At 40.1% G+C, this 61731-nt stretch overlaps 1 protein-coding gene across 5 annotated transcripts; it reads right to left on the reverse strand.

The window, feature by feature from the left end:
- Window positions 1-7348: 7348 nt before the first annotated feature.
- Window positions 7349-49473, reverse strand: BLMH (bleomycin hydrolase). 5 transcript variants are annotated; one of them, XM_082443534.1, is made up of 12 exons: window positions 49288-49473; window positions 48767-48964; window positions 45437-45546; window positions 44457-44598; window positions 43774-43862; window positions 42378-42470; window positions 28883-29038; window positions 27838-27996; window positions 27655-27722; window positions 25739-25856; window positions 23018-23087; window positions 7349-8316 (listed from the first exon to the last, which is right to left on the reverse strand). In XM_082443534.1, the coding sequence occupies exons 1-12, from the start codon at window positions 49298-49300 to the stop codon at window positions 8165-8167; spliced, it is 1368 nt and encodes a 455-aa protein (XP_082299660.1). In that variant the 5' UTR covers window positions 49301-49473; the 3' UTR covers window positions 7349-8164. The 5 variants fall into 5 exon arrangements, with proteins under 5 accessions (XP_082299660.1, XP_082299658.1, XP_082299657.1 ...); XM_082443532.1 differs by having other exon boundaries at window positions 49261-49447; XM_082443531.1 differs by having other exon boundaries at window positions 48767-48967; window positions 49261-49447.
- Window positions 49474-61731: the final 12258 nt, after the last annotated feature.

Raw genomic sequence — 61731 nt, forward strand, 5'->3', positions numbered from 1 at the left:
CTCACTGCGGTGGCTTCTCTTGTTGCAGAGCACGAGCTCTAGGCACGCGGGCTTCAGTAGTTGTGGCACACGGTCTCAGTAGTTGTGGCTCGCGGGCTGTAGAGCGCAGGCTCAGTAGTTGTGGCGCACAGGCTTAGTTGCTCTGCGGCATGTGGGATCTTCCCGGACCAGGGCTCGAACCCGTGTCCCCTGTGTTGGCAGGCAGATTCTTAACCACTGCACCACCAGGGAAGTCCCTATGTGTAAACTTTTAATTGAGTATAGCTGTCAGAATTTAGGGCATTTTCAATCAGTCAGCCAACCGTATTTACCATGAACCGGGCATGTGAAGGCAGTGGCAAGCAAGACAAAGGCCCTGCCCTTGGGGAGCTGACAGGGAGTATCATCGGCTTTGGGGAAAATGGAAGTAAACATATAAATAAACAAGAATTTCAGAAAGTGCTAGAAGTGAAGGAAATAGATCCCACTTACGGTATAGAGAAAGACAGGTATGGAGGTGGTAGACGCAGTGGGGAGGGGGCAGCTGGCTACTTAGATAAGGTGACCAGGATGGCCTTGACCTTCGAGCCATGACCTGAACCATAAGAGGCCAGTCTTTAGGCTGAGGGAGGAGCTTTAGGAAGAGGGAACAGTTAGGAGGTGGGAAGGAGTTTGGTGTGTCTGAGGGACAAAGCGGGCGGAGGGCAGTTGGTTGGAACAGAAGGGAAGGGAGGCAGCTGAGTCTGGAGAGGCGGGTCAGGGCCACAGGGGAGGAGGCTGTGCGCTCCTGTCACTGAATGTGTTCAAGGAGAATTTAAAGGGTTCCTTATCCATCTTGGGGAAGTGTGGACGAGATAACCTATAAGGGCCCTCCCAGGTGAGAGCACACTCTGGTACTTTCCACCGTGTACCTACCTTGCCTCAGCTGCTCCATTCTTCTGCAAAGCAGATAATTTTAAAAAATAAAACAAAAAACTGTCTTAGGATAGCCTGAGAGATGGTTCCAGAGCCCATTCCATCCACTTCAAGAGGAGCTACTAGAGTTTTTCTACAGGAGTAAGCAAGAGAGAGAGAGCAGGGAGCATTCAAACCGTACCAAGAAAGACGAGTGCAGGAGCTTCCCTGGTGGCGCAGTGGTTGAGAATCTGCCTGCCAATGCAGGGGACACGGGTTCGAGCCCTGGTCTGGGAAGATGCCACATGCCGCGGAGCAACTAGACCCGTGAGCCACAACTACTGAGCCTGCGCGTCTGGAGCCTGTGCTCCACAACAAGAGAGGCCGCGATAGTGAGAGGCCCACGCACCGCGATGAAGAGTGGCCCCCACTTGCCGCAACTAGAGAAAGCCCTCGCACAGAAACGAAGACCCAACACAGCCATAAATAAATAAATAAATAAATAAAAATTAAAAAAAAAAAAAAAAGAAAGACGAGTGCAGAAGGGCTTCCCATCTTCACACAATCCTGTTTCCAAGTAACTGCAGCTTCTATGAATCAGACATTCCCTCCCTCTCTTCTTTTCCCTTTGTGGTAATGTGTAAAGGGCTTGGATTTTGAAAAGGAAAACAAAGCAAAACAAAACAACTCTGGCCAACTGATTCCTAGTTTTCAATCAAATTGTGTCACAGACCCCAAGGAAGAACAGTCATCTTCATGAGAAGCAAGACTGGTTCTGAACAAGTTGTCCTAACTATGGGAATGCTCATCTGATATTACTTAAAAGGAAAAATCCAACTTAACCAACGACTATGGCGTAGTCAGCAACAAGGCTCACCCATGCCACACGGCCGGAGAAATGGGAATTAAAGTGCAAGTGCCCTGGCACTGCCAACAGCAAATAAGAATTCAGCTACCCTTTGATGACAAGCCAGAGCACACAGATGGATCCAGAACCACATCCTGGAGAAATGTCTCATTATCAGGTCCTGGCTTCTTGGATGTGTAGGGTCAGCATGACTCTACATGTCTCAAGAGGAATCCTGGGGCTGGCAAGGAACTTCCAGAGGTGAGAGTGTCATTCAAAGAGTTACAGGGGAAGACAGTTCATACCTTCTCCTTTCCGAGCTCACCCAAAAGTTAGAAAGTTCTTCCAATTCAGATGTCTGGCTAAAACTCTGGCCCATTTCCTTTAATCTTCAGCAGAGAAGACATACCCGCCATTCTTTGTTTCTCTACATAGGATCCTAATTTTACTTGGAAAATAGCTTTTATTAAATATTTGGTTATGAAGATTATCTTTTTTATATATTGTTGGATTTGGTTAGTAATATTTGATTAGGAATTTTGCATCTGTTTATGGGGGAGATTTGCACGTATTTTTTTCTTTTACTATCTTTGTCAGGGTTATGGCAGCCTCATAAAATAATTCTTTATGCCATAAAATAGTTCTTCACATCTTTCCTCTTAATCTAATCAAGATTCCCCAGAGAACGCTTCCAATCTCCTGCGCACTAGGGTCCTGGGAGCCTAGTGTGACTGAGGACACAGAACCCCTTAAGGTACTTTCATCCTCAACTCAGTTTCTGACCTCTAGGCCATAAACTATTTTTCTCTATGGAGAATAAATCTTCAATTGGCTGCTGCTGAGAGGGGGAGGGGCCGTCACCTAGCTACCCAAAGCAGGGAGGGAATCTAACAGACATTCAGTAACCCTCTTTTTACTCCCAATTCCCAGAGTAACGCTCTCTGGTGCTACCATATCTGAGCTTTGGGGGGATTATGCAATTATAGATTGGTTTGCTTATCACTAGCTGTCTACACCACTGGCTCAGGATTCAACTTTTTCAGTTCCGCTAAATCTTTCAACGTCTCAATCTGCTCTTCAGTTTGTTTCTTCTTTCCCTTCTTCCCGGGGTTTGGGGATTTATGTCTTCCAAACAAATCCTTTTACTGTCACTTTTGACAACATTCAGGGTATCTTCTATTTTTCAAATATCTGCAGTATAATAGTATGCTCCTTTCAATTTCTTTTGTGTCTGTGTATGTACTTTTTGGGGATCAGTCTTGCCAAATATGTTAATTTGCTTAATTTTTTTTTTAAGAGAACTACTTCTAATATAAAATGGGAAAAAGACAGTCTCTTCAGCAAGTGGTGCTGGGAAAGTTGGATAGCTGCATGTAAATCAATGAAGTTAGAACACACCCTCACACGATGCACAAAAATGAACTCAAAATGGCTTAAAGACTTAACCATAAGACATGACACCATTAAACTCCTAGAAAAGAGCATAGGCAAAACATTCTCTGACACAAATCGTACCAGTGTTTTAAGTCAGTCTCCCAAGGCAATAGAAATAAAAACAAAAATAAACAAATGGGACCTAATCAAGCTTACAAGCTTTTGCACAGCAAAGGAAACCATAAACAAAATGAAAAGACAACCTACAGAATGGGAGAAAACATTTGCAAATGATGCAACCGACAAGGGCTTATTCTCCGAAATATATAAACAGCTCATACAACTCAAAAACAACAACAAAACAACCTAATCGAAAAATGGGCAGAAGACCTAAATAGACATTTCTCTGAAGAAGACGTACAGATGGCCCTAGGCACATGAAAAGGTGCTCAACATCACTAATTATTAGAGGAATGAAAATCAAAACTACAATGAGGTACCACTTCACACCGGTCAGAATGGCCATCATTAAAAAGTCTACAAATAACGAATGCTGGAGAGGGTGTAGAGAAAAGGGAACCCTCCTACACTGTTGGTGGAAATGTAAGTTGGTGCAGCCACTATGGAAAACAGTATGGAGGTTCCTCAGAAAACTGAAAATAGAACTACCATATGATCCAGCAATCCCACTCCTGGGCATATACCCGGACAAAACTATATTCAAAAAGATACATGCACCCCTGTGTTCATAGCATCACTATTCACAATAGCCAAGACATGGAAACAACCTAAATGTCCAACAGATGAATGAATAAAGAAGATGTGGTACATATATACAATGGCATAGTACTCAGCCATAAAATAGAATGAAATTGGGCTTCCCTGGTGGCGCAGTGGTTGGGAGTCTGCCTGCCAATGCGGGGGACACGGGTTCGAGCCCTGGTCTGGGAGGATCCCACGTGCCACGGAGCAACTGGGCCCGTGAGCCACAACTGCTGAGCCTGCGCGTCTGGAGTCTGTGCTCCGCAACAAGAGAGGCCGCGATGGTGAGAGGCCTGCGCACCGCGATGAAGAGTGGCCCCCGCTTGCCGCAACTGGAGAAAGCCCTAGCACAGAAACGAAGACCCAACATAGTAATCAATCAATAAATCTTTAAAAAAAAATAAAAAGCCTGTGCCTTTAAAAACCATATTAAAAAAAAAAAAAAAGAATGAAATAATGCCATTTGTAGCAACATGGATGCACCTAGAGATTATCATACTAAGTGAAATAAGTCAGAAAGAGAAAGACAAATACCATATGATATCACTTATATGTGGAATCTAAAATATGGCACAAATGAACCTATCTACAAAACAAAAACAGACTCACATAGAGAACAGACTTGTGGTTGCCAAGGGGGAGGGGAGAGGGGGAGGGATGGACTGGGAGTTCAGGGTTAGTAGATGCAAACTATTCCATTTAGAATGGACAAACAGCAACGTCCTACTGTATAGCATAGGGAACTATATCCAATCTCCTGCGATAAACCATAATGGAAAAGAATATTAAAAAAGAATGTATATATACATATAACTGAGTCGCTTTGCTGTACGGCAGAAATCAGCACAACACTGTAAATCAACTATACTTCAATACAGAAATAAAATGAAAAAAAGAAAGCCAAAAAATAAAAAGAACCACTTATGGGAATGTTGATCCTATGTTTAATTTCTGCACATATCTTTCCTATTTCCTTCTACTTTCTTCAGGTTTTTTTGTACTTCTGATTTCTTGAAATAGATGGTAAACTCAATTTTTAGCCTTCCTTACATTCTAATAAACTTTTAACTCTATAAAATCTAAGTACTATTTTATCTGTATCTCGTTTTGATATGTATCTTTATTACTGTTCAGGTTAAATTTCCTTTTAATTAGTTATTAGTTATCATTTTTTAGTTATTTTTTTAAAATTAATTAATTTATTTTTGCTGTGTTGGGTCTTCGTTTCTGTGCGAGGGCTTTCTCTAGTTGTGGCGAGCGGGGGCCACTCTTCATCGCGGTGCACGGGCCTCACTGTCGCGGCCTCTCTCGTTGCAGAGCACAGGCTCCAGACGTGCAGGCTCAGTAGTTGTGGCTCACGGGCCCAGTTGCTCCGCGGCATGTGGGATCTTCCCAGACCAGGGCTCGAACCCGTGTCCCCCGCATTGGCAGGCAGATTCTCAACCACTGCACCACCAGGGAAGCCCTTTTCTTTAGTTTTTATAGCTTTATTAGTTATCTTTTAATTTTTGGTTTCTAACTTGATTGCATTGTGGTTTGAGTGTGGCCTGCATGGTAACAATCCATTGAAATTTGTTGAGATTGACTCTATTGCCCAGCATCTGCTCAATTTTTGCAGAAGTTCCATGTGTGCTCAAAACAGAATTAGTAAGGACTTCTCTCGTGGTCCAGTGGTTAAGACTCTGTGCTTCCACTGCAGAGCGGCATGGGTTCAATCCCTGGTCGGGGATGAATGAGATCCCACATGCCATGTGGCATGGCCAAAAAAATAAAAAAAAAGAATTAGCAGTTGTTAGATGCGGTAGGATACTAGATGTCTATTATATCAAACTTATTAAATGCTTAAATCTTCACCTGATTTTTTTGGTTGCTTGATCAATAATTGAGAAGTGTTAAAATCTTCCATTATGATATTGGGTTATTTGTTTTTCCATGTAGCCATCAGTTTCTGTTTTATATATTTTGAGGTTATTAGGTGAATACTAATTTAGAATCCTTCAATTTTTCTGGAGAATCAAGTGAGCATATAATTATGTACTGATTCTATCCTTAGTAATGCTTTTTGTTTTAAAGCCTATTTCCAGAGCCACTGTGCTGTACAATTCCAGGGAGGCTGTGAAAAACATATCCCAGAATTAGTCTGAGTGGCCATAATTTTACTGGTTATTAAGATAGCTATACCAAATTTATTTTGGTTAGTACCTGCCTGATATATCTCTTCTATCCTTTTTTATCCTAGGTACTGATGTCTCTTATAATCAACTTATGGCTGAATTTCTTTTAAAAATCCCATGTGACAATTTGTCTTTTTTCTGAAACATTTAACCCATTTATAGACATTGTAATTATTGACACATTTAGATTTCTATCTTATTGGGATATGGTATTTGTCCTGTGTTTTCTTTTCTTTCCCCCATCTTGTTTTATTTTAATCAATATACTTATCTTCTTCCTCAATGACATGAGGACTTCAGAGTATGTTTATTTTATTCCAATCATCTCCCTCATTATCTATTTTCATGTATTTTGGTTTTATCTTTTTTTGAACCCTGTAAGACTACCCACAGTCACTTCTTGTTTAGATGGTGCACATGTTTATCACTTTGATTCTACATTCTTTTGTTGAATTTCAGACCTTCTATATTAGATCACTATTGTTCTGCTTGGGCAACAGTTTTTGACTGAAAATGTCTTATTTCACCCTTGTTTCCCCCCTCCCCACCCTTGTTCTTGAAAGACAGTTTCACTCAGTATAGAATTCTAGGTTCATGGTTAATTTCTAATTGTACTTTGAAGGTACCTTTCACTGTCTGCTGTCATATATAGTTGCTGATGAGAAGTTAGCTGTCAATCTAACTGTCTTTTCTTTGGAGGCAATCTGTATTTTCTTCCTGGATGCTTTTAAGATCTGTTCTGGGGTTTCATCATGATATGTCTAGAAATGGATTTATCCTGCTTGGAACAGGATTATTAGAATATTGTAAACACTGATTAATGCTTGAGCCTTTAACTAATGTTATCTTGGAAAGTGCTATGACAAACAATATTCCATGCTAGAACTGAGAAGGTTCTTGGAGAGCCCGAAAGGTAGGGACTCAGGCACTGATGGAAATGTTGATTAGGGTGCTGTATTTATTTGCTTTCAATGAAAGAAAGGCCCAGTCTTAGTAAAATACATACTCTTCAGCCCATTCTAAGGCTGGACCTAGCAGAGCCTTACCTCCCACCCTTGTAGAGACCCTGGATCTTGGTGAAAGAATGGTTAAGTGGCAGGGGCACAAGCCCTCCTAAATATGGTGCCTGGAAGCCCTCTGCAGAAGCCAGTGAAGATCAGCACAGGCTGGGAAGGATCATACATCCCACAGAGAAGCTAAAGCAGGGCAGCCCTGAACCATCTTGCTGTTTTTTCACTGTCAAGAACACAAGTCACCTGGTTGCTTTCCTTCGTAGCTAAACAAACACACACTTATTAGATCAAATAAGCCAACATACTCTCATTTAGCAAAGTGTTTTATTCAAAAGCGTCTCAGCACCATCTAGTTGTCAGAAAGAATGGATATCCCCTTTTTATGCCCACCCAACTCCCAAACCCAGAGGCAGAAGTTAAACCATTTGGCGAGAGCTCCCTCTAATGATTATAATTCAGATCATGATAAGGTTTTGGTTGTTCTCTCACCTACTTTCTCCAACCCTCTACTTAACCATGACTCAAGTAGAGCTGTGTTCCCCCCCACTTCAGAACAACAGGAAGGAATCATGTCAGTTTTGATCAACCTCCCAATCCTGGGCTATTAGAGGCACATGAAATTACCTTGAAAAATCCGAATTCAGTGACTGCCACCTAGGAGGGACAGTGTTACTGTCAGTCAGCATGCAGCTTTGAGAGCTCGAGTATCAGGGCGCCCTCCCCCCGCTCTACTCTAGGAACAAGCAGCACTAAGTCCGCTTTCTCTCCACACACCTCAACTGCTCATCCTCTCCTGCCTCATAAAACAGACACTGAACCAGACTGGTGAGACAGACTGAAGACAAACAATTACATCTGATTAAAATGCTAAGAGATCCTGAGCTGCTGGAGATGAGGAGAGTCGATAGTATGAGCTGATCTTTCCCTTTTTTTTCTTTAGAGAGTATTTTGTTTCAGCATAAAGCACACTTTCCCAAAGAGGTTCCTGGAGGAGAAATCCAAGAGTCTGACTGTGTCCCGTGGGAACACACAGTCACCTGTGTAACTCTGGCTTCAGTCCCTGGATCTGTCCTTTGCAGCTACTTCAGGTCCCACGGGAGGAGGAAAAGCTGGAGGCAACGTCACTCGGCCAAAGCACCCATGGGGTCCCAGGCTGGCAGGACAATGGGCTCCTGCTCCAGCACAGCCAGCACCCCTTCAGGGATGTGCTTCCTGTCTACCACCACTTCGTAGACGTATTCAGAGAACCACTCATCCGTCATGCACAGGTAGCCTGGAGGAAAGAAGAGAAGCCTCATGAGTCCAGAGGGTGAGGGGCAAACAGCAGAAGCCTTACTGGCACTCTAAGAAAGTCTCTTACAAAACTAACATTTGTACATGTTTTTCAGCTTTCCCATCTATAACCTCACTTAATCTGATTAAGTCTTATTAGCAACCCTGTGAAGCAGACAGGACAGGATGGCTATATTTTTACCAATTAGAAAACTGGGGCTCAGTGTAACTAAGTGATGTACCCAGGTCAGAAGTTCAGGGCTGGGCCTTGGACCTAAGGCTGCTACCAGATCCTGCTATTCCACTGCCCAGGCTGCCTTCCTGAAGGTGAGTCAATGACCCGAAAGGTAGGTGGAAATGTTTCTTGCTCATACAGCCATACATACATAGGGGGTTAATCTCTAGGGTGAGAAGGGCACGCATACCAGTTCGATTCTTACCCTACCCACCTTCTCAGCATCTGTGGCTGCTGTCTCTCCTTCCTCTCTACCATAAATTCCTACAACAATCAGCTAAGCCATTAGGGGAGTCCTGATGGGGCCTGACCATCATTCCCAGGTAGCCACTTATTTCCAGATGATACTGGGTGAGTCGCTGCTTTCTTAGGAGGAAATCTGTGGTGAGGATCAGGCAGAACTGAAGACGAGACAGTTGCTCGACGTATATTCCTCACAAAGGCCCTGGGATTTATGGATCTCTCCAGTGGCAGGACTGTAGAGGGGCTCAGCTGTACTAACACCCCGGGCTGAGAGCTTAGCTGAGAAAAAGTGTGGCGTCATCAGGTACCTATCCTAGACACCTGCCTCTTCCCCTCAGGGAGATTGTATCTCAGGCTCCACTAGGACAACACAAATTCCTCTTCAGGATCACACGGCCAACAAACTGAAACAGGGGGGAAAATGCTTCACCTGAGCCACTGCTAATACAAAGAGCAAAATTAAAGCAAGAGATGAAAGAGTGTGTATTTAAAACAAGGATGGGCCACGGAAAGAGCACAGAAGACAAAACTGTGTACCTACACAGGGGTACTGTGTGCACCTACACACGCCAAGGACTCACAGGAACTAGCAATCTTCCTCTTCATCATCATCATATCATATCTGGCACCTGCTGTATACTGGACACTTGAGCAATTTTTCTCTGAAAGTGTCTGTGCAAATCTAGGTCTATGCTATATCATTTCCCACTACACAGGACCAAGAGGAAGGGAGAGGAGGTAAGTATTTCTCCTAAGGTGATCTTCTAGTACGTTGGTTCTCAAAATTCCTGGCCCCAGGATCAAGACTGTACACTTAAAACCACTGAGGACCCTAACAAGTTGTTTATGTGGGTTATACTTACTGATATTTATCATAGTAAAAATTAAAACAGAAAGTTAAAAATATTGGTGCATTTAAAAATAAGAATTAAAAAACGTGAATATTAATAATATATTTTTAGGAAAAATAATTATATATTTCAAAACAAAATAAATTTTAGTTAGGAAAGTGGCATTACTTTACAATTCAGAAGATAGCTGAATTCTTGTACCTGCTTCTGTGTGCAATCTGTTGTTTTGGATGACTTAGATGAAGCAAATCTGGCCTCACACAGATACGTTGTCGGAGAAGGAAGACCTTGTAGATGCCCTAAAAGGGTCCCAGGGACCTGGCAGGGGTCCTCAGACCACACTCTGAGAACTGCTGCTCTAAAAGCAAGACTGATTTAAATAATTAAAAGGCATCATGACGGTTAAGTCTAATTTTGTAAGCTAAATGGTGTGACAGAGGACATTATTTAACTTGAAAACACAGCTGCTCTGGGGAGCTCATCTACGCCCAATTCTGCTCCTGCGGCAGCAGTCAGACAGCTCGTCCTGATGCGGCACCGCACGTTTACCCTCACCAGAAAATGTCCGGGCAAGTGTGTGAGGGCTCTCATCCCCTCACGATCCAGTGTTCCTTTCTCAACAGGAGATTGAGGGAAGAAGAACACAGACAAACGCTGTAGCCCGTGCCATTCCAAAGTCCCTGGCCCCTACCATCACCTACATTACTGCCACTAAGTTCTAGCAGCCAAAGCTTGGTCGGCCGAAGGGCCAACCAGTACCATTCCTTGCTGCAAGAAATGTAAGTAAGTGCTTCCTGAGAAAGTCAGCATCTGCCTTGTCTAAGAGTTCTCGTGGGCAGGAGACCAGGCTACTAAACGCTACACCATTTGAGACATTAGGCATCCTTCCCCTCACCCTAATGCATGCTGAATAAATCCTTAGAGGAGCTCGGGGCAGTGAGGCAGGTGAAGGATAGAGGCAGATTCATGTAATAAAGTTCTGTATCCTTATGACAATACTATCATCACACAATCAAATGAGTCTTCAAAGAATGCCCAGAGAAAATGGACAATAAGTACATCTACACCATCTTGTTCCAAAAGCAGGAGATAAGAGTAAGTCCTTACAAATTAAAACTCCTATCAATTGCAATCCACCCTTTCAGTGTCCCTGCCAAGAGGGCCTGCCTTGATTAGTCTCTCTCTTCAGGATATGAGTTCTTTGGGGGCCCACAGAAACCGCACAGTCTAGGTGGCTGCCGAGTACCTGCGCCCTGCGTAGGTAATGAACTTGTGGCCGCTGTAACTGTTGATACTGCGTGTCTTGGAGTCTGAATGAGAAGATTAGGATCAGTGTGTCTAAAACCCAAGTGAGGGCTGTGCAGAGGAGCAGTAAGGCAGGATGAAAGAGGCCATTTTGATTTGAGGAGAGTTGCAGCTTCTAGCCCTTATGTACTCTGGCCATTAGAAACTGGTGTTCCTCAAAGGAAAAAGGAAAAAAGAAAAAAAAAGGAAAACAAAAAATCTGCTCCAAGGATCTCGAGGTTCAGGGAACAAGGCATTCAGGGAAACAGATAAATGGATAAAGAAAGTCAGCTTTAGGAACTAAATTAAATTTTGTTCAAACTTTAATGTCTTGTTTACATGCTATGAGGAAGAAATAAAATAAGTGAACAGTCCCTCAAAGACACTGGCAATGTTTCTGTATTTGTTAAGAGAAAGGGCAGTATCGGCCTGTAAGGGGAAAAAGTGTCTGTGGATACAGCTCTAGGCCGGTTAGGCCAAATTCACTCAGACACAGAAGAGTTTCGGATGGGTTCGTTTAAGGGAAAGAAGAACTTTACCCTAAGAAAACAGTTTTCTGAAATCCTGCTAAAGATCTAAGTTTTAAACCTCTCAAACTAAATTAAAGTGATAAATATATTATCATTTACGAATTAGATATATTTTTTGCTTTGTTCTATGAAGTATTTCACCTCACTAACAAACTATTTGTGGTTAAAAAAAAAAAAAAAATATATATATATATATATATTTTTTTTTTTTGCTATTTTAAAAAAAGGTATGACAAAATCAAGTTATCAGCTCTGCTGCGATGGATCTGTCTGGCAGCACAGACCTAAGGAAGCCAGACGACTGAAGCCTCATTAAGTCACTGCCAATCTTTCACCTGATGCTGATAACTCAAGGCTGAAGAAAGGCTCCCAGAAAGGAAAGCAAAGGCTTTACTGACACTTGTCTCGTATTTCAAACTTCCTAATAAATAGTGAGAAACCACTTCACCCAACATTAATCAGTCATTTAAGATGAAGTTGCAAAGACTACATAGTAACATGTATATAAAACATGGGTATAAAAACAAGTATATAAAAATGGCATATCCTATATAACTATGTTAAAAATACACAGGGGGAGAAAACATGAAAAAAAAAAGCGCAAAATGATAATTTTATATCACTGGGTAGGTGATCTTCCCCTCAAAATTCTGAAATGTTATATTGCTTTTTGATTCCTTAAAGATTACCCATATAATTTAATGCCCATTATAAAAAATTCTGGAAACACAGGAGGAGGAGGAAGATGAGAAAAAAGAAGGAAGAGGGGCAGAAGGAAGAGGTGGATGGTAAGAAGATGAATATAAATTTTAAAACTGCCTACAACCCCACCACCTTGGGATAAGCCCTATTCAGATTTATCATCCTCTGATAAAAGTTTCTACATATACTCTGTACATTTAATAAAAATGAGACATCATCGTGCTCTATTATTAGAGTACCACACATGCTGTTTTCCAATATTGCTCTTTTCACATTGATAAAAAAAGACACCTATCTACATCTTAATTTTTAAGCTGAATTTGTATGAATAAAACCAAAATGTACTTAATCAATCCCCTACTGTTGGAATCTGGATTGTTTTTTTAGGCTTAGAAACAACACTGCTATAAACATTTTTGTAATTAAACCTTTGTGTACATCCTTAATTATCTATCTAATTTCCTTATATCCTCATCAATACTTGGTATATATAATTACAACTTTCTTTTTGGGTCCAATTTGAACTTTTGCCTGTGTGTGCTTGCTATTCACAGTTTTCTTTTATAAAGAGTCTGTTTCGGACCTCTGCCTAATTTTAACTGGTGTGTTTGTCATTTTCACAGTGATCAGTAATAGTGCTCTCTATATTAATATATTATAATGATTGCAAACTTTTTTTTCCTATTATGCAATTTGCCTTCTAATTTAGTTGATGATGTGTTTTCTAGTATACTAAAATTTTTTTTATTTTATGAAGTCAAATTTATCAATCTTTTCCTTTATGACTTCTAACTTTTTTGTTATGCTTACAAACATTTTCCTGCTACTATATTAAAAAAATAAATAAATAAGAGAGAAAAGTAGGGTTAGTGGTAAGAAAACATAAGAAACACAATCTCAGTGAAAAATCCACCACTCAGTAAGGCCTCGGCACAGTCTAGTCCCCAGCTATGAACATACACAATTTTAACAGGTAAGTAAGTAGTGACAATCTGTCAACCACTTCTGTTGGTTACCCACTGTGTAAAGCATGCCTTACATTTGTACAGAGTATGCTGCAAATGTACAAAAAGACACAATCCCTATGAAATGGAATTTGGCAACCTAGAAAAAATTCAAATGCATTTACCCTCTTCACTAAGCAATGCCATTTCTGGAACTTCATCCTACAGACAAAACAGTACGTACATGCAGACAATACATGTTTATTCAGGCACAATAATAGTTAATATTTATTCACCTCTTACTATTGTCAGGCACTGTTCTAATCATTGTAGGATATTAACTCACTGCAATATAGTTTGTAATAGCAAAAGCCTGGAAATGACCCAAGTTCCATTAGTAAGGGAACTGGCTAAATAAAGTATGGTACATCCAGACAATGGAAGATAATGAAGCTGTACTGATGTGAAAACGTACTGACAGGCCTCAAAGACATGCTGTTAAGTGAAGTGAGAGCAAGATGCAGAGTGGGGCATAAGGTATGCTACCTTTGCTGCACTAAAATACACTGGAAGGATACAACAGAGACGGGAAACTGAAAGAAGGGGAGGTGAAAGGAGTAGAGAGTGACAGAGATGGAAACAAGATTCCCCTTTATATACTTTTTTGTATTTTGATTTTGGAACAATGTAATTTTATTATTTATTAAAAGAATTATACCTTAGAAAGCAAAATAAAAAACACACACAGGGATCTGTAGGGAGCTTAGACTTCAAAATGCAATTTTACATCCACTATCCTTGTTTTGATTTTAATCCTCCCAGCAACACTACGAGGCAGGCGGGGTTGGTATGAGCTGTTTAAAGTCACATAGCCAGTAAGTAAGTAAAGCCCAAACTCAAATCCAGGTCTTAACTTCAAATTCGGTCTTTTCCATGGGGCTCAGCTTCCGCACTCAGGGGGGCAAAGAGAGTGGCAGGCAGTTATGACCTTGGTCAACAGGTAACTGCTTTATCTAGCTCCTCATCTAGGCACTGTCTAGAACCGGGTTCCTTCCGCTCACACACCCCACATCCAGAGCCATGAGCCCAGGTTTTGCAGGGTCCATTTATGAGGTATTTTGTATCTTTAAATCAAAGAGATGTCATGTGTTCTAACTGCATTTATTTAGAAGGCTGGAGAACAGGATGGGCTGGACGTTTTTCAAAAAGAAACAAACCCACTACTTATGAGACAGATATCTGGACACTGATCTGAGGAGAAGCTTCTTTTTCCTCCAGAGTAAAACACAAACGTCTGGTCTGTGGTTCAGGTTCCTGAACCTTTTGCTGATAAGAGAAGGGATACTCTTACAGCTGGATATTACCTGTAGCCTCTTTCAGAAACAAAGGCTACAGAAGATTGTGTTTCCCTGGTAAGAAGGCAGAGTGGAAAATGTGGTTGGGAAAGAGGGTTGTTTTGGTTTGTGGGTTGCATTTTTTTTAAACCATCAAACCACAACAAAGTTCAGTCTGCAGAAGTGCATACTTCCTGAGGAAGTCCCTCTGCTAAGGAGTCCAGAAGAAGCCTGTCCACCTCTGGGCTGAGGAGAGAAGGCAGCACACCAACCAGTCTGATTTTTTTGTTTCCCTGGACGGTAAGCATGATCCAGGCAAGTCCAAGATCACACAAAATCCTGCCAGGATCTCTGATGTTGGACAGGAGGAGGAAACACAACTTTAGGTGTCATCCAAGGGTTTGTTTCCTCACCAAAACTCAATGACTTCTCTCTAACCCCAAACATCATTACTCCTATTTGTTTCAGGCAAAGCCTGCTTTCTGATCATTCCTCAAAAGCTCCACTGATGGCAGGCCACATTATTTCTTGGCCCCAGGCCTCGGACTGGCCTGAAGCATGCTTCACAGGTCAAGAGCTACGCTTCTCAGCTCCCCTTTTCTTGGCCTTCCACTTCGCTTCCCAAAAGAGCCACAACCCTAACGTCTTTCCTAAAACTCTGCTCACCTTTTTTTTAAAAAAAAAATTATTATTATTATTATTATTTTTAAAGACAGTGAATAGAGAGAAAGTCTTTATTTATTTATTTATTTATTTATTTATGGCTGTGTTGGGTCTTCGTTTCTGTGCGAGGGCTTTCTCTAGTTGTGGCAAGTGGGGGCCACTCTTCATCGCGGTGTGCGGGCCTCTCACTATCGCGGCCTCTCTTGTTGCGGAGCACAGGCTCCAGACGCGCAGGCTCAGTAATTGTGGCTCATGGGCCCAGTTGCTCCGCGGCATGTGGGATCTTCCCAGACCAGGGCTCGAACCCACGTCCCCTGCATTGGCAGGCAGATTCTCAACCACTGCGCCACCAGGGAAGCCCTCTGCTCACCTTTGAAGAATCACTAAGGAGCCTTCCCTGTTCCAATCACTCACCATCTCTCTTGTAGTTTACCCCCTTTATTATTTTGCACTTATAATTATAAAAGCAATTTTTTTGTTGTTTTTTTTTAAAGGGTCTTTAAAAAAAAAAATTTATTTATTTATTTATTTTTGGTAAAGCAATTTGTTTTTATAATAAATTGCAAACACCGTACGGAACAAGATTTACAGCCTCAATGGTCCCAGCTCAATTCCTGGCCTCCCCACTCCCTGTACCTAGCATTTGAAAGAATCAAGTACAAAATGTTCCTTATGTGGCATTAATAGCGCAGTTGGGCTTCTACCCTCACCCCTCCTAAAGTTTCCAAAACCTGCCTTAAAGTCCAATCCCGAAGCCTCTCCCACTGACTCATTTTCTGGCTGCCCTGCTGCAGCACTATTTACCACCAAGTTCTCCCGGACATCACCTAGTTCCATGACTTCTCCCTAACCCCTCACCCATCTCAATAACTTCAGCTTCAATGTCTTTCTATTGTCTCCCCACTGAGGGGGCTCTGCCCGGTTCCTCCACTTCTGCTGTCATCTGCCTTCCTGGAGAAATCATCCCTTCTCCTGCTTTTCTTGGTCTACTTACCCTATGTCTTACAGTCTGAGGAGCACACCATGAATGCCACTTTTGTCCCATCACAGCCCTCTTCAAATCCCCTTCCATGTCCCAGGTGAGTAAGTATAAATTCCTCTGAGGGTCAGAGACATTCGTTCCACCATGGTCTGCGCACGGTTCCCGGCATCCCATCAATAAATGTGAGGTGATGCTATTGCTAATGGGTTTTTCTGGGCACTAGGTTTATTCGCCTCCACTGCTTTCCTTCATGCAACTAAGCCCACGTGACGAGTCATCCATCCAGTAAACTGGGATGTAGTCCAGGGGTCACACGAGGGTCTTGAATTCTTAGAGACCTGACGCTAGAACCATGGGCAAGTTAAGACAGCCCTCTCCCAGAGGGAAGGATTAAGGAGCCTTATGTTCTCGCTCTCCTGCTCTCACCTGTCTACAGATAACATTAACAACAGTTAACAACAATAGCTAATATTTTCATGCACTTCTTATATGCCTGGCACAGTTCTCACAACAACCCTATGAGGTAGGTACAATTATTAACCCCATTTTACAGATCAGAAAACTAAGGCTTATAAAGGTTAAATACCATGACCAAGGCTACACAGCCAATAGGAGGGACTGCCAGGACGTGTTCCCAGGCATCTGGTGCCAGGTTCTGTGCTTAACCTCTATCCTCCTCAAAGCAACGCAAACACACCTGGGACACAATCTGGTGAAAATGACAGATCCTCTCTAGAGGAGAAAGCAAATACACACACACAAATCTATATTAAATGTGAAGAGATTTCTCCCTGAAACCAATGCCTGCTTGCAGGTTAGGAGGAGCCTCTGTTCCATAGTTTGTCCCCCTCTCACAAATGGTAGCCCTCTGCTAGTCACACACTTTGATAAGGAAGCAACGGTCAGTCTTCCTCTGTTCCACTCACATGAACTATTTTTTAGCTTGAGTCATGCAGGCTCATTGGTTAATGAAGATGGAGGATGAGGAGTCCCTCTGAAAGAACTCAGATACCCGAATTTGATAGTAGCAGTGCTTTTCCCAAGCCTGGAGAGACATGAAAACCCTGAGGTGACAAAACAAATTTGTATCTTGCTCTTTTACAGGAAATCAGAAGCATCCACTTTTAGCTCATATAATTTTCTCTTATTTCTGCAAGTTCAGCTCAATATTGTCTATAATTTATATTATCTGTGCTAGAAATCCACTAAATCTCAAACTGATCTGCAAGTAACTGGTTATCTTTCATAGGTAATATACATTTTCAGGGAAGCTGCCTGTGTCACATTAAGAAATCTGAATTCCAATTCTCTCTCTGACACTGTGCAACCTGAACAAGTCAAAACCTCTCAGCATGTTTTCATTTTTTCACATCAAACATGGGTGTTCATATCCTGAGTTACTCTACATGATGCCGTGGGGGAAAAAAATACAAATACATTAGCAAATGTTGAATTCTTATGAAGCAAGATGTTATGAACTCTATGTCCTGAGTACCTCTGACAGAAATATAGAATATTCATTGAACTTTTTAGAGTTATATAACAGTATACAGTTTGATGGCTATATATAAACTATAGGACCTCACAAGGAAGTAGTCATTATCCGTTGTTACTGATAGAGAAATGTGAAACCATAAGGAGACAAATTACTGCCCAGGATCTATAATCAAGAAAGTAGTAACTGTCTCTCTTGGTTCCACCATATAACATTATATGAAGGATATGATGAATTTTGTGCCTAGCTTTGGACATACTGTTTCCAAAATCACATGGTGAGGCAATTTAAAGGCTCTACTTTTGGTTTTTAGAAAGCAGCAGAAGTCCAGATGTCATGTGAATCAGCCACATAAATTTCTTTCCAGATTAATCTCTAACATGCCAAAGCCTCTTTAACTGAAATCATCAAGAGACTCCCTTTTATGAGGAAGTCTGGAAACTTTACTAAAATGAAATCAGGAACAGAAAGGCTTATTTGTAAGGAAAGATGAAGAATGTGAGTTAAAAACAACTTCAAAGTTGAAGTTGACAGGCACAAAAGCAATCTGAAAAATGAAAACTAATCTTGGTTCAAAATGAAAATGTAGAGAAACAAATTTTTAAAAGATAAAGATTTTCCTTCAATGACCATTGCAGAATTAGAAAATAATATTCCTCCTAACCTTACTAAAAAGTTGTATTATTTAGCATATTAAGAAACTAGACTACAAGCATTAAGAACTATGTTATGATAATTCTACCTTCAGAGCTCTGATGTATCAGACTTTAGAACTGGAATATCATCTCATGACTAAGTGAACCAATCATAAAAAGAAGTTCCATAATAAGACTGGTTCATTAGGGAGACCATCCAAGAGTTTAATTTATTGAGTATCAACACTTTTGTTATATGCATGGCAGAATGTTGATCACTATTGAAGCTGGGTTATGGGCACATGGGGACTTCTTAATACTATTCTGTTTATATATGCTTGAAATTGTCCATGATAAACAGTTAAAAAAAAACAGAAACAAAAACAAAGACCATGTTATAAAGCGGCATGGACAAAATAATCCTGGGAAATTTTTGGTGGTTACATACAGTTTTTCACTTGCCCAACTCACAATGTGCTAACTCTGGACACAAACCACTCACGAGTTGCTCCATCCTCCCCTCCTTATTCAGATTCCCAGACATAAACAGTGCTCTAAGAGCCCTTTCTCCTGACAGCAGACATTTACTCGTCTCCAGATACTTTATACAAGTTTTATGTCCCCGTAGCCACTAGTTTCTGGTCACCAAGATCATAAATTGATCTGGTATGTCCATGAGTAGACTAGATGTTACTAGAACAGAGAAGCTTGGAGGAAGCACAGTTTAGTGGTTAAGAAAACAGGCTCTAATGTCAGACTGAATTATAATTCTGGCTCTACCACTTTTTAGTGAGATGACCTGTAGGTCACTTTGGCTTAAAGATTATGCTCTTCTCAGATGAATTTCTGACCAAGAGTAAGAAGCACCAAAGGTTATCACCCCTATTTTAAATTCTTAAACATTTTACAAACTACTTGATTCTAACAAGCCTATCAGCTTTTCAAAATGAAAGACAATGTAACAAGTCCCAAGGTCTGTTCCCTCATTCAACTATGAAATCCATTTCTAATATGATCCATAAACACACAGTCAAGTACTTCAAGAAGCAGGGGAGAAAAGAAAGCCACGTTGGTTGTACCCCATCCTAGATATGTATCCAATTTTCAGTCCATCTGACTAAGAATACCAGAATTCTAGAATACTAGAATACCTCACCAATATGAAGTAACCCAATGGCTTCAATAAGATAAGAATTAATTTCTCCCTTTATGTTTCTCCCTTTATGTGTCTAATATTTGTCCCCTTTGGGAAACAGTCAGGTTATCTGATTTAATTAGTAGTCTCATGACCAATGGGAAAGACCAAAGCCAGAACTGGGCAGAGGGAAAAGGCAGCCTGCCCAGGTATCTCTGCTCTGTTCACCTCCAGCTTGTAGTATTATCAACATTGCTTTTTGAGAAACCATCAATCTTAACAAGCAGAAACCCCATAGAGAACAGTAACAAACTGTTAACAATGTTATCTACAGAAACAAAATCCTAGCAATGCTGTTTAAGGTTGTCCTGTCTCCTGAAAGGGCACAAAAGAGGTTCTGTCTCACACATGGCAGCCAGTGCCCACCAGGATGACAGACGGGAGGGCCCTGCTGGGGTAAACACACATCGGCAGCATAATAGCACACTACGTATTCTCCTAAGGTCAGGCCAAGTGTGCCAATTAAATTAGATCATGTTTTCTTTCCTTCCTTCCTGTTAAGTCAGAAAGAACATTACCAAGAAACACATGAGAATAATTTATTTTGGCTTTGAATGAACTATTCACTACCCCTACTCAGTTCAATTTATCTTTTGGCTCTCTACTGAAATGCTTTACTCTGTATAATCTCAGGCATTTCAGTTATTCGAGAACAACAAAAAAGTTAGTTTAGTCTTAACTAGACAGCTAAAGGTTTCGCTAGGAAGGATTATAGGCAGACCACAGGGATCAAGACCCCAGCTCTTGGGACGAAGTGAGAGAGTGGCATGGACATCTATACACTACCAAATGCAAAACAGCTAGCTAGTGGGAAGCAGCCGCATAGCACAGGGAGATCAGCTCAGGGCTTTGTGACCACCTAGAGGGGTGGGATAAGGAGGGTGGGAGGGAGACACAAGAGGGAGGAGATATGGGGATATATGTATATGTACAGCTGATTCACTTTGTTATAAAGCAGAAACTAACACACCATTGTAAAGCAATTATACTCCAATAAAGATGTTAAAAAAAAAAAAAAAAAACCAAGAAGGGAGTATCACTGTCATTAAAGTAAATTTTAAGAAGTAAAATGGTGATATAATGCAAATGTAAAATAAACACGTGTTAAAGATTTTATTCAATTCACTACAAGAGTGAACCAGTAAGATAACACAATCAGTTCAAAGAGCCAAAGGACATTTGAAAATGTGTGTGTGTGATATAATTATGTGTGCTTTACAACATAAATTATAAAATTCATATAATTATGTAAATAATTAAATGTTAGACTTCTGGGTTGGAAGCAAAACTGGTTAATGTGTTATAGTACAATAAGCTATAACCTTTGAACTTAAAAAAAAAAAAGACCCCAGCTCTCTCAACATAATAATAGAATGAATAAGTCAGCAGAAGCAAAACTTTTATTGAGTTAGGAGTAAAGAGGTACAGTTGAATGGAAAAAAATAAATTAGCAAAGTGGCCTAGAATCCTCTTTAAGAGTAGGTATTTAGGTTCAAAGTAAGAAAGACAATAACTCACACTACACAGAACACAGAGCTTTTGCCTGACTTTACAAGTGTTTATCCTCTCTTAAATGGGTATCACTACTATCTACAAACTCAGTGACTGTTATAGATAGAAAAATATCTCAGAAACAAGCCAAGGGGTCCAGGCTGGTCTAAACAAACCATAACTTTAGTCCTTTTCCTAGACACTAATCTTTACAATAACAAACCATTTACAGGGACCAAGTAAGACCAAACATGAAACAGAAGCTACAGAGTTTCATCTGAAACAACAGCTTATGTTTTAAAATGTTACAAATACCAAATCCTTCCAATTCAAGACAAGCTTTTCCTTTGCATCCACTTCTTAACCACCATCAACTTAAGGGATATAACTGAATTCTGAGTTGTTTGTTTTTAATCTTTTTGCTAGTTTCCTTATACCCACCTCTACCTGATCCCAATGTTTTTGTGTCTTAAAATGAATTTATCTTATAAGAGATCACCAATTAAAAAATATGTTGCACTTTAATTCATAATAGTTAATTTAGCAAGTGCCCCATAATCACAGAACAATAACAGAAATCACAGGTGGGGGACATGCAACTACCTGATGATGAGCAGATACGTACCAACAGCACTGATATTCATTTACATAGAATCACTGAGCTGCTGAGTTTCACAGCAGATCCCAGGGATAGTTAGCCAAAATCCACCAATGATCATTTCATGGGGAGATGAAAAGACTTGGAATGACAGATTAAATGGCCTCTAGGTGTTGGCCATCACCTACTACTAGCCTGTGCCACTCAATTGCAGCTTACTCAAGTCTTGTCAAGGCTCTTCTAAGACAGTAGTTTTCAAATATAAACGACTGAAGCCCCATCTGCTCACTTCCAAACCTCCACCTTTTACCCCTGGAAATCTTAGAGCTCTAAAGAACTTAGCTGGAAAATCACTTAAACAAAGAGGGAAGCAACAGGTAAAGAGTTGCTGAGATCGCTATTTTCTTTTTCTTTTTTTTTCTTTCATTTTGTTTTACTTTTTTTAAAGAAAATTTCTGGCTGATTGCTGCTTGGGTGAGATAGCTGAAGGTTGATTCCAAGTGTCTGGGTAATCTCACTGGATTCCCTACCTATTTCCTTCCAGTCTTCTAACTAGTCTAGAGAGCTGCGGTTCATGTGTCCTTCCTAGCCAGAATCTACTGGCTAAAAGTAAGAAATATGGACTCTGGGAAACAGCTGCTACAAGATGTGACCAGCACATAACACACACGCAAATACATGGTGACATGCATAATATACTCTGGTAGTTGCCACTTTTTGGTCTGAAACTCTAAAAATTAAAGCATAACAAGACCTTAAAAGGCTTTTATCTACTAAATCTACTATGAAAAACAGTCTTAAGAAATATGGTCTCTAAGATTTGCAAGAACATACCCTAAACGGTTAATCAATGGTGATCGCTGGGGAGCAGGATTATTAGAGATTTTTTCCCCCTCTTTTGGTTTATCTGTAGTTTTTATTTTTCTACAATTCATATATTACCTGTGGTTTTTCTTTAAGCCTAATTACTATAATTTACTTATGACTTCTGCCTGCGTTTTGATTGTCAGAATAAAACCGTCTAAATGGTAACCATGGCATTCTTTTCCTCTTTAGACTTCACAACTTCTCATGAGTCTCCAATACATGCCTAAAGTTTCTTGCCAATCCCATTCTCCCACTAGAAAGCTTCTGATTTTCTAGAGAGTTAGTGCAGTAAACGAAAATGCACCAAACTCCATACAGCAAGTGTCCTGGCAAAGGGCAAACTTCTTACGGGCCAAGTGATTCTGGTACAAAGAGGTGTACTAGGGTCAGCACGGTTTGGAACAAATGCCAGCACATACTGATCTCAGAGCCAACCAGGGAGTTCAGGCCTACCATACTGGTCGTAGGGATCCTGGGGGCAAACTAGATCCTCAGATTTTTCTCCAGAATAGTCTAGCTAATAATCTAGCTAATGGGACCAATTACTGAAAAATAAAAATGATCCACACTAGGGCAGCTTTTTCTTCCCATTAGGAGGCAGAGAGTAGAGCAGACCTCGTCACTCTGAGTTCGTATTACCAGATTAAGCTTACCTTTGTGGCCGTGGTCCTCACCCCACGAATTTTCCACTCTCCATTTCACGAAAGCACCCTCCTGACCATCCTGCAAAAGAGCGGATGACAGTGTGTGGTCTGAAACTAGATCCGTCCTCATGAGGTGTCGTGTGATTTCAGCTCTTATTCAGCCACTCGGAAGAAAGGGCCTTCGCTATACAGCAATGACATACATGACCAGGGCCGTGTATCTTCCACTATAACCAAAGGGATACTCTAATAGAAGTGGAGTTTGAATCTCTTGGGGTGAAAATGCAATAAACCCAGCAAAGCGATAAATACCATTTTCTCCTTTACATTCTATTGTATACAGAAAATAAGCACATTAAAATGCCTCCTGGCTAAGGAAAACACAATATTAAATTACTGAAAGCAGTGAACACCATCTGAAGCCAGAGACTCTTGCTTTTAATTAGTCAGCATTCATTGCAAAGGTATCCCACTGTATTTATTTTAGAAATGATTCTAAGACCTAGTCAAGAGTTTAAAAAAGAAAACAAACACATTCTCATCAATACAGCCTACTTTTCTTTCTTAGGGGAACCGAGTAATGACACTCTCCAATGTGTTCTTTTATTGATTCAGTTACACAAATATTGAATTTAATACAATAGAGATTGAATGGCAAACCAAACACTATTTTCACAAAACAAAACCCAGGCAGTTCCGTTCTCCTTCTATCTTCATTAATAAAATAAGCTCAATTTTCATCTTCTTAAAGGGACAACGATACTCATCCTGATAACCTTCATTTACAGTCTTTCTTACAGTGACGCAGAGAGGGATAAGAAGGCTGCACTTGGGAAAAAGACTGTTCTCTCTCACGTTTACCCAGGGCATTAGCTGATGTCAAAACAACTTAAATCTCTGTAGCATGAGAAGAGAGCTGGCTCCTGAATTATCTCCTAATGATTTCATCTGTCAACTCCCACCTGCATAAAACTGCATGAGTCTCATCTACATGGGATTTGATTTTACTCCTGACAGTTTTCTTGAATCTCAGTAATTTTCAGTCTCAGAAATAGCCAACAATCAAACCCACAAGTTTCAAACACCCTTATCTGTACTACCTACCCCTTAATCTTAGCCCCAGGTACCTTTAAAACCACATCAATAAACTATACATTCTGGGGCTAGCTTATTAAATGTTTTGGTTTTCTACTCCCTGCATTATAGTCCATCTTTACTTTCCTTTTAAATATAACTGTTAGAATCTATATCACCTAAAGTCATTTATTATAGTAAGTTTGAAAATGTTTCCTCTTCTTTCCTTTGCCAATGAATTCCTGCATGACCTAGATCAAGCCATGTCATCTACAAATATAGAATAATATCTGGACCTCCCTCAGAGGGATTCCAAGAAACCAGAAACACGAAAGAATATCCCAGAATACTTACTAGCATTTATCTCTGCATCATCATTCAAATGCAGTGCAAACTAGTTTTGCAGTGGTCAAAAACTCAAAGTGGAAGGAAGAGAAAAATCTCAATATAAAATTCCAGTTATGATAGTATCGATTCTGCTTTATAATATTTACAGGTAATGTAGCTCCATTTCCCAGAGGGGAAAAAAAAGCATATTAATAAACCATGCCAGTGAAAGCATGGAAGTTCCAGAGAAAACGACATGGAGTATGTATGATTTTTATTTCTGAAAAACAGGAATACTCTATAATAGAGATGGAAAATGATAAAACCCAAAACTCTCCTGGAAATTACAAGGTTTTTAGTTTGTTTTCCTTTTTAATAATCCTCTGAATAGTTTAAAAGTTTAACTTTAAGGAGCTTTAGTAATAAATCCACTGAATTTTACAATATAGGAGGTCTAAACATAAATATGAACAACTTAATATTTTATTCTAAGTATTTTAGTAGTATTTTATTCTAGTTTATTTACTATAGAATTTTATTTCATTACTTACAGTATTTTACGAGAAGTTCCTTCTAATATTTTGCTTCTAAGGTCAAGGTAGTTATTCTGTGACTTTCTTTCCAATTAGGCTAGGAAAAGAACACTTTTGCTTGCAGTGGTAAAGAACTAAAGTATTCTGAAGTCTTCTCTTCTTTATGACCCCTGAGCACAGGAGTAAATATCTATTCTACAGCCTAGAAATAAGGAGGCTTATTTGTGAAATAAAACTGCAGTTGTTGTTTCCAACACTGTGTCTTAGAAACAGTGATATTACTAGTCAGAGTATTTCATAGGAAATTCAACATACTTTTTACATTCAATTTCCTGAAGCTCTGCATAAATCCAGTAATGGGCATGGAGTCTACAAATTATTGTTATTGACATTTTACTGCAGAAGAATCTGAATGACAAATGAAAGGAAGGTGAGTCTGAACATAAGTCATCAAGATATGAACACTTTCAGGGCACATTTTAATTCCTTATTAAACTGAAGTTATCCTCTCCCAAGTTCCCTTGCTGACCTCTTTTCACACCAAGAATTTCCAAAGTTACAGAAAAGCAGTTACTTCCTTACTCCCTGCTGACACAAATTCTGCTCCTTATGGAAAGTTTCTATTTTTATTACTTCTGAGCATCCAGCCAAACCCCAAGTGAGGCAGGTACAATGTCTTGCTAACTTTTAACAGAAATCATATACACTATGAAGAAGCTCTGCTGGATTAAATGGTCTGCAGGAGCATGTAGATCCATCTATGCAAACACTGGAGTGGGCACGCTGAGGGTCATACCTTTTCTGAGACAGCAGTGAAGGTCATGGCGTGGGTCATAAGTGACTCACCAAAAGTCAGCCTCTCAGCTTTATTCATGTTCTTCATGGAGACACCAAACACTAACTCATGGTCATAGCTGTAAAAGAGAACAATAGCACAGAATATAGAGAGTACAATCATGGGGGATAATTGGCTTCTGGCTGTAAAAGGATCATAGAAGAACCTGAAGGGGCTTTGCAGCTCCAGATATATCTGGGCTGTAGCTCTTTAGAGAACGTGGTACGTGCAAAATTTAGTCTCTCAATGGGATTCCATTCTCTCTGTGTCACAAGAGTACTCAGAAAAATACGAAGTTATTAAACATAAATTCCCCAAATCAAAAAGCTGACAAGATAAGCTTGCACTGTCATTTTGGCAAGAAAACTTAAAAGTTTCTGAAGTAATTTCTTTCAAAAATGGTCTCTTTTTAGCCGGCAGAAACACTCAGTTTCTGAATTCATTTAGACCACTGCTAACTGTGAAATTTAAATAAATAGTGTCAAAATATTGGAGAATATTTTCAAAGTTTAAAAAACTTCATGAATTCTTTTAGCAGATTTCCTTTCTCCTGTTGTTAACTGTCAAGATATTTACTCAATTTCCTACAAGTAATAATTACTTACAAGTAATGCTAAAGTGATATATTTTAAGTCAAGGAATTTGAATGATTCAGTTCACAAATGAATCTTCATTGTCATAAACAACCAGGAGGAATGCTTTAAAGTGTGTATGCATATTAGTCCTAGTTGTCATAAAGACAAAATACATAAGGTATCAAAGTAATAGAAGTAGTTAAGAAGGCTCAAATAGCAAACAAGAGATCTGGAAAACCTTTCATTATATCCCCAAACGCACTGAGCAGATTTACACAGTAATCAATTACTATTATTTTTATAACTTTCGTAATCCAACTTTCTTTTTTTTTTTGGCTGCGTTGGGTTTTCATTGCTGCGTGCAGGCTGTCTAGTTGCGGCGAGCTGGGGGCTACTCTTCATTGTGGTGCGCGGGCTTTTCATTGCAGTGGCTTCTCTTGTTGCGGAGCACGGGCTCTAGGCACGTGGGCTTCAGCAGTTGTGGTGCATGGGCTTAGTTGCTCTGTGGCATGTGGAATCTTCCCGGACCAGGGATCGAACCTGTGTACCTGGCATTGGCAGGCAGATTCTTAACCACTGTGCCACTAGGGAAGTCCCAGTAATCCAACTTTTAAGTTGCCTTTTTTAAAAAAAATATTTATTTATTTATTTGGCTGCACCGGGTCTTAGTTGCGGCACACAGGATCTTCATTGCCGCATGCAGGATCTTTAGTTGCAGCATGTGGGATCTTTTAGTTGCATCATGTGAACTCTTAGCTGCAGCATGTGGGATCTAGTTCCCTGACCAGGGATTGAACCCGGGCCCCCTGCATTGGGAGCATGGAGTCTTAGCCACTGGACCACCCATGGAAGTCCCTTAAGTTGTCTTTTAAAAAGTAATTATTGTACAAAAAAAAAGACAAAAAGTATGTGGTATCTTTGATAAATACTTGGTATCAAATACTTGGCATCACATTGATTATATCTTTTACAATACTACTTTGAGTGTTACATTGTTGTTTTTTTTTTAAATCAAAAAAAAAATTTTTTTAAGTGTCTTTCTCATGTAGGATGACTTTTTAGGAACGTCCAACAATTTCAACTCAGATATGAAGTATGATCTTGACTTCCCAGGTTAGAGCATATAAGTATGTGGAGTTTCTGCTACGAATCCTCAAATTCTACAAAATAGAAAGAAAGAGACCCACCCTCAGGCCAGCCTTAATCTTTGTGTGAACCTGAGCTGAGTCACTTCGTACCAAGAGTGCACTCCAGCAGTCACAACCCACAAATGATTTTCTACTTTAAATTTCTTGCACTCACACATTCATGTCACTGAGGCCCAACTTGCCATTGAAGTGCTTTCCAACATCACAGCCAAACCATACAGCCTAGAAATAGAGGAAAGAAGATGAAAGAAGTCAACATAAGTTCTTCCTATTACACCAAAGAAGTGGGAAGAAAAGGTTTTAACCCCTATGCAGAAGACAAAGAAACAATACCAACCTCTCCATCTTTGATGGAGGCAGCAACCACCTTTTTCAATAAGTCAATGGGCTGGTTGTTATATAGAGTTTTCCTCCCTCCAACCATGTTGCTTAAGTAGTCCACCGTGTAAAGTCTGCTGTACTTATGGTGGGGTCGAGGGTCATTCACTAAACAAATCTATTGAGATCAAGAACATGTTGATTAGAACATAAAACCAGGAGTGTCAAGCAAGATACAGACCTCTCCTTTAAGTTCATATATTTGTATCAAGCTTAGCACCTCTGCCTACAAGAACAAGCATTACACATTGTTAAATAACTGAGAAACAAAAGGTGGCAAGGTCATGTGAGAGAGGTCCCTGTATATCCTAATTAGTATAAGGGACACATTTGGGAGTTGCATCAACCTGTTTTTCCTACTGGCGGGAATCACCCCAAAACTAATTCTGCAGAATTGTGTGCACTGAGTATGGCAAGATGGCGATTCACGAGTCCATCACTACAAGACCTCTGCTCTCAAGTTACCAGAAAGGCTCAACATCTGGCAGTACCACAACTGAGTTGGGACTCCATCATAAAAAAACGCCATGTGCTTTTAAGATGGTCAAGATGCCAATGAAGAAGGGGCGCTAGTCATCTTGCTAGGCAGGTGGAGAAGCCCTGAAGTGAGCGGGAAAAACTAGGATGGGGCACTGCTCCCTTCCACAAGAGAGTCCCAAGAGGGGCCCACAGTAGAGTGATGCTCTGAACCCATGGTAAGAAACACCCAATATACTTTTATTGTCTTCGCACCTGAGAATGACTCAGGGCCCAAATCAGGGGAGCATATGGGAATTAAACTGACTGCTGGCCCATAGTTAGAAAAGTCTCTGAAGAGGAGCACTGGGGATCCTAATATGACCAACTGAATTGGTACATAAAATACCTCAGAGGAAGGAGGAAAAATTTTGTTTAGTGTCTAGTTTGATGAGCATGCATGGTAACCCAGGAATCGTGTATTCTTTCTTGTAGTCAACAGGCATTTGAAAGTAAACAGCCAGTGGCTGCCAGTGCCAGTCTCCAACCTTATCTTCCATATTGAAGAGTGGCTTGACATGTTCCTTGTAAAACTTCAAGGGTGTTATGGGGCCAATCTTCTGATAGTTTTTATCTTTGTCTCGATACTCCCAGGTAAATGTCTCTGGTGGATTACCCAAACAGATACACACCACTCTGAATATCTGGAAAAAAGGAGGACAGATAAGCGATGGCTAGGGGGAAGCAGTATTTTTTACCTCTTCATTTTCTTCTAGCTTGGGAAACACAAGGAATCAGTGGCTAAATTCAAGCCAGAAATTTCACAGGAAATCTAATATTGCTCCAAAAATTGGAAGGTTGATGTCCAGGATTTGATATCAGCCAACTTCTGAGTTCTTAAATAAACACTGTGAACAATACAATTCTGAAATGTTAATATTTAGTGCTTAGTATTTGCCCTGCAAGTTAAACTTCCTTAGCCAAGAAATCACTCACCACTGATACACAACAAGACCTGGGTTGCTGATCTGCTGATTATATTTCAAGTGACAAATAATTACATACATTTTATAAATGGATTTCCTTCCCTTTATGCTTCTAGGTTTGGCTTTGATTGTGACAGGGGTCTCTACTCACAGAAAAGTCATTAACTTTTTTGGTGGAGCTTAGATGACAATGTCTATTAAAATTATTATTAGAACAAGACTAAATTTAGTAGTAAGGTACCATTTTTTGGGTTGTGAGACCTTAACATACTTTCCAATGATGTCATAAAACCTTCAATTAGCATTATTACAATTCAAGGATATTTCAATATTTTATATTATTTTCATCTTATAGAAAGACAAAAATAGAAGTATAGAGACATACCTTCCTCTTCTGCATCAAATTTGTTTTATCTTTTAAAAAATACACACTACAATCCGCTTCTTCTTTCTCCACCCCAGGCACCACCCTAATCCAATCTTATTACCTGTATTATTTGCTCCATACATTTGTATTGATATACTCCAATACAGTCAAAAGAAATGGACCCTGTATTTATTAAGTGTGACTATTTTGTGCTAGATACTATATATCTGCTAGGTTAACTTAATTCTCACAAAACTCTCTCAAGGCATAATTTCCCCTCCTTTTTCTTTTTTTCCCCCCAAAGAGATTGAGACTCAAAGAAAATAAGTAACCTACTTAAGATCACATAGCTAGTAACTGGCAGAACCATGGTCTAAACTGATGTCACACACTGTCCAAAAAAAAAAAAAAAAAGTATTGCTCCATTGGTACAGGGTTTAAAACAAAAAAGGGAACATTTATTGACTGTTTTCTGTGCTGTACTACAATCTTTAAATATCATATCTCTCAATCCTCTCAAAAAAAAATGGTAGGTATTATTCACATTTTACAGATAAGGAAACCAAGGTTCAGGGAAATAAATAGCTTGACTGAAGTCTTAAAGCCAATAAATCACAAAATTAGGATTTGAACCCAGGTCTGACCTCAGCACTATTTCTATAACACCATGAATTAAGCATTTATCGTTTACTGTAACTTTCTGGGTTTCCTATAACCTGTCTCTTACAAAAGGTCATAAACTTCTCAAGGATAAGGACCAGGTCATGGATATTTTGTATCTCCTATAGCATCTAGCACTATATCTGACCTAGATATGATAACTAATGTGAACACTATTCCACTCTCCACCACAGGATGAATAATTTCAGAAGTACCACCCTTTCTTCAAGTCACTTCCTTGTTGAAGATTCAATAATGCTTTCCTATTACCTCCCATAACAAATCTAAACTCCATGACCTGATCTATTTGTCTTCTTTTTTTACTTTGGCATAACATACATTCAAAAGGTATGCAAAGTGCACTAATCTTACATATACAGCTCGGTTCAATTTTTTACATAGGTATACACCCATGTAACCACCATTCAAATAAATATACAGAATATTTCCAGGGTTCCAAAGGTTCCCTAGCTCCCTTCCAGTCAATAACCACACCTTCCCCAAGGTAAGCATCATTTTGACTTATATAACCACTGATTAGTTTTGCCTGTTCTTTAATTTCATATAAATGGAATCACACAGCATATACTCTGCTGTGTAGGGCAACCTTTGTTGACATAATGCCTGTAAGATTCACTCATGGTGCTGTGGGTATCACTAATTTGTCTTTACTGCTGTGTAAATATATTATAATTTATTCACTCGTGTTGGTGGACATGTGAGTTGTTTTCAGTGTAGGGTTATTTATAAAGCAGCTAAGAATATTTTTATCCAGACCATTTTCCAGGGCCTTGAAGGAATTTACATACTCTCCAGCAAAGGAAGAGAGTTCCAGTTGTTCTAACAATACATTCTTGCCAAACCTGGCACTGTATTTTTAATTTTAGCCATTTTGGTGGGTAAGTAATGGTATCCCCAATGTGGTTTTAGCTTGCGTTTCTCTGATGAACATGGTTGGATTTTAAAGGCTCTCTGTAACTTCACCCAACCTTATCTCCCATCACGGAGCCTGCTCACCCGTCAGGCCTGTCTCTGTCTCTCCTTACTGTCCACTCAACGCACTCAGCTCGTTGTCACCTTCATAACTTTACTGTCTCTTCTGTTCCTCAAAACCCAATCCTACTCCCATGCTATAAAACTCAGTGCAGGGAATTCCCTGGCGGTTCAGTGGTTAAGACTCCACACTTTCACTGCCGAGGGCCCGAGTTCAATCCCTGGTCAGAGGACTAAGACCCCGCAAGCCATGTGGCACAGCCAAAAAACTAAAATTAAAAAAAAAAAACAAAACTCAGTGCAGGATGACCCTTTTCCAGAAAGTTTTCACTAATTAAATTTTTATGTCAGAAGTATTCAGAGAAGGGAGAAGTTAGTGTGATCTAGAAAAATTAACATTTGATTCCATAGTGTCAGTTATGTTTCTCTACTGTCTCCCCTGCTAGACTTAATCTACCAGGGACAGAAACTAGACCTTAGACGTATCCCAACAAACACTAGAAGAACCCCATTAAAAACAGTTTTCTTAAATTGAAAGTTCTTCTCCAGTGACTGGTGTAAAACTTAAATTTAGGAGTTCAAACTGGGCAGACCCTAAATGCAGAACAAAAGGGAAGGCTTAGAGAATAAAACAAAGCTATAGCCTGTAAGAAATAAACCTTTCCTTCCCCTCCTCTCCTTGGACCCCAACTCTGGAGAACTCTGTTGTCCTTAACCTGATAGACCCCACCCTCTTCCTTCACTTTACCCTTCACTCCCTTCAGAAATGTCGGCTCCTGCCTCTGCTCTAGAAAGAATCACCAGAGAATGATCTATGACAGCCTGATTTCTTAATACGCCCAACCCCACCACTTTCAGCCAGAAAGACCACTTAAGGAGCTTAGTTTTTGATACCCCTTAGCTGTATATTAGTAGTTGTTTTGAGCAGCCAGGACTTCTCCAGACTGACCTTTAGGTAAATTCATTAGATACCCCAGTCCCTATCTGGCTTTAGGGAACACATGTCCAAGATCCCCCAATTCTAAGTCAGCATCCATATGTCATCATCAGCCGCTGAAATTGTATTTATTTCTCTTCATCATCTCCAGTGCATTCATTCTAGGCCTCAAAAAGCCCTGAGACAGACTGGAACCTGATACCAAGGCTCAAACTTATTCTCTGAACCAAAGCTAGAAAACTAGACATAGGCCTGCCTATGACATTAGGCCTATAATTAAGGATAAAAAGACTCTTAATTCATGTGTTATTTTGGAAGACAGAGCCTGACTCTACCATCTTAACAGAAACAGATTAACCTACAGATGAAGTTATGTTTGCCTTTCATTTTATGTTTTGTTTCCCAAGAGAAAATCTTCCTTTACTAGGATTTACTTTGTGTTTTACGAGCCTGAACAGCTGCTCCTTAAACCACCTCTCCTTTAATGTTGTATCATTCTCAGGTTGGTTTCTAGTACAGAAAAGCAGCAGCAGGGCATCACATCAGCAACTGTAATTGAGCTAATCTAGCCATGGATTAATGAGCTATGTTTGGGATTCATAAGGACCAGAGAGTCATTTTGTATTTGCTCAGCACCAAGGCCACAAATGGCACCTTTCATCATGAGGACACTGCCACTGGTAACTAAAGACAATGACAATGTAAGTATATAATCAGAACATGTTTAAATAAGGAAGGTTTTATAGACTTAAATGATGTGTATTTTTAACTAGTAATCGTTGTCACATGTGTATGAACATTTTATATGGGGTCATTCTGATTAATTCTCAGTCATCCAAGGGTGGTTTATCCAGTTCAGTTAGGCTCTGGCCAAAAAAAATGAGGCTAGGGCTAGGCCTAATGAAGATTTAAGACAACTAAGTGAATTTCTGTTTACTTTTAAACACATTCTAAATATAAATGAGTGTTTTACACTATAATTTACATATACCTCATTATGCATTTGACTCCCTATCTAAAGTAAAAAGTGTTAAATCATTCCTTCCTTCTCCCCAAAAATGCATTAAAGGAAACCTACATTTTAGTTATCTAAATGAATTCTATGATTAATCTTTTTGGAATACAAATACTTATGCCCTACTGCATATGATTTATAAATCTAAATTTTTATCAAAGATACACATAAGGCATGAATGAGGATAAGGGTGACATCTCTTTCTCTTGGATTTTAGTAAAACTGTAATTTGAGACATGTTGCTTTGTTTACTATGACTATAATTATCCAAAGCCATTCAGAGTCAAGTCAGTTTATAACACTTTGGAAGGAATATTTGGCTGCAAGTCAACTAACAATAGTTAAACAAGCTCTAATTTTTTAAAACTCTCCAAAGTATAGTCTCCAGGGCCCCTGACACTACATTTCTTGATAAGAGACTCTGCTGTTCTGAAATAATATTCCCGGTTCCCAAAGTATAAAGCTGGCAGTGAGCTGTGGATATCTGAGTCTGCTCTCTGGTGAGCAGCTTGGGAGTGTCACCTGCTTCTCACAAGATGCACTTGGTATTCAGGACAAAAAAAGATACTGGACACTGAACACAAGTCATTATGCAGCACTGAATACTGGTGAATAACAGAACCAGGAAAGGGAATGGAAAAAAGAAAAAGGACACAGAAAGCATGAAATACAGGACATAGGGAAAGAATGTGGGGACCCCAATTTAAAGACAAATGATGTGGGATGGAGTCAATTCCTATACCCATGGCTAAACTGGGAGACAGACATCAAGTGAGAGGAGGAAGGCAGGATGCAATAGTTGAGCGTCAGTCACGAATACTTAGAAGGGTGAGAGTTGAAAGCCAGCTACAGGCAGACGCAGAATGGAGGAAACTGTAATAATTAGAAATGTTAGAATGGGAAGGTAGCAATGGTAACAACCAAGCTACTTGTAATGGAGCAAAACTGGTAAAGCTAAAAGATTTCAGTGCTTGGAACCACTGCAGAAGTGACAGAATATTAGAATCTTCATTTGTATTTGCAATACTGTATTGCCTAGTAAAGTTTAAACCACTGTAGAAATATTACTTACTTCTATTGTTATAAAAAGGCAAAGCTACAGTGCCATTAAGAAATCACCTACTCTGACTTTTTAGTTTCACTGATGGAGAAATTAGGCTCATAGGTAAAATGACCTATTGATCACAGAGTAGAATGACCGCAGGACACAAAAGTGGTCAAAGAATATAGCTGAACTTTGAAGAAAGTTCAGTGCTAAGGGTAAATGGACCAGTTACAAGAGGGAAGGAGTAGAGACCTTAGTGACTGCTGATAATGCAGAGAAAGGAGAGAGAAGACAGCTCTCTACTGCTTTCTGGTGGGGAATGAAAGAAAGGCAAGGATCTGTTTTAAAAAAAAAAATCTTACCTGTGCCTGCAAAAGCAGGCAGAGAAGGAGATACTTTCTGGGGGCACCAAATGTATTTTCAGGCAGGGAAAGACATAAAAAGGTACACTTAAAGGGCATGTGCCCTTCTGTGATGCTAAGGGAAATGAGGTCATACAGATGATAACTAAGAGTCAAATGATCATCTTGAGACTCCTTCTAGAGTGGTGGTTGAATCAAAGAAATAGAAATTCGGACTCTCCAGTCCCACCCAGACCTACTGAATCAATCTGCACTTTAACAAGATCCCCAGGGGATTTGACTGTACATTAAAGTTTGAAAGCACTACTTTAGAGCACATTTATTCTTTCTCTCCTCCAAAACCTTGCTTCTTCAATTATTGCTTCTCTCATTCGCATCTGCTATCCCTTACCACACACAGGTTTCCTCATCACTGCCGAAAAGCCCTCTCCCCTACTTGTAACCCCTCCCACTTCAGATACCATACATCACTCCAATTCTTCCCTCTTCCTTGTCCTCCACATCAGCAAGTCCTGACAGCTTCACTTCCAAGACACACCCCCAAATGTATTCATTTCTCTTAACCCTCACTCTCATCAATCTGGTCGGAACCACTATGATATCTCATCTGCACAACCACAAGAGCCTCCTAACTGGTCTCCCTACTTCCTCTCCCACTGTTTTATTTTTTACCATCCATTCTCAAAACAGCCAGAGTGGCATATTTTTAAAACAAAAATTAAACCATGTCACTCCTCAGCTTAAATTCCCCGGTGCCTAGCTCACTTAGAATAAAATGCAATATCCTTACCATGGCTCACAGGCGCTATATTAGACGGTTCTCATTTCCTCTGAGATCTATTCCAGCCATTCCCACTCTCTTTCCAAGCTCGAGTCACACTGCCTTCTTTCTGTTCCTCAAAAATACCAAGCTTCCTCCTGTCTTAGGGCTTTTGCACCCACTGTCTCCTCAGCCTGCTATGCTCTATGTCCAGATCTCTGAATGGATGGATTCTTCCTGCTATTCATATCTCAGCTCATATTTGACCTCAGAAAGGCCTTTTTTTTTTTTTTTTTTGGCTGTGCCACAGCTTGCAGGATCTTAGTTCCCTGACCAGACATTGAACCCCGGGGCCACAGCTGTAAAAGCCAAGCCCTAACACTGGACTGCCAGGGAACTCCCTGGAAAGGCCTTTCTTAACCACCCTATCAATCACCGCATTCTATGTTCCTCAGAGTACATATCACATCAGATTGTTTATTTACTTGTGTATCGTCTGTCTCCCTCCACTAGTATGTAAAATCCATGTGAGCAGGGACCAGGTCTGTTTCAGTCATCACTGCACCCACAGTGCTTAGAACATGCTTAATATTTAGTAGTACTCAATAAATACTTATGGAATAAATGCGTATCAACTTCTCTCCTCTGCACTGCCGAGCTTCTTGAAACTCCCTTTCTCTCCGTGCCATGGTCTGACTCCTCCCCACCTAGCTCCTTCCCTTCTCCATTCCACACACCCCTACTCAGGAATCGGCAGCCTTTCCTCAGTCCTCAGAGTCTCTGGCCTGTCTGCAGCATCTGACACTGATGACCAGTACCTACATCACGCAGTTCTGGCACTCACTTTTATAGAAATAGAAGTTTTATGGAAACAGATTATTTTCCAGAATTCTTTACTCAGACCTATTCTATCCTTCCATTCTCCCTCAGGAATTTCAATAATTCGCAAGGCTTCAGCCACCTGTACTAGTATCACTATCACTTTTCTAGATCATTCTCTTTCCTGAACTTTGGAATGATTTCCATATGCTTGAAACCTATTTCCAACTGGACAGTGCCTTGGGACTAGGCACTCTGAAGTCAATATTTCTCCTCTTCACGGTGGCCTCTGAAAAGAGCTTCTCTTACTGACGTGTGTGACCCATAGCAGCATTCTCCCAGTTGCCAGGCTTAAAACCGTAAAGTTATTTGTAATGATGAATCCTTGGCAGACAAGTTGCCAAGTGCTACAGATTTTTCCTCTGAGATATCTCACATTTCTCTCATTTCCATTTCTATCATCACTATCCTCGTTCAGGCCAAATTAGTACCACCTGGACTGCTGCAGCTTCTAACTGGTCTTCCTCTCTTCCTTCCAGTTTCACCTATTTAACTAACTTAATCTCCTGAAGTGCAGCTTTACTTCAAAAGGGAAATGCAATTTGTGAACATAATCTATTTCCTTCAAGAACCTCAAGGGAAAGGTTAGTCCCCTCTTCAGTGTCAGAAATGTCCTCTATGACTATCAAAATAATAATTCCTTTCCTCTTCCAGAATCCAAAAGAGAAGACCATATTAGAAAATGTTACTTCTTAGCAGCAGTGGCTCTTAAACGAGAATCACCTGAGAAGCTTTTAATGGTATAGATGCCACAACTCGACAAATGCCAAAACAAAATTCACCACGAAAACAATAAGAGAACAATGAGATGGGGCTAACTCTACAAACACTAAAACACTACAAATAGCTTCAGTAACTAAAATACAGAGTTACTGGCAGATGAATAAACACACTAAAAGAACAGAATGGCATGCCTGGAGATTTTAGAACTGATAGATGGCATCTCAAATTAAGGGGTAGGGAGAGGATGGACTATTTGAAAAGATGTGGGTCAACTGGGCAGCCTTGAGAGGAAAAAAGTTAGATCCATATCTCATACCCTATGCCAGGATAAATTCTAAATGGATCAGAGATTCAAACACAAAAATCAAAACTCTATAAGTACCGGAAGAAAAATGGAAGAATTCTTTTATAATTCGAGAAAAGCTTTTCTAATTAAAAACCACAAAAAATTTCAAATTTGACTATATATAAGTAAAAAATTCTGCATAGCAAAAAAAAAAAAAGCATATCACAGATAAGCAACAAACTAAGAAAAAAATTTTGCATCTCATATCACAATGGGCTAATTTCTGTAACATGTAAGGAATACCTAGAAATTGATAAAAGACCAAGAAAAAAAACAAGGAAAGGATAAGAATAGACAGTTCACAGAAAAGATGCTTAGCCCCACTCAAAGTAAGAAAATATAAATTAAACCTACAATGAGATAGTTTAACTATCAGACTGTTTACCTGTCAACTGTGTACCTTATCAGATCGGTAAGGATCCGATTGTTTGATAAATGCACTGCCTTGATAAATTTAAAGGGAAACAGGTTCTGTCAGATATTGTTGATGAGAGCGTAAATTGATAGACCCTCTAAAGAGGTTGATTTGGCATTATATATCAAAGTTACAAATGTATATTCTCCCTGACTCAAAAATCCTATTTCTATTATGTTTTTTAAAAAAAAAATCTCTGGAAGGATGACTAACAGCTAAAACTAATAACAAAAACTAATAAAACTAATTTGGGGGCTTCCCTGGTGGCGCAGTGGTTGAGAATCTGCCTGCCAATGCAGGGGACACGGGTTCGAGCCCTGGTCTGGGAAGATCCCACATGCCGCGGAGCAACTACGCCCGTGAGCCACAACTACTGAGCCTGCGCATCTGGAGCCTGTGCTCCGCAACAAGAGAGGCCGCGATAGTGAGAGGCCCGCGCACCGCGATGAAGAGTGGCCCCCGCTTGCCGCAACTAGAGAAAGCCCTCGCACAGAAACGAAGACCCAACACAGGCAAAAATAAATAAATTAATTAAAAAAAACAAAAAAAAAACAAAAACTAATTTGGGGGTACATGGTAATTGGAAGGATGGAGAATAGGGTAAGAAGACTTCTCACTGTATATCTTCTTCTATTTTTGATATTTATGCTAAGTGAAATGTCAGACAGAAAAATACTGTATCATATCACTTACATGTGGAATCTAAAAGATACAACAAACTAGTGAATATAACAAAAAAGAAACAGACTCACAGATACAGAGAACAAACAAGTGGTTACCAGTGTGGAGGGGGAGGGGCAATATAGGGACGGGGGAGTGGGAGGTACAAACTAATGGGTATAAGACAAGCTCAAGGATGTATTGTACAACATGGGGGATATAGCCAATATCTTATAATAACTGTAAATGGAAAGTAACCTTTAAAAATTGTATTAAAAGAAACTATAGGCTTTAGAGAAAGACAAAGAAAATGAAAAAACCAAGTTATAAAACAGTGTATAGGATCCCTTTTTAAAGCTATTTTTATATGATCTTAAATGAAAAAAACATGTTAGAAAATGCACCAGAGTGTTAGCAGTGATAACCTTTGGCTCACAAGGACTTTCTATGTCATCCTTCCCTGTGTTAGTTAGTATGTAATTTCTTATATTTATAAAGTTTAAAAGCACAAGCATTATTCATGCTCCTGGTGTAACACTCAAAAGCCTCTAATGTGCAACAGTGTAGAATGATTAGCAAATGTAATTCAAATATGTTGTATGTTTCAAACTAAGAAGTTAATTGTTCAGTTGAAAAAATAAAATAAATGGGTATACCTCCCAAAGAAAGATAACTAGGCCCTAATCTCAAGGAAAATGACCTTGACCTTAGGTCTGAAGCAAGCCTAAGCCCATATATTGTTTTTAAGACCTGAGAGCCACTGCTATAGAATTTCCTGAGTAAATCATAATGACTACCTGTCTCTTCCTATGGCACTGATAAATATTGTTTCTGGTCTTTGTTTTATGTTTTGTTTTTTAACAGACAAGAATTTTGGTAGAGAATACATTTAATAATCCTAAGGGAATCTGGAGGCTAAAAGAGAGTAGACACACTAAGAAAACACTACAACAGAAGTGACTACACGGTTCCAGATCTGCCTTGTCTGTCATCACAACAAACAACCTGCCTTTCTCTTCTCTTAGAAAGAATGCCTTTAGCATAAATACATTTCATTCAAAGCTATCTGAGCTTCATGGCTGATAAGTCATCATTTTGATGTGCCTACAAGGCTAGGCAAAACATAGGTACTAATTTGTGGCTTTAAAACCACAGCTAGACTCTTCATTACATAAGAGTCAGGTTAAATAAAGAGCTATCTAGGGGATTGTAAAAATCTAAAGACCTATACCACACAGAATTCTGTAGTCAACAGCTTACCTAGAATCATTAAGTAAACAACCCTATTTATAAAACATCCATACTCAGGACTTGGTAAGGTGGTGTTGTACTATTTTTCCAAGGTTAGGAACAGGAGAGAAAAGACATGTGAAATATACCTGCCCTAATTCTTTTTTTTTTTCTTTTGGCCGCACCACACCACATGTGGGATCCTAGTTCCCCAACAAGGGATCGAACCCTCGCCCCCTGCACTGGAAGCACAGAGTCTTAACCATTGGACCGCCAGGGAAGTGAACCTGCCCTAATTCTTATCAGTTAATCCCAGAGTCAAAACATGGATTTTAGACATATCATTTAAAAGATCATTAAAGCAAACATCTTAAGCCAACAGAATGCTTGTGATTTGCAGTAAGTATTATCTGAGCCCGTTTCCATAACTCTTTATAGAAGCTTCATCCTTACTACACCCCACCATCTTACTAAAATCATAAATAAAGGCAAATTATGCAGGAGATATGGCCTCAACAGGAGAGATCATTCCAAGGAGGAAGGGAAGAAAACTAACATTTATTGGACCACTGCTATGTACCAGGCACTATGCCTTATACTCTTATACTTAATTTCTTATTTGATCCCCACAAAAATCCAATGAGAAATATATTTTAAACCCCAAACGGAATCTCAGACAGGTTAAGTATTTTATCCAAGATCACAGAGCTGTTAAGTGATAGAGCCGGAACTGAAACCCATGTCCTACTCCAAAACCTACTTTCTTCTACTACAATCAGATACCTCTCTTAACAAAGAACACTTAAGGAGTAAAGAAAGAGGTAAATATGAGATAATTTAAATGTATCTAGCAAAATGAAACCTCTGTGTTCATCCACTGAACAATATTTAAGAAATGAATATTGTATCAAGCTAGACATGTTACACTTGAACAAACTGAGACTTCAGAGCTTCAGGAACCTGTCTCAGGTCACATGGCTGTTAAATGAGAAGATTAGATAGCCTGACTCCAGAGACCATGCTCTCGACTACACTATGCTGCCTCTCTAAAATTCAAAGGAAAACACGAGTAAAGCATTAATGTTGTGCACTGCAGTGAAAAAATTTAGGCCATCTTAATTCCATACAAACAGTCTTGAAAGGACTGTTAGTTGAGTGATTCCTAGTAATGGGCCCACTAGATGAAAAAGGGAAATGTTTGTACTTTTCTCCAAGTGATTTCACGGTTTTATACATATTCATCTGGATTATGAATAGTATTTAGTAATAAAGATTTTTAACTGCCTTGATAATAAATATTACTGCCTTATATTTGTTTAATGCTTTTTAAGTTTTCCAAAATGTTTTCACATACATTATTTTAACTGTTATAACCAACGATAGCTTCTCATCTTTATTCCTACAGAATAAAACCAAAAGACCTGGCATCTACCTAAGATCCCTCACAGCTCTGCCTTTCTAGCTTAATTTACTACCAAACACAATCACAAATGTTACGTTTCAGCTACCCTGTTCTCTGAAGATTCCACCTTTGTTCATGCCACTGTACATGCGATTCCTGTTGTCTGGAATGGTTTTCCCAGTTACCCATCTGGTACATCTTTACTGCTCTTTCAAGTGCTGGTTCCAATATCTTCCCCATGAAACCTTCAGTTCACTGAATTAGTCACTCCCTCCTCTATGACCACCAAATCCTTTATAACACATCTCTCGCATAGGATTTATTATAATTATTCATGTGTTTCTTTTACGAAGAGATTGAGCTCCTTGAAAATAGAGACCATGTCTTTCTCATCTTTGTATTCCCAGTGGCAAACTCATAGCACGTATTCAATATTTATGAAATGAATAAAAGAGTGAATTATAGAATAATAAATTGGGAAATAGAAGATATAAGTACAAGTCCCATACTAAACTGCAAAGTTTATACCTCAGCCTTTTCAGCTGTAAAATAAGTAATTTTCTTTCTTTTATTTTTTAAAGATTCTATACTTTAATTTATTTTTTATTTATTTATTTTTGGCTGCATTGGGTCTTCGTTGCTGCACGCGAGCTTTCTCTAGTTGGGGCAAGCGGGGGCTACTCTCTGTTGTAGTGCATGGGCTTCTCATTGCGGTGGCTTCTCTTGTTGCGGAGCATGGGCTCTAGGCACGCGGGCTTCAGTAGTTGTGGCATGCGGGCTCAGTAGTTGTGGCTCGCAGGCTCTAGAGCATAGGTTCAGTAGTTGTGGCACACGGGCTTAGCTGCTCCGCGGCATGTGGGATCTTCCTGGACTAGGGCTCAAACCCGTGTCCCCTGCATGGGCAGGCAGATTCTTAACCACTGCGCCACCAGGGAAGCCCTTTTTTTAAAAAAAATATTTATTTATTTAGGCTGCACCAGGTCTTAGTTGTGGCATACAGGATATCTAGTTGCAGCATGCATACTACTTAGTTGTGGCATGCATCTGGGATCTAGTTCCCTGACCAGGGCTTGAACCCAGGTCCCCTACATTGGGAGCTCAGGGTCTTACCCACTGGACCACCAGGGCAAGTCCCTAAAATAAGTAATTTTAATTCAATTCAACATTAACTACAATGACCACGTTTCCCAATCAATGTAACAGATAGGAATATTCTGAGAGTTCTTTAGAAGGGTCACAAAAATTCCAAATAATTGTTATTACCTCCTCCATCATGGCATCCTGTGTGGCTGAGATTTCTCCTTTGGTTGCGCCGCTGTGTACCAGGTTCCTTAGTCGTAGACAGAATTCTCTCATCTATGACAGAAACTTATTCAGTTACCCAAATTCAACTATAAATGAGCCTAACAGACCAGTGCTAGCTCTAATTTGAAGTATAACTCAGCCAAGACCCCGGGAAAAGTTCATAAAAGCAAATGCATTTTTCCCCAACCAGTCCACTTAAGCGCAGAGCTAAAAACGCTCTCCATAAGGAGAAAAGACATGGATCATTCCCCAAAAATACTAGATGGAACTGCTCCTGCTCTGCAACTGATGGGACCCTCTGTGATACATGTCTGGGGATGGGGAAAACATGTAATTCCATAATGCCATCACCCTCGGAAAAAGCAAGAGACAAGCTGATTATGCCACTAAGTCACTCTAATAGATTTTAATTTACAGTTTTACTGGTTGTCCATTTCTTCTCTGTAAAATCATTATGAACATGGCTATGCCAACCCCCAATATACTTTTCATTTTTGTTTTCAATTTTGAGAGATGCCAAAGATAAAGGTGAGTCATAAACCTAACCACTGTGCTAAGGAGAATCTTGCTCCCACCTGAAATGGAATCCAGTGCTATACTATTAATGACCTTTTAGCCTGTGGATAATATTCCCCAGTTTCCTGGGTGGAAAATAACCTACTTCTAATATTGAGGAAACACATTTACAGTTTATTTTAAAATGTAGTCTTTCTCCCAGGGATGACAAATCCAATTTTAGCCTCATAGATCAAGACAGCAGATTCTGGCAACTCCCAGTTCTTAAAAAAGATGTCTGGCTGGCAGAGCAGCATCCCTGTAGGATCCACAATCCTCCTTGGGAAAATGGGTTATGCAGAGAAGAGAGGATGATTCATTAAGACAACTAAGGCAATAAAAAGCAGTTCAGTGACTATACCAAATGTTAAGTGAATGGATAAACTACACTGATATAGTTTGGAGAAGCCGCAGAGCTCTGCATACTCTTTGAGGAAGTCTTCCGAAGAGTTCTTTTTGGTTTTACTAAAACATAATGCTGCCCCAGTCCACCTCCACTAGAACCAAGTTAGCATGCTGGTGGCTTAGAATGGGACTTTCTTTCCTCAGTACCCATAAGAAAATATTAAAATCAACGGAAATAAAAGTGGGAGATTTTTAAAGAGAAGGAAAAAAAACACCCTAATCTCAATTATTTTTAAAGTTAATATGAGGCTACATTGCCTTGGATAGACACTGAGTAGCTATCTTGTACACAGACTGTGTATACTGAAATGCCCAGGAACGTCCCTGGAAAATCAGTTAGGAGTTTTAAGGTAAGTATACGACAAGCAATCCCACCCTGCTCCATATGCTGTACCTTGTGATTCAGAATATCATTCATCCTTTTGGTTGCCTCTGTTGTATAAGATTCAGGGAAGCACTTCTTAGGGATAACACCATATTTTTCTAAAAGAAAACAAATTTTAATGTTCAATAAAGTAAACGTATACTCCAGTGTCAGGAACCCTGGCAAAAATAGCTATTGCTTTTAAAAATAGGCCATATTTTGCTAGTCTAACTCAGAAAACTTAATGACCTTACAATATTATTAAACAGGTCATTTAATCTGCCTATTTATCCATCTATCTTGAATTAATTCTGTTCTTTTTAATCTAACACACTTTGTAAAGTATTCAGCATGATGAAGTTTCTCCAAAAGACAATTTTTTGAATGAGGACATTTTCAAACAGCTGCAGTTTCAATGCGTTTCTTGATTACATCAATGGATAAGAGATAAACTTTTTCATAGCAAGTTAGTTCTACTTAATACAACCTTTTCTCCTCTAACTCAACCTTCACAGTACCTATCTCCTTACCTCTAATTTAAGAAAGGTACTTAATAGGTAAGAGTGTGAGATAAAGGTTCCTGGAGCTAACTGTATACCCCTCTGGGGACCAATTCTACTCTGTACTTAACCACCAAAGAAATGGCCTATGCCTAACTACAGAGCCTTGCTTGATCATGCTGGGTTTCAGTTTCATTAGAGGAAGGCTCTTACCAACAATATTGACAAGCATATCCCATTGTCCTCCATCATTTGCAGGATTCGTAAGCAAATACTGCACCAGCCTACCATCCTCAGGCTCCTTTTTCTGGGCTGTGTCCACAAAAGCATTTAAGAAGAAATAACAGCGTTCAACCTAGAGTAAGAGAAATTAAATAAAATTAAAGGAGAAGAGAGCTAATATCTTTATTGGCATTATCAACAGAATATGAGTCCTGGAACTACTGTAGACCCAACAGAGTAGGTATTTTTAAACTAAAGTTGGTAATTACATAGCAGTATCTCTGGGGCTTCCCTGGGGGTCCAGTGGTTAAGACTCCACACTTCCACTGCAGGGAGCACGGGTTCGATCCCTGGTCGGGGAACTAAGATCCCACATGTCACGTGGTGTGGGAAAAAAAAAAAAAAAAAGCACTATCTGGCTTCATGAGAATGTCTGAAGTGTTTTCCTTTATCTGTGTGTACACATTGTAATAGTTTATCCAAAACAAGGCACTGCTTTATTCTGAAACAGAAAAATCTGATATTTAGAGCCTTCAATCAATAAAGATCTAATGGACACATATAACATACACTTTAAAGATAAAAAACTGGAATAAAATTATTTACTCTTTTTCAGATAAGTATTACCCGGAGAAAGGGAATTAGGTCCTAGAAATACAAATAATCTACATAAAGATGCTAAAAGGGGAAATCACTGAAAACAAAATAAAAAATTTTAAATAAGAAAGAAACAAGGAAGTAGTAAGGTGAGTCATCAGACTTATTATTTCATTGCAAAAAGTAGCCACCTACCAACCAAAAGTAGTTCTGCCTTTGAAAAGAGTCAACTTTTGATTCTTTGGAAATCAGAATAAATGCTGTCCCATCTATAATGGAAGGCAGACTATAACTAGAAAAGCAAGAAACGAAGAGATAGTCCCTACCAAGGTTGATATTGAAACAAAAAGAGTATTTCAAGATCAGTCCCATACCTTGTCCCAGAAAAAGAGGTAAGATTGACTAAATTCAAATTCTTCAATATTTAATTTTCTCATGAATGGAAGTCTCATAACATTCAGACAAGAAAAGATCCAGCATCGCCCTGAAAAAAGAAAGCAAATCAAGAAATTATGATGAATGTTCACATAGATTACATTGTTCCAACTGTATTTCCCAACAGTGAGTCCATGACAAGATCTTGGACAATTTAAGACCAAATCAGAAAGAGCAGAAAGATACAAAAACAAAAACAAGAAAGGTAGTACTTACTATCTGTAATATATATGCAAAGGTTTATATCCTTAACATATAAAAAAAATCTCTTTACGTATCACATAAAGAATCAATTATAAATCACCTAAGAAAATTACATTAGAAAAAGAAATACTGGTAGAGAAACATGAGCAAAGATCATGAACAGCTAATTTAATAGTCAAAAAAGATACAAATAGCAAGAAACATTTTTTTAAAGTTCATCATAAGACACCTGTTAAATGGAGAAACATTATTTTTCAATTAATAATGCCCAATATTGGCAAGGAAGTGGGGAAACAGCATTATTATACACCCTGGATAGGAATCTAAACAGGTAAAAAAATATCTGAAGGCAATCTGGCAATATATGGCAAAACCTTTAAAAAGTCTCTACCCTTTAATGCGGAATATATAGTATATGCTTCAATATAAGATGACTCTAACATAAGTCAATCCCCATGCCCCCAACGAGAATTTTTTTTTAAGTTATTTAGTTAACTGGATTATATAAACACTTAAAAAATAGATGAAATAGTAACAGTCAGCCTATAATATTTAATTTAGTAGCTTTAACATTTAGATATTTAAAATCATATTAATATAACAAATTGATGTAGAAGCATTGTTTTTTCCACTTTCACATGTCATTTTCACACTGATCCACACTTTTCACGTGCATCTTGGCATCAGTGCCTTTACCATTATTAGATCCACTCTTTCAAACAGAACACATCATCTTTCTTCCATCTACTGTGTTTGAGTCACAGCAATGCTTTGAATCCATGCATAATGCTGTCCCTAAAAAATGTTATGCCACCACTCAACCATATAATCATATTTGTCATTTGTCCTGTAAGTGGATAATCACAAACTCCACAATGTCACCATCTTCTGTACTTCTGTACTTCATCTTAAGTGATCTTTAGAGGTCTATTTACAAGGATATCCAACATTTCCACGTGAGGTCATGTCCTAGAAAAATACTGCATTCAAATTTTCTGCTTTTTAAAAAAACTGATTCAATCAAATGATCTCCATAAGCATCCCAACTAGCATGGATCAAGGTCATTTCAGAGTAATTAATGTCTTTGCCAAAATGTACTTTACTTCAAATTAAATTAACTGAGAATGCTCATTATCAAAGTCTTTGTAAAGCCTCACACATAGGGTAACTCTTTTCTAAGGAAGATTCAGAGGGGAAAAACCTTGACTTTTATCTGGGCATAACTTTTTTACTAATATGAAAATACGTTCACAATATATTGGTAAGTGAAAAAGGTAGGTAGGTTACCTAACAATATGTAAGGTATCACCCTTATTAAACACACACACACAGAATAAAGACCTGACAGAATACTTACTCATCGGTATTTTGCAAATATTCTACATTGAACAACAGTAATCTTACAAGAAGAAAAAATAATTAAAAATAAGTAACTACACACAGTGTTTTTCAAAAGTCACTAATGGGGCTTCCCTGGTGGCACAGTGGTTAAGAATCCACCTGCCAATGCAGGGGACACGAGTTCGAGCCCTGGTCCAGGAAGATCCCAAATGCCTCGGGGCAACTAAGCCTGTGCACCACAACTACTGAGCCTGCGCTCTACAGCCTGCGAGTCACAACTACTGAGCCCGAGTACCACAACTACTGAAGCCCGCACGCATAGAGTCCGTGCTCCGCAACAAGAGAAGCCACCGCAATGAGAAGCCTGCGCACCGCAATGAAGAGTAGCCCCCATTCACCTCAACTAGAGAACAGCCCGTGCACAGCAATGAAGACCCAACGCAGCCAAAAATAAATAAAATAAATAAAAATTTTAAAAAAAGTCACTAATGACTTAGTATAGCTCATCTTTACCTTGGTTTTATCTGTATGCCACCTCTCTCATATGCACACTATTATTTTCTAGTGAGGAAATCTGGATGAACTGTTAACGTGAAAACTGCAAGAAAATAACCTACATAGCTCATGTGCTATTTGTACCTTTTGCAAATAAAAGTGACACTACAGGATATATAAGACATGACCTGTTCCAGATGAACATTTCCAGGCTTTTCCCTAAAAGGGCACTGCAATCTAAACCATGTAGGACCACTAATAACATTACTAACTGGATCTAACTGGATAATTTGTAGCGTGACAGGCCACACCACCCCAAGCACTTGCTACTGTGGCAAAACATTAATTATTGCAAGATCATAATTTTTTCTTAAAATTTACAAATGAACTTTACTGAGGTATAATTTACATACAATAAAATACATCCATGTTATAAATGTACACTTTGAGTTCTGACTGGCTTTAAGCAAGCACTGATCTGCTTTCTGCCAAAATAAATAGACTGGGAGTAGTTTTAAAATGGATAGACTTTAAAAAGTCCTTTTAGTACAATTCTGCCACGAGAATGTCCTTATTTAGATTCCTGGATAACCCATCTTTCACTGTAGCTGTTTTTCTGTTTTCTAGTGGTGCTAGATAGCAGATAGCAAAGCAAGAGCTCTTGACCAGCAAGGCATGAGAAATGAGTATTTTTCTGTATTACAAACTAGTCTACTGGTGGTAATTTAGCCCATTAGCACATGTGTTCAAATTGCAACCAAAAGGTACACTTAAAAATAACATTTGATGACATTTTGATGCAATTACATTGTGTCTTTTCCATCCCATACATTTGTACATGGCCTTCAGGGCAACGTGGAGGTGTCCTCTAGGGCATGAACCTTTTTACATGATCTGTTTTGTACCAAGAATATATATCTCCAAGACATGGGGCTGCAGTCACATAACTTCAGGACAGAATATCGTGAATTACATTCAAACAGATGACCATGGGTTAGTCAGTCACTTTAGTGCTCAAATCAAATATACTAACGAACCACTGAGCACCAAAACAACACAAAGTAACCTTCTTGGACCTGCCTGTACTTGGCGCCTGTTCTCTAAAAATTTACCACAACTTCTTTCTATCCAAACGTCTTCTCCCCTAAGGCCATTCTTAGGTAAGACACCACAATGCGACGCTGTCAAGAAAGTCGATGGAAGTGTGCAAGAAGTTTGAAGACCTCACCTGAGCTCTTCTGGCTGGTGACGGGCTTGCCTTCAGGATGCACGGCGTGCTGGAACACATGCTGAACACCCTGGACCGTGGCCCTCTTCAGACAGATGTCCAGGAGGTCGTGGGTGGTGCCGACATTCTGGGCCAGTACGAACTGAGGATCGGAATTCAGTTTCTGAAGCAGAGCAGCTACCTTCTCCGAATTCAGTCCTGCTAAAAGACCAAACAGGATTGATTATAACATCAAAAAGAGGCTGAGAAGGGCTGATCCGGGACTCCCACACTCGGGCTCTAACTTGGTAAGAGCATCCCGAGGTGACCATAGCAGCGGAGAGGCCCTTCACCGGCGTCCTCGCCCACGATGCTGCCTCCCTCCGGGCCGCTCCAGCCCACCCAGAAAGCTCCACCCTCACCATCGCCCCGGGTCCCGGCCCCGGCCCTTCCCCGCCGCCGGGCCTCCGAGGCGCAGCTGTGTCCCGAGAGGCCACCCGCGCCCCCCGGCTTACCCTTGGCGGGGAAGAGCGGCGCCTCACCCGCGTCGTTCATGGCGCCCACGCTGCCCGGCGGGGGAACGGTAGTTTCGGGGTCCTCAGGCAAGACCCGGGGCTGCACAGCCGTTCGCTGCCTAAGCTGCCCGACCTACCTCTCGCACCCCGACCGCCGGAAAAAGGAAGCCGGCTCAGCGGGGGCGGAGGACTGAGAGAAACGGGGTCCGCGGAGGGACAAACCTCCCCACACGCGTTGCTGAGTCAGCGCCATCGGGGCTGGCCCCGCCCGTGGGAGGGCCGAGGGGGCGGGTCGCTGACGCGCTGCAGCCGCCCGCGCCCCCGCCCCGGGCGGGTCCCCCTCGGCTCAGGCCCACGCTCTCCATCCGCGCTGCCCGGCGTCCGCCCACGCGGCGCCGGCGTCTACAGCCAGCCGTGATTACGCTTCCTGACCACCGGGGCGCCCTCCTGGAATAAGGTCAGCCCAGAGCGTGGAACTCGAGGGGTTCCATGCTGGGCCCGGAGACCGAATACCCTAGCATTGTGAAATTGGCCCCATGAAGCCTTTTCAGAGGCCAAAAGGGGGCTCCAAGGCGGTAGGACGGGCTCAGGGACCGCATAATTAAGCACTGGGCTTAGGATGGGTTGCCTCGTTTCAGAAATGAACCCAGAGGCTCTTCCAATAGGCATCCTTCGCTGACCAGTCACTGCACTTTCAATGGCAGTGTTTTTGTGTTGAGGGGGAATTGGAATCAAGCTCTTTCCTACCCACTCAGTTGCTACCAGGGTTCTACAAACATACAATTGCTGGGACTTCCCTGGTGGCGCAGTGGTTAAGAATCTGCCTGCCCATGCAGGAGACATAGGTTCGATCCCTGGTCCGGGAAGATCCCACATGACGCGGAGCAACTAAGCCCATGCGAGCCACAAGTACTGAGCCCGCATGCTGCAACTACTGAAGCCTGCGTGCCTAGAGCCCGTGGTCCACAACAAGAGAAGCCACCACAATGAGAAGCCCACGCACTGCCTGGAAGAGTAGCCCTCGCTCGCGACAACTAGGGAAAGCCTGCGCACAGCCAAAAAACCCAAAGCAGCCAAAAAAAACCAACAACATAAAAAACATACAATTGCTCATTTCGAGGAAACTACCCATTCTGGGCTTCATGGAGTCAGTGAGTATCTCCTACCTAGCTAAGGAAAGTGACAGAAGTCAGTCTGATACATCGATACTGCTTGTCCAGCCCTCTACAAAACCTTCAAATGAGCAGGCCCTCCTCCCCAGGCTTTCAGGATAACTGAGAGGTTTAACAAGGTTTTGAGATAGTGAAGCCTTTTTATATTGTTTTTCGTGCTCTAAAATCTCAAACCTTAGTGAGATGTTGGGATGGGACCCAAAGGTGATGAAACAAATCCAGATAGATCTGTCTACCACTGAAAAGCCTGACTGTGCTACTCAGAGCAGTGAGAGTCTTCTGTGGAACCTAGCATCTAGGTCCTAGATTGAAAATAATCTCTGATTCTAAGGAACTCTAATATCTGGGGAAAAACCATACTCAGACACCGATCAGTCATTTGAGAAATCACAGTCTCTGTGTCCTTAGAGAGACCTAGCCAAAGTTTGGGGATATGACATAGCAACTGTCTCCAACAGGGCCCATCAGCTGTCCCATTCTGAGATTCTTCTGATGTCTGAAGAAAAGGAACAGGTTGAAAATTATGCTGAAAGAAATCATTGGTCCTTTCACAAAATGATGTTCAAGCATCCTGCCCAATTCAACTCAAAAAATTTTATTCAGTATCTACCATGTACAGTCACTGGACAAACTGCTGATGATATGGAGACCAACAAGCTTAAACTTGCCCTTAAGAAACACACAATGTAGTGAAAAAGATGCAAAATAACTTTTGGAGAATCTGTATTAACATAACAATAGAGATGTAAAAGCAGTGAGGAAGGAGCTGTTAATTGGACCAGTGGTGCCTGAAAAAAGGGGTCACAGTGAGCATAGTCTTAAAGAGTGGATGATGGGGTTTCACAAGGCAAAACACAGAGGAAGGGCATGCAAGGCACCAGCAAAGGCACTGGGGCATTAAAGCATGTGGCAAAATTATGTTCAAGAAACTGTGCATCATAGTCTGATGTGGTTAAGATCAGGGAAGGTGTTAAGATCAGGGTCAAAGTGTAGGACTGGAAAGGTAGATTTGGGCCAGAATATGAAGGCTTTTGTATGCCATGCCTGAGTATCTGGACTTTATTTTATGGTTAACTAGAAGCCAACGTAGGTTTTTGAACAAAGGAACAATATGCTCATTTCTATGTAAAGAAAGAAATGTAAGAGCAGTGGGGAGAGTGATTTGGAGGGGAGAGATTCTGGACCTAGGGAAACTAGTTAGAAGGCTAATCCAGCAGTGCACTTGGGGGATGATGGAAGCTTTAAACTGTGGAAAAGGAGGAAGCACAGATAATCTGGAAGTTTTCACTTGATGAGTGAATGCATGGTGGTGTCATTAACTTAGAGAAGGAATACAGAAAAATGGATATGTTTGGGAATATGCAAGTGAGTGGATAATGAAATTAGTTTGGGCCTTGGCAAGTTTGGGATGCCCAGAGGACACCCAGGAAAAGAAGTCCAGGAGGATGATTAAAAGATGTCTAGAATTACATAGGTCTTCAAACCATGAAAGTCAACAAGGTTGCACAGGGAAAGAGAATAAAGCAAAAAAAGATGAGCACCAAGAATTGTACCCTGGACAGCTGCATGCTGTTGTGCAGGGTGTTAATGGCACAAGGGTACCAGGCTGAGTGGGGTGAATGGGACCTGAAGCCACACGCCCTGGCCCAGGGCTGTGCCCAGTCAGATTATGGTGCACCTTTTAATGCTTGTTACAAGGATGCCATAAGGGGGTACCATTAACTCTGGAAATAGTGACATTAAAGAATGGGTGAAGACAGAGAAGCCAGCAGTGAATCACAGAAAGAGCAGTGAGAGAGGGAGAAGACGCATAGAGTTATGCCCTGGAATCCCAGGAAGGCAAGGAGAAGATGGTGAATAGGCCTGAAAGCTCCAGAAAAGTTTAGTAACTACATCAGAGGCGACCTTAGAGAGGACAGCTTCAGTGAATGTTGGGGTGGGCAGAAGCCACCACACTGCAGTAAGTTGAGAGGGAAGGAAATACCAGGGAAAGTCTTTTGGGAGAAAAGGAAAACTGATGTCTACCTCGAGGGTGAAAGGCAGGAACCAGTACAGATGAGAGATTAAATATGTGGCAGAGAAGGTACAATTACTAGAATATAAGCACTGGAAAAGAGGAGGGATGGAATCACTGGAGAAGGTGGAAGGGCCAGTTTTACAGCTACTGCTACCCTTTTCATGCCAATGACTACATTTCCCCACCCCATGCCCAGAAATTCCTATCATCATCACTTTGCCAGGTCTCCTGCTCTGCCCTCATTGCCAGGGTGTCACCCTTAGTATCAGTTTCCCACCCAGCAACTCACACCCATACACTCAGCCCCTGTTTGGGCACGGAGAAGAAGAGCAGAGGAAAGCTGGTTTTCCAATGGGTCTGCCCCAGATGACGGAGCCAGGAAGACGTTTCCCTAAGAGTAGGATTGTTCAGAACTACCCTCTAACTCCATCCGGAAAAGATACTGTTGAGCCCTGTGACATCTCATGGAACAAAGCTACAAGAAGCAGAATTCTAGCATGAATCCACAATTTTAGAAAAGAAAATCCATATAAATTCAGTGAGTGGCATCACCTGCCGTTGCAGATATGCCTTCTGCCTATTGCTCCTATGGGGCTTCCCTAGATAAACAGATCCAGTGTCAAGGCAAATTAAAAAATAATACTAAAAATATGTAGAGAACTCCTAAGCATCAGTAGGAAAAAGACAAAAAACCCCCAAAAAATGGAAAAAAGACCTAAACAGGCATTTCACACAAAAGGAAGAATGAATGGCAACAGTAATGTTGGAAATGCACAATAAAATTTTAATAAGATGTCACGTTATCTCTTGATAGGCAAAAATTTTAAAGGCAGGTATTAAAAAGTAATATTGGCAATTCTTACATACTGCTTGAGGAGATATAAATAATATTACCAAGTTGGGAAAACATTTGTCAATATTTGTAAAGTTGAAGATGCAAGTACCCTATAGCCCAGAAACTTTATTCCTGGGTTTGTATTCGAAAACTACACTGTCCAGTATGGTAGCCACTAGCCACTTGTGGCTATTTAAATTTATTCATTAAGATTAAAGTTAAAAATCTACTTTCTCAATAGTAGTAGTCACATTCCAAGTGCTCAGGCTACTATATTGGAGAGCATAGATACAGAACTCTTTCATCATCACAGTAAGTTCCATTGGACAGCCCTGCCCTGGAGAAATTCTTGCATATGTGCCCTAGGCGTCACAGTCATGACTGTTTATGTGAGCATTGCTGGTGATTGCATAGAACCTGGAAAAAACCCAATAGTTCTTCAACAGGAGTGTGTGTGAATTGTGAATTGTGACATATTCATACACTGGACTATTACAGAGAAGATGAAAATCAACGTGGGTGAATTTCAGAAACATAATGTTGAGTGCACAGAGCAAATTGCAAAGCAAATGACACAACCACTTTTTAAAAGTTCAACAAGAAACAAAATTACATAATGTATTATTTAGACATACAGACATACATGGTAAAAGAATTTGTTTTTAAAACAAGGGAATATACAAGCAGCTCATGCAGCTCAATATCAAAAAAACAAACAACCCAATCCAAAAATGGGCAGAAGACCTAAATAGATATTTCTCTAAAGAAACTATACAGACTGCCAACAAACACATGAAAGGAGGTTCAACATCACTAATCATTAGAGAAATGCACATCAAAACTACAATGAGGGCTTCCCTGGTGGCGCAGTGGTTGAGAATCTGCCTGCCAATGCAGGGGACACAGGTTCGAGCCCTGGTCTGGGAAGATCCCACATGCTGCGGAGTGACTAGGCCCGTGAGCCACAATTGCTGAGCCTGCGCGTCTGGAGCCTGTGCTCCGCAACAAGAGAGCCCGCGATAGTGAGAGGCCCGCGCACCGTGATGAAGAGTGGCCCCCGCTTGCCGCAACTAGAGAAAGCTCTCGCACAGAAACGAAGACCCAACACAGCCATAAAAAAAAAAAAAAAAAAAAAAAAACCTACAATGAGGTATCACCTCACACCGGTCAGAATGGCCATCATCAAAAAATCTACAAACAATAAATGATGGAGAGGGTGTGAAGAAAAGGGAACCCTCTTGCACTGTTGGTGGGAGTGTAAGTTGATACAGCCACTATGGAGAACAGTATGGAGGTTAAAAAACTAAAAATAGGGCTTCCCTGGTGGCGCAGTGGTTGGGAGTCTGCCTGCCAATGCGGGGGACACGGGTTCAAGCCCTGGTCTGGGAGGATCCCACATGCCGCGGAGCGACTGGGCCCGTGAGCCACAACTACTGAGCCTGCGCGTCTGGAGTGTGTGCTCTGCAACAAGAGAGGCCGCGATAGTGAGAGGCCTGCGCACCGCGATGAAGAGTGGCCCCAGCTTGCCGCAACTAGAGAGAGCCCTTGCAGAGAAACGAAGACCCAACACAGCCATAAATAAATAAATAAATAAATAAATAAAATTAAAAAAAAAAACCAAAAAACTAAAAATAGAACTACCATATGACTCAGCAATCCCACTACTGGGCATATACCCTGAGAACACCATAATTCAAAAAGAGTCATGTACCACAATGTTCATTGCAGCTCTATTTACAATAGCCAGGACCTGGAAGCAACCTAAAGTGTCCATCGACAGATGAATGGATAAAGAAGATGTGGCACATATATACAATGGAATATTACTCAGCCATAAAAAGAAACGAAATTGAGTTATTTGTAGTGAGGTGGATGGACCTAGAGTCTGTCATACAGAGTGAAGTAAGTCAGAAAGAGAAAAACAAATACTGTATGCTAACACATATGTATGGAATCTAAAAAAAAAAAGTTCTGAAGAACCTAAGGGCAGGACAGGAATAAAGATGCAGATGTAGAGAATGGACTTGAGGACACGAGGAGGGGGAAGGGTAAGCTGGGAAGAAGTGAGAGAGTGGCATGGACATATATACACTATCAAATGTAAAATAGATAGCTAGTGGGAAGCAGCTGCATAGCACAGGGAGATCAGCTCGGAGCTTTGTGACCACCTAGAGGGGTGGGATAGGGAGGGTGGGAGGGAGATGCAAGAGAGAGGAGATATGGGGATATACGTATATGTATAGCTGATTCACTTTGTTATACAGCAGCAACTAACACAACAATGTAAAGCAATTATAATCCAATGAAGATGTTAAAAAAAGAAAACAAGGGAATATTAAACATCAAATTTAAGGTAGTGTTTGCCTTTGGGAAAGAGACACAGCCAGCTTCAAAGGTATTGGCAATATTGTGTTTCGTAAACTGGTGGTGGGTACATGGGTTTCATCTTATTTGTTACACCTGATTTCATATGTTATCTATATTTTTGTATATATGAAATATTTCTTCTTAAAAAGGTCACTCTAGCTGCAGTGTAAATGAGAGACTGAAGGGAGATGGGAATGTAGGCCGGAGACCTGTTAGGAGACTATAATTGTCCAGGCAAAAGGTGGCTGGTGACCGAGATCAAGAGGGCAGCAGTGGAGATGAAAGGAAGTGGATGAAAATGGGATATGTTTTGGAGGTGAATCACCCTAACCCCAATCCTAACCCTAACCATTATGCTCTGGTAGAGGTTTGCACGGTGTACATGAAAGAAGCATGAAAGAAGAATATGTAAGTCAGACCGGGAGCTTTAGGGAGAGCTCCTTGGAAGAGAGGAGAGATGATTTGAATTTGGAACAATTAGGGGTTTGTTAAATGATAATGATTGAGGAAAGGCATTCTATTTGGAGGTAATGGCTTTTAAGAAGAATTTAAGGCAGCAAGTCTCTGTCTGGAAACTGTAGACACTGAGCATAGTTGGAACTAAACAGCGAGAAGGCAGGGGCCAAACGCAGAGAGCCAATTGTGCCCATTGGGGGTTAAAACCGTATTCTGGAAGATGCAGGGAAATTGCCCCTGTTTTTCTTTCCTTTTGCCAGATCCTTGTGAACAACAACAAAATAAGGAACTGATACAACACTGTGAAGATCTAGCCATAAGGAGGCCCTAGCTGGGCTACTCTGAAAATGCTTCTCTTTGAACTAATCATTTTTAGAAAATGATCACCTGTGATCACCAAAACCTAAATTGTAGAATCACAGAAAGATTGAGATGAGTATGAAAGAAAAAGAAAGGCACATGGAAGAGAAAATGATAGAGATGAAAAAGGAGAAATTGGACTTGAGAGAAAATAATAAACATCATTGGAGACTATAGATCCCGGTTTCCTTTTAGGAATGCTGTTAGACTGGTTTTCCTTAATGGTGCAATGAACAAAACCAGAGCTTTCTTTATTTCTTCTTTTGTTCATGAACTACATTCTTTGCTATCTTAAGCAAATATTTAAGTGTAATAATTATGACATTCTTGTACTCTTTTCAGAGGTGCTTCTTGAGACAAAGTATAAAAATCTGAGAAATAAAGTTAACACGAAGGAGGTGGTGACTCAAATCCACCTTTCCTAATGCACATTCTTTATATTTTCTCATCAGATTCCCATTTGTGCATCTCATTTTATTTTTCTTTCATTTAATTTTCTTTCTTCCTTGTTCCAAGAATAATTCACCAGATAAAAGTAAAACTGGGGCTTCCCTGGTGGCGTAGTGGTTGAGAATCTGCCTGCCAATGCAGGGGACACGGGTTCGAGCCCTGGTCTGGGAAGATCCCACATGCCGCGGAGCAACTAAGCCCGTGTGCCACAACTACTGAGCCTGCGCGTCTGGAGCTTGTGCTCCGCAACAAGAGAGGCCACGATAGTGAGAGGCCCACGCACCGCGATGAAGAGCGGCCCCCGCTCGCCGCAACTAGAGAAAGCCCTCGCACAGAAACGAAGACCCAACACAGCCATAAATAAATAAATAAATAAATAAATAAAATTTTTAAAAAAATAAAAAAAAAGTAAAACTGAACACATTCACAGGGCAAATGAAAAACTAAAAAAAGATAATATGCATCTCACCCTGAAAGTAGATGAAAAACTTGTCCTCTCTTTTTAGGACTAAAAAAAGAAAAGAATATGTTCCTTAAAAGCTCTCTGTTAGAAAGCCTGGTTTCTTCTGTTAAATAAGAAAAGCAATGTGGAGTTAAGAGGCCAAGGTTTGAAGTTCATTAGACATTGTTTTTAATTCCCAACTCCTGTTTATAGGTGTAAAAAATCATTTAATCTGAGGCTCAGTTTCCTCTTCTGAAAAGTGGGATAGTAGCTATAATAGCTAAAATTCAGTGAGTGCTTAGTGAGTCTTACAGTGTACATGTCTCATCTCATTTAATCCTCATAGTAACCATAAGTCAGGAGGTAGATTCTATTTCTATCCTCATTTTATAGATGAGGGAATGCAGGAACAGAGAGGTTAGGTAACTTGCCTATCACCACACAGCTAGTAAAGTGGTAGAGCTTGGATATATACCTAGGTAGTCTGATTCCAGAGACTAAGAGTTCAGGCTCCCTAAGCCTAAGGATCAAAAGATACAATGTAAGTGAAAGAATTTTGAAACAAGTATTTGAGACATGTCAGTTTAAATAATAAACTTGCAGATTTATAAATTGCTGAGCGTTGTGTGTCATTTTTCAATTTGCAATGAAGTAACCATTGTGGATATTCCATTTGTGGATGGTTTAGTTTTATGGGTGCTTTTACTCTAGGCTTTGACAAATGGAACATAATCAGGAAGTTTTTCTTGGGCCCGTACATATGCAGCTGTTAAGTTTTCGCATTGGCCCATTTTAATTGGTCTAATATAGGTAGAAAATCATGATGACCACTCATCATGACAAACAAGGATCAATGATAGAAGCCTTAATAGCTTAATAGATGCTTAATAGCATTGTAGAATCATAAAACACATTATGCCTACATTTAGAGTGATTGAAAGAGGTTGTGCAGAAATCTTAAGCAGAAATATGAAATTGTTAATAAATCGTTAAATATTTTCTTAAAAACAAATATGATCCACATGTCAAATTGGGGCAAAGTCCTTTAGACTGGTGATTTCCAAGTGAGCCAAGTTTGTTATTAAACACTTTTATGAGTACCATAACTATAAAATTCAGGAATTCAAGGCTATGATTCTTTATCGACAGCAAAGTCTATATCCTCTTTAGTGCAATGTTTTAAATGATGCCCTTGAGCTGCCTATAAACTGCCTACAAATGACAGCTGGAGTGAAAAATGACCTGTTTTGGAATGAGAATCTGTTGCAAGAGGAACATACAGTTTGCAGAATGACACACAAGGAGGTAGTAAGACTTCCTAAGTTTTGTTACCATTAAATTTTTTTTTTTTAATGTCAGTCATATAATATGAGGGCTTGCAGGATCTTAGAGATTGTCTTTTGGTATAGTCCCTTAGTTCAGAGTCTCTGAAAGATTATGTGACACCCTTGAGCTGAGCAGCTCATTAGCGGCTGAGCCAGGAGGAGAGGCCTGTTTTTCTGTTCGTACATGTGGTAGCTTCATGTACATCTGGTAGCTGAAACTTTTCCATGAGCAATGTTGAATATATGCAGCAGAGTTGCGTTACAGTTATAGGAATCCAGCTACTCCCTTTGACCCGGGTCATGTTCAGTGATACAAGTGGGTTGCAGCTTACTCAGAGAGAAAGTTCCAAAGTCAGGCAAAAATAGACTATAGTCAACACTATCCTTGGAAATTCTTTGGGAAAGCATCACTTCAGAGACCCAAACACCTCCACTTAATAAGCACTGCAGGGCAGGTTTCTATTCCAGTATGGGGAGAGATTGCTGTTTCTTCAGTTGAGAACCAAATGAAGTAGTTGGCAAATCTGTGAGCACTAGATTCATCCTCAGCACATGAGATGTTCACACTTTGAGAGCCAGGAGGGAACTAACTGGGACTGGCCAGGGGAGCTGATTCTCCTCCTCATCTCATGCTCACTTCAGGGCACATGTTCTTTCAGCTGAATGGCAGGTCTCATCACAGGTACTTTTAAGTTGTTCTTCTTGTCTGTCTGTCTCTCTCTCTCTCCGCACCCCTCCTTTTTTACCCATCCTCTTTTTCCTCCCTATCTCCTAAATCTAATTTCGATTTGAATTCAAATGTTAAATGTGTCGCTTATAGGGATTAAATGAGTTTATATATGTTTGTTCCTGCCATGTAGGAAGTACTATATAAGTTAGTTATTAATGTAAGATGCAATTTTATATAATGGTTAAAGACCCAGGAGCCATACAACCTTGGTCTAAATTCTTATTCAGCCACTAACAAGCTGTGTGACCCAGGACGTGTGACTTAAATTCTCTGTGCCTCAGTTTTCCTCCCCTGTAAAATGGGTGTGATAAAAATAGGACCCTTCTTATGTGATTGTTATAAAGATTAAGTAAGTTATATATAAGGTGCTTAGCATAGTACAATATAAGGTAAGTGCTTATCGGAGTATAACTATTGCTATGTGATGTCACTATACTTCAGGTAACTCAGAGAACTCAATTTTGAGAAGTTCTAAAAATTACGTGTGTTAGTTTAATTTCTCATCTCCTATCTCAATTCTTACTGGCATACAGTGATTACCCAAAAGGCAAAAGGGCTGAATGATTGTCCTGTACAAAACTGAGAGCAATTATAGTACTCACCTAGAGCCAAAAGTCAGGTGATGGGAAGAGTGACTCTTCATACAAGCTGTGTGACCTTGGACAGATCACTTAACCTTTCTGAACTTTGGTATCTCCAGTTGTACATCATAAATAATGACATCACTACCTGTCTCACAGAGTGGCTGTGAGGATCAAGCAAGACATGTGTAAAATGTTTTATAAACTATAAGGTAACATGAAAATGTAAGAGATTGCTGTTAATACCTATAATTTAAACAGAGGCTGACACTATTGTTACTACCAAGATTGCCCAAAGAAATAAAGACAAATAATTCATGAGTTTCCACAGCAACACTTTAGGAATCTGTTGGCAGGAACACCAGATCTCCAATTTTTTCTTAATATGTACACAGTCCTCTGAGAGCGCAGGTTTTTGGGAATTCACAGTAGTGTTCTTCATGTTTTCCAGTATTACATACACAAAAACTACCCATGATGTTTGCTATACAACAACCTTGATGTTGCAGAGATAGGCTCTTGAAAAAAGATTATATGAGTGTTAAGGAATTTGTCATTAACTTATAGATTTTATTTTCTATAGTTGCTGGCATGAGATTAAGTATAATTTGTCTTTTTTAATAAAATGAAACAAATGAATTAATTTTTTTCTAGCTGCGCTACTGCTGCCCTATTTCCTTAAAGATGTGTTGTCAATAGATGTAAGTCTATTCAAAGGGAAAGTTATGATTTTACTGCAGGTTATTCAGCATTTTATATGTCCCTGGTGGGAGGGATGGGGATTATTATGAACTTGCCCTTGAAATTAAGCATTATTTCATTAAACTAGATTAAACTTTCCCCTGAATTCTTATTATAATGAAAGTTTTGTGAGTATTTGAATTATGCCAATGAAAATACCTGCGTTAGTCAGGATAGGCTAAGTTATGCTGCAGTAACAAATTAACCCTAAAGAATAGTGGTTTAACACAAGGGTCTATTTCTCACTTACACGTGAGCAGGTAGCTCTGTTCCACAACGTTATTCAGAATCCCAGACGAACAGATGTTCTCCCCAGTTGCCATGTCAGAGGAAGAAAGAAGTGAAAGAATATGCATCCATTCTGCTTTGCTTTGTCTGAAAGTGATACTGTTAATTCTATCCATAGCCCATTGACTAGAACTAGTCACATGGTCTAGTTAATGGCAAGCGAGCAGGGAAATGTGAAGAGCACCAGGATATTCAGTGAATGATGAATATCTCTGCTACAACCCCCAAACTCCTAAAGCAGTAAGATGTTCTCAATCACTTTCTGGTAGCTTTATCCTAATCCTTAGGCTCCGAGATAGTGCAGTGTAGAGAAAGGAGCATGGACTGTGGGGTCAAACTGCCTTGGGTTCAAATCCCAACTACACCTCCTGCTAGTTGTGTGAGTTTGAGCATGTTATTTTGTTTCTCTAATCCTCAGTTTCCTCATCTGTAAAATGGGGATTCCAACACCTACCTGTTAGGGTTGTTGCAACAACAGGAAATTATGAGAGAGGTGGTTTGTCTTTATTATTCAACTTTTGCCCCTTCTGTGATAGCTTCTCTCCTACTCCAGTCCCCAGGCTTTGGATCAGCTTGGTATGAATTCCAGCTTAGTCACTCTCTATAACTTAGTTAAGCATTCTGAGCCCAAGTGTCCTCGTCATCAAAGTTGGGACAATCATGACTACTTTATAGGGTCATTCACAGGATCAAGTAATGCAGGTAAA

The sequence above is a fragment of the Balaenoptera physalus genome (genome assembly GCF_965194825.1).
Source record: "Balaenoptera physalus genome assembly, chromosome: 20".
In the NCBI taxonomy this organism is placed as follows: Eukaryota; Metazoa; Chordata; class Mammalia; order Artiodactyla; family Balaenopteridae; genus Balaenoptera; species Balaenoptera physalus.

What these genes read in the sequence shown, in the direction of transcription:
- BLMH (XM_082443531.1), bottom strand. Translation starts at nt 49,300, where the DNA reads ATGAACGACGCGGGTGAGGCGCCGCTCTTCCCCGCCAAGG. An exon ending in ACCTCTTTTTCTGGGACAAG is followed by an intron (nt 44,599 to 45,436) that starts GTATGGGACTGA and finishes CTCTTACTCTAG; the next exon opens with GTTGAACGCTGTTATTTCTT. An exon ending in AGGATGCCATGATGGAGGAG is followed by an intron (nt 29,039 to 42,377) that starts GTAATAACAATT and finishes CCTTTTTTCCAG; the next exon opens with ATATTCAGAGTGGTGTGTAT.